This window comes from Gossypium raimondii, chromosome 11 (assembly GCF_025698545.1).
Source record: "Gossypium raimondii isolate GPD5lz chromosome 11, ASM2569854v1, whole genome shotgun sequence".
NCBI classification, from domain to species: domain Eukaryota; kingdom Viridiplantae; phylum Streptophyta; class Magnoliopsida; order Malvales; family Malvaceae; genus Gossypium; species Gossypium raimondii.
The window spans coordinates 8,701,988-8,773,747 of record NC_068575.1 but is presented as its reverse complement, the minus strand read 5'-3'; the positions used below and the strand labels follow the sequence as shown (position 1 = coordinate 8,773,747).

Below are 71,760 nucleotides of genomic sequence, written 5' to 3'. Positions count from 1 at the left end.
AAAACATACATAGAATAAAGAGAAATTTACTTGAATAAGCTACTACATTCATAAAATATATTACATTCTTAAAAATAGGATTTAAATTCAAACCTAAAAGATAACACTGGTAAGAGAAATAGTTACGAATTCCAAAAAATATCCCTAGAATCCATCAATCCAAAATCTCATTCGGGTTTCTCAAATTTTGTTTTCATCTATAGAGGAGAAGAAAGCCCCACAGAGGAGAAGTGGTGGCCAAAATTTCATCTATATCTGACAGTGAAGATGGTAGATGGGGGTATTTTGATTTCTCAAATTTTCGACATGTTTTTTGTTTTCTCAAATTTTGTAGCAATGGCTTTGCTTCTGGATTCTTCCAAACAATCCTTTCTCCCAACCTTCCTTTACTCTTCCCCTAACTCTTTCTCTCTTGATCGATTCCATGATGCCAACAACTCTGCCTTCGCTGCTTCGCACGAATCTCTTGAAGCCAACAACCTACTCAATCTTGAGTTCCCTTTCAGCAAGTTCAACCTAGTTGAATTTCTCCATTACTTCCCATTCCTCGGTTCTTATTTTCTTTGGCAAGAACAATTTTTCTTCAAGGCTTGAACAAGGTGAGCTCATTTTAGGTGCTTTCCAAACATCTTTTGATCTAGATTGTTGATTATTGAATGGATGATTGGATGATTGAGATAAGGTAGTGGTGGTGTTTGAAGGTCAACAATGGTGAAGCCAAAGATGGTTATGGCGGAGGCATCGACGGCAAGATTCTTGGGATGGAGAAGAATAAGTATAAACATATTGGGCCATTTATATAAAAAGTAAATAAATATTGGGCCATATATTAAAAACGAAAAAAGAAGGACGAAAAAATAGCCACTGACTTTGCCTTGTCCTACGTGGCAAGTTAACTGGCCACGTCACCTATCCTATTAGGTCTGTAACGAAAAATGTTAATGAGTGTCTGATTTTTGCTTTTTGATAACGTTAGTAATTGTTTTGTTATTTTTCAAAAGTTGAGTGATTGAATTAAAACCTAAATGATTATTTTGTCAGTTACCCCAAAGTTGAGTGATTGTTGGTGTAATTTACCCAAAATAAAATGTTTTCTATTACGTGATTATTATATAATTAGTGATATTTTCTTTTGTATTTTATAGTTGGAGTGTAAAGAAAGCATTAAAAAAATTTATAACTAAGGTTTCTTCCATAGTTGTTTTATGGTTCATGAAGAGTAGTTCTTTTGGAGATTTATGACTCCCCCTTCTAACAATGTCATCTTTAAGATTTGAACTTATATTTTTCAAAATTACAATATACCTTACTACTGCACCAAAGCACAAATTAATAAGAAAGCATTTATTTTGCTTAAAACATGAGCATGCTCCATTAACATGTCTTATCAATTTTTAATTGGGATTTATGGAGAGATAAAGTTAAATACAAGAGTTGAATTTTTCCTTTTTACCCGTGTTTTGATTTCCTTATATAATTTTCCATTTGGTTATTTTTATTTTATTTTATTTTTAATTATCTCTTTTATTTTATTTTTAAAGAGATAATATTTATCTCTATTTTATTTATTTTAACTTTAGAAATCAATTTGCTATCTAGGTGGAAGAGGAATCAAAATATTTAGGAGTTACAGTTAATGATTCTAGTTGAAAGAAAATTAAAATTTTGATTATTTGGAGTAATTAAAATTTTCACTCATAAGTAGCAAAGCAAGTATTTAGTTGTGTAAAATGCCAGACATTGATGATGCATATGTGTGGAGTTACACAGTTGGTCACAATAGCAATTAACTTCACTCATAATCATTGTAGTTAGTGGAGTACTTAAAATAGTTCGTTTCTTTTTTCAATTAACATGCTCAGACCTAATCACCTTTATCATCCTAATCAACAAGCATATATCAAAGCAAGTTCTAGATGTGCATGTCACTTAATTAAAGAGATAAAACATAAAAATGTTGATTGGCTTAAAATCTCACAAAAGGTTGTTGTGCATTAAATCCTTAACATTCTCAATTCAAATAAATTATCATGTGGTAAATGAGAATTCAACTATTCATCCAAATATTTTAGGTTTAATATAACATTTGGTACTTAAATTAAACTTGATATTTATCTTAATTTGGTATTTAATTTTTTGTCTAATTTGGTACTGAACTTAACTCTTTTCTTAATCGGTACCTAATATTTTTTATTTGATTTAGTACTTTGAACTTGTCAAACGTTTTACAAATTACTCCAATAAACTAACAATATTTTTTATAAGGTAGCAAAAATAATCAATGCATGACTGACAATATTTATTTAATTATTTTATTAATTGAAAATAATGAATTTTTAAATTTGGATTTTAAAACTCTATTCTTCTTATTTAATATTAATTAGTTATGTATAGCTCAATACCTATTTTTTAACATGAATTTCCTCTAATACTAATAGTATTTTTGTAGCATAACAAAAAAAAACACCATTAGTGTTTTACATAATTTGTATAGGTACCGAATTGAACCTAAAAAAAAGCTTAGGTATCAAATTAGAAAACAATGCCAAGTTCGAGTACTAAAGCGGGCCCAAAAAAATTTAGGTACCAAATTAGGAAAAAGTGTTAAGTTCAGATTTCAAATTGGGCCAAAAACAATTTAAATATCAAATTAAACAATACCAAATTTAGGTATCAAATATTATATTAAGCCAATATTTTATTCATTAAATTGTTTTTATTTAAGGAGAAGTATAAAAGAAACTAGAAGTGAAAAGAAAAAGCTACAAACAAAACTATAACACCCTTTGGATTTTGAAAAAACAATTAATTCTAAAATAAATTAAAATTAAAATTTTGGGTTACCTCAAAAAAAAACACTTCATTAATGTCTTTGGCTAGAGATGGTTGTTCTGTGTGTTTCATTTATGTTATAGTCTTACAAAAGGGTTTCTGTTTCTCCTATAAATCTGTATTTCATACTGTTAAACAATAGTATAAAGATTGTTAAGATGGTGAGTTTGTTATCAAATCTGTTAAGTAGTTGTTTAGGAGTTGTTATTCTCATATGAGTATATAAACCTCATCAAAATGTTCATTCAAGGATAAGGAATAAAGATTAAAGAATTACACTATAGTTTATCTTTCTGTTCATACATATTTTGTGTAGTATCTAACATGGCATCAGAGCCTAGTCTTGGTATGTGCTTTCGCTTTCGCATTATGGCACCATCAGTCGATTCTAACTCTACTGATCCTACGAGTCCATCGTTTTCCAGTGCACGTCTGGTTCAATCTTTCTCTCGCCATGACACGGTGAAGCTAGGGGAAGGAAATTTTGTCCAATGGCAGCAACATATCCGGTTGATAATAGAGGGATATGAGCTACAAGGATTCTTTGAGAGTACGTTGCCTGCTCTACCTCGGTTCGTTGCATCTCCAGAAGGTCCACTCATTCCAAATCCAGATGCGTCTGTGTTTAATCAACAGGATAAGTTGTTAGCCTCTTGGCTCCTTTCTACAATTAGTTCATCTCTTTTGTCATGCTTTACTTCGGCTAAATCTGCATGCAAAATATGGAGCGCAGTGGATTGTCCTTTCGCTGCTTCAACTGGTGTGAAAGTTTCCCGTATTAAACATGATCTACACTCTACAAAAAAGGGCGATTTAACTATAAAAGAATATCTTACAAAAATATAAAATATTTGTGCGTTACTTGCAGCTTCTGGATCGGCAGTGTCAGAAGCTGAAAAGGTGGAAGTTGTTTTGGCTGGCCTCTCGTCGGACTTTGACGCAGTGTTGACCTTGGCCTCATTCTCGATGGAGTCTCTTCCTTTTCAGTGTTTAGTTGATGTTCTCATGGAGTTTGAAAGTCGACAGATGCGAGTGACACGTGAGGTTCCGATGTATCCTCATCTAGTTGAACCACCTTTGGTTGATGTGATGGTTGACTCAGTTCCGCAAGATGTGCGTGGAGAAAGTGCTACAGTAGGTTCGCATGGGCATGGTTTTCAGTTACGAGTGTAGTGTCAAATCTATGATAGATTCGGTCATTTGGTGCAGCGCTATTTCTATTGTTTCTATCGCACTTACGACGGCCCGAACGCTTCCACCACGACGCGAGTTTCTTCTTCTGCAAATAATGTTCAAGGGCTACAAGGTGGAGGCTTCTCTGCTCGTTCTGGTTCTTTTGGTGGTTCTGGATTTGGGAGTAATTTTTGGAGAGGCTGCACATAGTTTCAAAATCAGAATTGGTATCCGCCGCAAGCTAGGGATGTTTCTTCTTACTATCCTTACCCTAATGTAACCAAACATAGAATTGGGTTTGGGTCTGCCAGTGGCCCATCTGATTTTTATGGTGCTTATGCTACACGTGATGAGCAGGGTGAGCTGGGACGTGATTTGGGACAGCGTTGTGTTGGGCATGTTGGGCCTTCTGCTGTGACACATAGGCCGAGTCATGCAGGTGAGTTTTTTGGCCATCAGAGTAGGCCGTGTTTTGGGCCGAATGCAGGCTAATTTTTTGGGCTTGTTAGTGGAAAGAATAATGGGATGAATTTTGGGCCGAATACAGGTCAGTCTCTTGAGCCCGTTAGTGGATAGAATAATGGGTCGAACAGTAGGCAGGTCAATGCTAGCAAAAAATTTGGACTCAGTTCATTTGGGCCTTCACTTGTGCCTAATGATAATTATGTTTATCTTGAAGGCTATATGCCCAATAATGCTTTTGAAGTTCCGTGGCAGACTAAACCACGAGTATGTGTATTTGATTTTGATTCCTCACAGTCTGTTGAGCTACCTCGAATCCCTGATTTTCATGCGTCTAATTTTTCGGATGCCACACAGTATGATTCTAACTTTGGTAATACTAACTCATGTGTTCATGTGCCGATAGGAACCTCATCATGGTATCTAGATTTAGGGGTCACTCATCACGTATGTCAGAATATGTCTGATTTAAATGTCTCCACTCTATATATAGGTACTTATTCTCTTTTAAAGGGAAATAGGGCTCCCACTAAAATTTCGTCTATTGGGAATACTGCTCTACCAACAAAGAAGAAGTTATTACATCTTTCTAATGTTTTATGCATGCTAAGTATCCGAAAAAATCTTATGTCTGTTTCTCAATTTACTATTGACAGCAACGTGTTTTTTGAATTTCACCCCTCTTATTGTGTTAAGGATATCCAGACACAGGAAATTTTACTGCGGGGCCAAGTTCGTGATGGTCTCTATCAGTTTTCGGCCGGATCGTCTATTCTTTCTAATCTAATTTCTTTATTAACAACACTGGGATTCAAGATTGTCGATTGGATGATGATATCTTTTCACTGTGGCATAAAAGGCTTGGTCACCTTTCTTCCATGGTTGTTAAACTTGTACTTAACAAGTGTTGAATTGTTTCCAATAAAAAATGTCTTGATAATGTTTGTATTGCTTGTCAGAAAGGGAAATCACATAAGTTGCCCTTTTGTGGAATTGTTTGAATTGGTTGTCTCTGATTTGTGGGGACCAGCTTCTGTTGACTGTGGCGATAATCTGTATTATGTTTCGTTTATTGACATGTGTATTCGGTTTACCTGGGTTTATCTGATTAAACGTAAATATCAAGCAGTTGAATGCTTTCTTCAGTTTCAGAAGATGGTCAGCACTTAATTTGGGAAGACCATTAAGAAATTTCAAAGTGATTGGGATGGTAAGTTTCATGCTTTTGCTTCAGTTCTAGCTAGCCATGGGATTCTTCATCGTCTTTCCTGCCCTCATACTTCAGAACAAAATGGTGTTGCTGAGTGCAAACACAAGCACATTGTGGAAACTGGTCTTACACTTTTGTCCTAGGCTAATCTACATATGAATTATTGGGGCTATGCATTCTACAGTGCTGTGCATCTTATTAATCGATTGCCTACTTCGGTCTTGAAAGGTCAGTCTTCATATCAGAATCTTTATGGTCGTGAGCCTACGTATGATCCTTTAAGGGTGTTTAGTTGTTGTTACTTCCTGTATTTACATCCTTTTGTGTCACACAAACTGGATTTTCGCTCACAGCCATGTACGTTTCTGGGGTATAGCTCTCATTATAAGGGCTATCATTGTCTCACACCAGAGGGTAAGGTTGTTATTTCTTGTTATGTTGTGTTTGATGAATGTCAATTTCTTTTTCATTCATCTGCACTGCCCACTGTTCAGTCGTCTTCTAATTCTCCCACATATGTTCCTGTTGTTCAGACTTCTTCTATCCAGTCTACTGCCGAACCCAATAGCACCATTGTCCCGTCACCAACTATACCTCTGCCTCCTGATCCAGGTTGCAATTCTGATCGATCTGTTACAATTGAGTTACCAGATATGTGTCATCCTAGTGAGCCAATATCAGTTGGTTCACAGACTGAATGTGGGAATAATATAAGGGAGAATTGTCTTTCGAGTTTATCTACGAAAGCTAGTCCAATTGGTCAATCAAGTGTGTCTCCAATTATTCCTTCTTTTCTTGCAGGAAATACTCATACTATGGTTACTCGGTCTAAGGCAGGAATTTTTGAAGCCTAAAGCTTTGTCAGTTGACGTTGTAGATTTTGAGCCTTGATCTGTTGAGGAAGCTATTGCTCATATGGAATGAAAATTCGTAGTTCAAGCTAAATTTGATGCTTTAATGGCCAACTCTACCTGGGAGCTGGTTTCTCTGCCTCCTGGTCAAAAAGAAATTGGATGCAAATGGCTTTTCAAACTCAAAAAGAATCCTAATGGGTCGGTTAGTTGTCGAAAAGCATGGTTGGTTGCAAAGGGGTGCTCTCAGGTTCCTGGCTGTGACTTCAAAGAAACGTTTAGCCCAGTGGTCAAACCTGCTACTATCCGAGCCATTTTGTCTGTTGCTGTGACTAATGGTTGGAAACTTCGTTAAGTCGATGTAAACAATACCTTTTTAAATGGAGACCTGACTAATGAAGTGTTCATGCAACAACCTCTAGGATATGTTCAATATGGTCCAAATGGTGAGCCATTGGTGTGCTGCCTGACGATGGCTTTATACGGATTACGACAAGCTCCCCGTGCCTGGTTTGAAACATTGAAACAATTTCTTATCTCTATTGGGTGTATCTTGTCTAAAGCCGATGCCTACTTGTTTTTTAAATTTTCAACCACGTCCACTGTTTATATCTTGGTTTATGTGGATGATATTGTTATTACTGGCAGTTCGACTGATGAAATAAAATGTTTTGTTCAGCAACTACATAACAAGTTTTCTCTAAGGGATATGGGTGAGCTTTACTACTTTTTAAGGATTGAGGTCAGTCAGTCCTCCACTAGTAGTCTTCATTTATGTCAGCGTAAATACATTCAAGACCTTCTTGACAGGAGTTCTCTGGCTAATGCAAAGAGTGTTCATACGCCAATAGTTAATTTATTGACTTTGTCTAAAGATGACGGTAATAGGCTTGTTGATCCTATTGAATACAAAAGTCTAGTTGGTGCTCTTTAGTATGTGGTTCTAACTAGACCGGATATTACCTATGTTGTAAATCGTGTCTGTCAATTCATGCATGCACCTACTACGATTCATTTGATAGCCTTAAAACGTATCCATAGATATTTACATGGTACTATTACTCATGGGCTGGATTTTTGACGATCTGATAGACTATCTTTGGTTGGATATGCTGATGCCAACTGGGGTCTTGATTTTGATGATTACCGGCCTACGATAGGGTTTTGTGTCTACTTTGGTCATACACCTGTTTCATGGTGTTCTAAGAAAAAACAAGTTGTGTCTTGGTCAACGGCAGAGGCTGAGTATAGAAGTCTAGCTACAGCTTCTAGTGATATTGCATGGTTAGTATCTCTGTTACAAGAGTTACAAATTTGTTCTGTTGATCCTCCTACAGTTTGATGTGATAATTCAAGTGCGGTCGCTGTTACAGCTAGTCCAGTCTTACACTCCAAATTCAAACATATTGAACTTGACTTGTTTTTTGTCAGTGAAAAAGCAGCTAATGGGTCTCTTGTCGTCGGTGAAGTGCCAGCGTGTGATCAAATTGCCAATATTCTTACTAAACCATTATCTGTCTCTTTTTTTACTCGTTTTCGAAGTTTACTTCGGGTCATACCCGTTGAGAAGCTGGGTGAATGTTAAACAATAGTATAAAGATTGTTAAGATGGTTAGTTTGTTATCAAATCTGTTAAGTAGTTGGTTAGGAGCTGTTATTCTCATATGAGTATATAAACCTCATCAATATGTTCATTCAAGGATAAGGAATACAAATTAAAGAATTACACTATAGTTTATATTTTTGTTCAGACATATTTTGTGTAGTATCTAACACATACTAACGGGTAAGGGTTTAATGTCATTCATGGTGCCTGCAAATTTTGTAGTCCTTCAAAAGTGAGATTTGTTTTTTCAATAATCTCATTATAGATTCTGGTCGTATGTTTTTTTGACACAATGCATAGAACTACCCATAGCCCCTCCCCAACCTATAAATAGTGAGGATAATAAATTTCAACTCACTCAAACTCACATTTTTCTGCATTGAAAACAGTACTATGCCAATTGAACTGAGACTAAATTAGCAAAAATGAGATTTGTATGAAGTGTTACTTTCAACTCATCATCAAATTCTTTTCTAGTTAGAAGAGTTAATAACAGCCACAACAAAAATATAAGATTCATCACTAAAATATCTTATAGCAACATAAATATTGAATTTAATTATCTTATCTCAAATTTCATAATAAATATACTGTCATACCTATCAATTTTTGCTCTACATATTCTAAGAAAATGTTTTCCTAATAATTTTTTTTCTTGAATTAGGATAATAATTATTTTTATATCAAGTACTAAAATAAATAAAAAAGACCATGCCATTTTTTTTTTCTTTTTGGTAGACAAAAGGTAGCTAGAAGTAAACTAGCCAGAAAGAAAACCAATTATTGCAGCATACTAGAGGTGTTCATGGGCCGGGCGGCCCGGCCCGGCCCGACGGCCCTCCCGAAATATGGGAGGGTTTGGGTAAAAATATAGGCCCGAAATATGGGCTTGGGCAAAAAAATAGGCCCGTTTAAAATATGGGCCGGGCCTCGGGCACCACTTTTTTGGCCCGGGCCCGGCCCGGTTATAATTAATATATTTTTTTTATTTTTTATTTCATTTACAATATTAGATACCTTACCTGCTTACCTTTCCCATTTCCCCCACCCGTTCAAACTTCAAAATCCCTAACCCCTTCCCTTCCCTCCTCCTTTTTTTCCCCAAATCAAAAACCCCACCTCCACCTCCACCGATCAACCATCCCACCTCCGGCGTACGGTCCTCGACGACTCCACCTCCAGGCTCCAGTTCCACGACGCTAGCGTTGTTGTTGTTCTCTACTTCTCTTCACTTCGATTCTTCTGCAACTTATGAAGGTATTATTTTTTATGCTTTATGTTTTATGCTGTCCAAAGATTTGTTTTGTTTTTGCTTCCTTGTAGTCGCATGACCTGTAGGATTATTTGGTGAACAAAAGAAGATGATATCCATATTAAATATTACAGCTCTAATTCAAGGATCCACCGTAAATTGTTGCAAAAGGAAAATATGATCTGATATCCTTTTTATTTTTTCCCTTTTGATCATATTAAAAGATTAGTTCGCTTTTGGGAAACTAAATTAGGAAAATGGTGCAGATGTAACAAAAAGTATGATGACGATAGGCACAACTAAATTGTGAAAAGTACACTACTTTGGTTCTGTAACACCTAATCTTTTAGCGTAATTCTAATTTCTTTCTATGAAAAATTAGTTTCACGTTTTGTGATATTTTGTTTTATGTCTAATTTATTTGCTTTTATAAGAACCAAATGACTAATCTTCTCTGAGAGTACATGTCTAATTCTTTTTTTTTTTTTGCTTTGTTTTATTGCAGAAACAATCGACATTGAAATAGAATTTGGCTTACCTTAGCTTCCTTTCCCGTAAGCTTTCATTTACATTTTCTTTTTACAATTTAGTTTAATTTGATTTTCCTTTATTTTACTTTGTACAACATTTTGCAGATTAGCAGATTTCCCCATAAGCTAAACTTGCTTATCTAGTATCTACTAGTAGGAAAATAATGGGATTGAGAAATACAGATACTTCTATTTAAGATTTTGGATTGGATTTATGCAGTTTGAATTTCATTAATTTCTTTTTTGGTACATATGTAATTTAGCTTATAGAATAAGTATGACTATCTCAATTGTTTAAAGCATAAAGGATGTTTTCTAGTTTAGGTTTATATTATATATTTAATAATTTGCCTATTGTTTATATATAAATTTGAAATCTAATAAATGTTTTTGTTCCATTCAATTCTTATTCCTTTTTATTTGCATTTTAATTTTGTTTGTGTTTTCCTCTACATAACGGTAACGAACTTTCAAAGTTAAACTATTTTATCTAGTTTTCATTTGTAGACCATGATATTTTTAAAATTATTTCAAAATTTCTTTATACAAGTTAATTTTAAAGATAACGATGGTAGCTTAAAATTGTTTCAAATGTTAGATGAATTTTATTAAAAAATATTTAATAACAAATTATATATTTATAATTTTAAAAGATTAAATTAATTTTTATTATTTTAAAGAGTTCAAACTTCAAAGTACAATTTTATTATTTACAACAAATTAAAGAGTTATTAATTTAAAATTCTATATATTTATAACAAATTAATATAACAGTAAGTTAATATAATGACAAGTTAATTAAAGAGTTCAAAGTGTTTTTTTGTTGATATAACAGCAAGTTAATTAGTATTTAGTAGTTTAAACAGTTACTAAATTAAAATTCTATATATTATAAAAGTATGCATCTAATCTAAGTGGATGAGTAGTTTTTTTGGTTACTATAACAAACAAATTAATTAGTAGTTTAAAGAGTTATTAATTTAAAATTCTATTATAAAAGTAAGCATTTAAAGAGTTCAAACTTCAAAGTATGCATCTAAGCTACATCATCCTATTTGTTTTAACCTATTTGTATATTTAATAAAATATTTGTATATATATTCAAGAACCGATTTATAAATAAGATTATTTTTGGATTTGGGACTTCAATTTTTATGACTATGGCTAGTTCGAACACTCCTATACGTGTGGACGATGGGTTTAATGAGTACGAAAGTGTGTCAAACGTCAAAAGTCTACCACTTCAAAGGTGTGGGATGAAATGACAAAGCTTGAATGCGAGAACAAAATGAATTGAAGGCACAATGTAATCACCGTAAGACTATCTTCTCGCTAAGTCTTCTAGTGGAACCTCTCATTTAAGACGTCATCTAAATAGTTGTTTGAAAAAGTTAATAAGGACATCACTCAATACACCATAGCCACTCACCATCACCGAAGGTGTTCCATCTATAAAAACTACAAGTTTGATGCTGATGAGTGTCGTAAAGCTATTTCTACTTTTCTTGTTTGTGGCAAGCATTCATTTAGGACAGTTGAAGAACCGGGATTTAGATACATGATGAGAATTGCTAGTCCTAATTTTAAAAATATAAGTAGATATACAGCTGCTAGGGATGTCCTAATGTATTATGCAAAAGAGAGAGATCTTGTTAAAGAAGAGTTGGCTAAAGCACCTGGTTTTATTTGTCTAACTTCTGATAATTGGAATTCGGAGCATACTAATGATGAATATATTTGCGTTACTGCTCATTGGGTTGACAAAGATTGGAAGCTACAAAAGAGAATCATAAGGTTTAGAGCTTTATTTCCTCCGTATGATGGTTTGAACATAGCGGATGAACTTGTTTTATGTTTATCTCAATGGGGCATAGATAAGAAAATTTTTAGCATCACTTTAGATAATGCTTCTTATAATGATGTTATGGTTTCTTGTCTTAAAAATCATTTTCGTGCAAACCGAGCTATTTTGTGTGATGGTGCTTTTTTTCAAGTTAGATGTTGTGCACATATATTGAATCTTATAGTTAAAGCTGGTTTGGAACTTGCTGATGATGTTGTTGGTAAGATTCGAAATGGAATTAGGTACATAAGAAAGTCGGGAATTCGTAGGAAAAGATTTTATGATGTGGCCGACAAAAGTTTTCATTTGAATGTGACCAAAAAGTTGCGTCAAGATGTGTGTGTGAGATGGAATTCTACTTATTTGATGCTTGAATCTTCTCTTTACTATAAAGATGTGCTAGATTATTGGGGCCAACGGGATAAAGATTATCAATTTTTTGCACTTTCTAACGAGGAGTGGAGAAATGTTGCTATTCTTTGCAAATTTTTGAAAGTCTTTTATGATGTGACTTGTGTTTTTTCTGGTTCTAATTATCCAACGGCTAATCTTTATTTTAGAGGAGTTTGGAAGGTTCACAAGGTCTTGCTTGACACAGTTAAAGGTCCTTATTCGTTTTTAACTCCAATGGTTAAGCAAATGCAAGAGAAATTTAATAAGTATTAGGCTGAGTATTCGTTGATGTTGTCATGTGCTGCAATTTTAGATCCTCGTTACAAGTTGAATTATGTGCAGTATTGCTTTACTACAATCTATGGTGACCATGCTTCAGATTTTGTTGAGACCATTCTTAGCAATCTTAGACTCTTGTTTGATGAGTATGTTAAGAAATCCAAATCCACGTCTTCCTCTTTGGCTGGGAGTTCTAATGTTTCGGATAAAAATCCTATTGATTCTGGTTTGGATGAACACAATGATAGTAGTGCTGATTTTGGGGGATATTTTGATGAGAGTGACGATTATAAATGGTATTTAAATGAATCTAGCACTAGAAGTGAGAAGTCACAGTTGGACATTTATTTGGAAGAACCGGAGCTTGAGTTGAATAGTCAAATAAATGTTTTAGATTATTGGGGAAAAAGTTTAGTTCGATACAATGAGCTTTTGTTATTGGCTCGTGATCTTTTGGCAATTCCAATATCGACTGTAGCTTCCGAATCAGCTTTTAGCATGGGTAAGAAAGTTATCACACCTTTGAGGAGTTCACTTAAGCCAAAAACGGTTCAAGCCGTTGTTTGCTTGAATGATTGGATGCGAGCTAAGGGATTTTCAGCAGGTAATTATTATTCTCATTTTATTGTTCGAATTTTATATTATTTTTTCATCAATTTGATTATCTAATTATTTATTCTTACTTAATGTTAGAAATTGGTTGCAAAAAGGACGATGACGACGATGACGACAATGAGGATGATGATGTTTCTTCGGTAGTTTTTTAAGATACTTTCTTTCTAAATGTTTAAAATTTAATTTAGCTTACAATTTATATTTTGTTATGAATCTAAATATGTTGGTGGATTAATGTATGAATATTATTATGGTTTGTTGCTTAATTTTCCAAAGTCATTTTGGACTTTGGAGGTATGTGTACTTGTGGGGTTTAACTTATGTTCTTATCTCAAAGATAGTTTGAAGTAAAATTAGAGATTGGGATTTATATAATGACTAGAATTAGTGAATGATAAAGCTAAAATTGATTTAATATGATTTAATATGCTTATGGATGTGCTATCTATATGTATATGTGATTTGAAGGAAAGTTTTGAGTTTGCTATCTAATTCAAAGAGAAAAAAGTTTGTTGAGCAAATATTTGTATGCTTTGCTTCTCCATTCAATTTCGAACTTTTTGCAGCTTAAAAGCAATAATGAATATTTAATTTAATTATGTTATTATGCATAGATAATATGCTACTTATTGCCCAATGATAATATGTTGCTAGTCCTAATTACTTGTATAATCATTTTATTTTATTCTCTTTTTTAAGAATTGATTGTTACCTAAATGTCACAAATGTGTAATTATATACAAATAAATAACATTTAAATTCAATTAGTTGGTAATTTTAAAACAACTCTAGTGGACATGAGGTTCATTATTTATTAAGAATCAAAACTTAGAATATAATACTACATCAATTCTAACATAAAATTTATAGATAACATGAAAGCTATGCATTTTGTTCTTTAAATAAGTAATCTTATTTTAATTTTTTTTTATTATATACAAAAAAAAATAATTTGATATTTGATATAATTTTAATAACAATTAATTTTAATATTAGTTTTAAGCAAAAATAATAATAATAAAATAAACGGGCCGGGCCGGGCCCGGGCTTCATATTCTTTACACGGGCCGGGCTTGGGCAACATATTAAGCCCATATTTCGGGCCGGGACGGGCCCGGGCCTAGTAAGCAGGCTGAAATTTTTTTCGGCCCTGGCCCGGCCCGACCCATGCACACCTCTACAGCATACTATCGGTGTCTATAGCCTCAACTGCAATTGTAACTTCAGCAGACTCAGGAGGGTCAAATATATTACTATACTAAAAATAAAATGTTAGAAATTATGTGATTCGAATCTCGTCATTTGTTAAAAAGAATAAATATAGTGGCAAAATAAGATAATCTATGGGGACGAAAGGCCGAGGACCGTGTAGAACTATACATCACAAGTTAAATCTGTATAGAACTATTTTTTGTCTATTTGACTTTGATTAGAACAGAGTTTTTCAACCCTTAAATAGATATAGGCGACACTCCTCTTGTATCCTTCGTTTTTTAACATTAGTGAATTTCTCTTCTTTTACCTGTAATTCTTTTTCCAAAAGAATTTTCACTCAAAATCTATGTGTTTTTATTTTTATTTTTTATTATTTTGTGATTATTTTACCACCATTATCAACGTTTATTAAAACATAAAGGAGTTTGTGGCATAAACTCTTGAGCCCTATGAGAGGGGACGAATATAAAACAAAGAAGTTTATTGTTTCTTTGTCTTTTTGGTACATAATCAAGTGGTTTATTGAGAAGGGTATTGAAATACTTAATGCTTATCTTTACAAAATACAATCCAGTCCATTGCCAACTTTTTCCTCAACATGCATGAAAAAGACAGTATTGTAAACCCGAAGACAAAATGGAGAATAATACAATAAATATATAAATATATATACCTGATAAGAAGATTATATCTTTTATTGAAAAGGACTTGATCGATTGCCAGAAGGAGAAAGCCAAATTATTCCGAATGCGTCTTGGCTTTTGCCATGTGCTTGACTAGTCTTTGTTGCGAAAGTAATTATTAAGATTCAACCCACATAATATAAATTCCAAATATTAATCAATTTAATGTAAAAGAGGTGAATTATTATATTATATTATAGAGTTAGTATTGTTTTGTGTTGTTGCACGAGTTAATTGTATATATTAATAAAATAAAAATTAATATATAATTATTTAAAATATTTGTATTTAGATATTATTACAAATAAACTTTAATTTAACAATTAAAATAAATATTTGATAAATAAATTTAATTATTAATAATTTTATACAATACAAAATAAAATTAAAAATTGCGGAGAAATTTTGAACTCAAAATTAAATTGAAAACAAAATCATTTTTAAACTGTTTTAATTGATGCACTTTGTTTAATAGAATAATTTGTATTGTTTTGAATTTTTCTCAGCTTTGTTTCGCCGATGGGTCGTATAGATTTTTATATCAACTCACCAATTCTCATGTGAGTGAACTACTTTAAATATGAATCTATTACATGTTATTGAAATTTAATCAATAAAATAAATATTTTATATTTCCTATGGATTTACTACAAATTTCAATTGATTCATTTCCCCATGGGTTTACTCCAAATTTCAATTGATTGATTAGAATGCATACCAATCTCTTAAATATAAATTAAAAGAAAAATAATAAATTTGAATATTATTATATTTTTTTGTCACTCAGACACATGTTAGTACCCGACAAAACGTTGATTTTTGCGTTTACTCCTTCTGAAGCAGTGCTTCCAAAAGTCACCCATCCTCAACCACTCGCTCAACTTAGAATAAGGCACCCCACTTGTATTTAAGTGCGAACATTCTCTAGTGTGTACTTCCAAGACAAAGAGGAGTCTATTTAGGCACAACAACCTCGTACTAATAGAGACCCATGACATACGCTGATGATTATCTTTTACGCATTTAGCGGGACTGAATGTATATCCTGCCACGTCATACTAACAGACGAGAGGACCTTCCCTATAAATACTCTGAAGATAGATGAAGAAGGAATCGATCTTCTAGCACCCTAAAGTTACTCTAAGCAAGTGTTTTTTTAATTAGCCTATTCTCTTGTCCTTGCTCAGGTTCTTGGCCTCTTTAGGTGAATCAACCTCCTCTACACCATCGTGATCTCCTCTTTGTCATCCTCTCTTGTTGTATCTTATATCAACAATTGGTGTGGTGTGCGTGGACGAAAATGTCTCAAAATCAGAATGATGCTACCAATAACCCCACAAACAAAATCAATGACACCAACCCCGCCAACTCCTCCACTCCAATGAAAGGCAATGATGCCGCCAACTATTAGTACAAATCTCCGGTGAGAAAAATCTTGAACACACGAACGGAACTCGAATAGAAAATGAAGAAATAGGACAAGACTCTAAGGAGTGTATCAATCCACTATCTTTAAGGTTATATTCGCCCCCACCTATATTCGGTGTGCAAAAGAGTTTCAAGCAAATTAACCTCGAGGATACAATGAAGCTAATGACTATTTGTGTTTTGCACTGACGAGAATAGTCCATTGACAATGAATAACAAAAAACTCAATTTCTACAAAGAATTTCTACAGTAACTCTTTATAGAACAATCTAATAATATTAGAAAATGATGAAGGATAGAAAGAACTTTTACAACTTGTTGGTGTGATTTCCAAATGAAATTTCATTCCTATTTATAGGAATTATCATATCTCTTCATGGAGACATCTTTCAACAGGTGTCTTTCTGAATAATAATGTCTTTAAAAAACATATAATTATTAATTTAATATTACAACTATTCAAATAATATTGTTTGAATAGTTATAATTATTTTTCAAAAATTAAATGATATAACTTTTGACCAATGACCAAAAGATTTATCTTTTAATTAATTACACCCATTCATTTATAGTTATTGGAATACTATAAATATTTGAAAATGTTCCAACACCAACACTGAACTTCCCTCAACCCAAACCAAGACATCAACTCACCCAACCATGTCCACCATGGAAGCCTTGACCTAGCTCTTGAATGTCCTCAATGCTCTCTCTACTAACCCAGCTATTGTGCCCTCCCCTTCAATTTCCAATACCCCATCATCTCTTACTATCCCACAATATCCTAAAGATGACCTTATAAAGCATATTCTCTCTTGCTTTGCTTCCCAACCTCAACCCACTGTTGTGATTGTTCCTCCAGTTCAAGCTTCCTAGCAACAACAACTCTTTGGTTCTCAACACCATGTTACTAAGATGCAAGAAAAAATATGTCTCATGGAGTTATGCTAAAGGCTAAAGGTTCTAAGTTTAATGAAGTTTCTTCGAGTTATGCTAATGAACCCTTAGCCCCTTTCGTGTTGACTCATAGCCTTTTCCACTTATTTGAAGTTCCCTAAGATTTCTTGTACTGGTGCAAGTGACCCAAAGGACCACTTGGCTCACTACAACAACCACATGAATATTCTTCGGGCCTTTGACATTGTGAAATATGGGGCATTCTCTTTGACCCTTTTTAGCACCGCGTGACAATGGTACTTATCGCTTCCCTCGAGGTCTATCAACAACTTTGATCAATTAGTCGAGTTACCCATGAGCATATTTTAGCAAACAAAACCCCACAGCAATCCCAGCTTATCTTATGTCCACATGGCAGAAGGAGAACAAATCCCTCTATGATTTCATAAAGAGAATTAATATTTCTACCATGATAACAAAGGGTGTTTCTAATGCTCTAGCCATTCAAGCCTTTTTAGTCAGAACTACTCATAAGTTTTTCCTATTCCACCTCATTGGTAACCTTCCAGAGCAGTTATCTCAATTATACAAAATGGTTCACCGGTTCATAGAGGGTGATCAGATAGACATAGGTCAAGTCAAATCATTGACACAAGAAACCCAAAGGTCCCACTTTCATAAAGGATGTTCACCTCCATATCACTATCAAGCTCTAGCATGCCAATACCAACCTTAACAGAGGACTCGCTTGTTAGAATATATCAAAGATAGTCAGTTGACAGTTAAGATAGTAGTTAGTTTGTTAGTAGTTATTCTGTTAAAAAAACTAACAGCTTCACAGCTATTGCTATAAATGTTGTATCGAGCTATTACTATTCTTTAATGAAAAAGTAGTATATGCATTTCAAGTATTAAACCTACTCAGGTTATACTTTAATATGGTATTAGAGGTTTTTTCTTTCCTGGCTTTCATACGTTAAGTTTTTTTCAGTTGCATATGTTGCATGGATCTGCCATTGAGTCCTTCTGCTGCTCACTCAGTTGCTCCAACGATGGCATCTACCCTTGCGAATAGTGTTCTTTATAGCAAGTTTTTCTCCACCAAGAAAGTGAGTATACTTCTTGATGATTCCAACTATCTCTTATGGAGGCAACAGGTTTTTTTAGCTGTTAAAGCTCACAAACTACAACGGTTTCTTGACTCCAACACAATACCACCCCCTTCGATGGTCAAAGATGATGATGGGATGCTGCAAGAAAATGCTGAATTCGCTAAGTTCGAGCAACAAGATAGCGCGCTTGCTTCATGGCTTTTATCTTCGGTAAGCCCTGATGTTCTTCCTCACCTCATTGGACTTGCAACTAGTTCTCAGATTTGGAATTCTATTGTAAACTTGTATGGTAGCAAAACTACCTCTCGACTAATGTTTTATCGTTGAGTGTTACACTCACAACGCAAAGGTGATATTTCTATGAAAGAATTTTTGCTAAAAATTAAGTCCTATTGTGATAACCTTGCTAGCTGTGGAGAGGCCATTAATGCCCATGAACATATCATTGCTATTCTCAATGGACTGTCATTCGAGTATAAATCCATTGTTTCAATCATTCTTGCTGGTCAACATGCTTACACAGTTCAGAGTGTCACGACGATGCTACTGGATGCAGAAGCTAGACAACAGGTTATATTGGCCGAAGCTCCCAGTTTTGCCAACCTGGTTTCTCAACAACTCAAGACATCCCAAAGACTTGATATTCGCGCCAGCGTATCGTGCATCAAACTCTAGGGGTCATAGGCGTGGACGATCATCTGGAGCTCGTATTCAATGCCAGCTGTGTGGAAAAACTGGACACTTGGTTTATCGATGCTATCATCAATTTGATGCATCTTACAAAAGCAACAACTATAGGCCCCCTCCACAAGCAAATGTATGCATGCATACACCTGGCACTTCTCCATGGACACGGCCCCCTATATCAGCCATGTCACCAGTGATTCAACCTTCCCCCAGTTGGTCTCATCTGTCACAACCTATGAATACCTGGGCTAGCTCATACATGAATCATCCTACACAACACGTGGTTCCATCCTCATTTACTGTTTCTTCTCCACAGGCGTTAATTGCTACACCTGACACTGTGGGGGATCCTACTTGGTATCCTGACTCCGGGGCCACACACCACCTCACTCACTCAGTAGCCTCTCTTGGTGAAAGTCCGTCGCACAATGGACCAGGTATGGTGTATGTTGGAAATGGTAGCTCTCTTCCTATTATTTTCTGTAGTCAGTCCTCTTTGCTCACTAAGGCACGACCACTTTACATGAAGTCAATTTTATATACCCCTGGTGTTACTAAAAATTTACTGTCTGTATCTAAGTTCACCAGAGACAACCAGGTGATGTTTGAGCTCCTATTGTCACAATGTCAAGTACGTGATCTAAGGACCAAGGAGATACTTCTTCGAGGATCAGTGCAACATGGTCTCTACAAGCTTCATTTGAATGATGACCTCAGAAATTTTCAACCAGTGCACACAGCACACTGTTTTATAGCAAAAAGTGCTACTCCTCTGAGTGTGTGGCACTCTAGACTAGGGCATCCTTGTAAAAATGTGTTGCTCAAGGCTTTACAGCATTGTAATTTGTTATTTGATGTGAATAAAGAAGAGTTTGTCTATGTTGCATGCCACCTAGGCAAGGAGCACAAACAACTGTTCTCTCCATCGACATCTCAGTATTCTGTCCCGTTACAATTGGTTGTTGCTGATGTTTGGGGACCAGCTCTAGTAACCTCAAATGGTTTTTGGTACTATGTGATTTTTACTGATGCCTGCACCAGATATTCGTGGGTTTATTTTTTGCACAAGAAGTCTGAGGTTTTGACTGTGTTTCTTCAGTTTCACAGACAGGTAGAGCGCACCCTTGGAGTACAACTACAAACATTACAAACAGATGGGAGGTGAATTTCAGTCTCTCAGGCAGTATCTTGCTCAACATGGAATTGTTCACCGATTCACCTGTCCCTACACTTCAGCTCAAAACGGCATTGTCGAACGCAAGCACCGGCAAGTGGTTGAAATAGGTCTTGCCATGCTTGCATATGCTTTCATGCCAATGTCTTACTGGAGTGATGCCTTTAGCTGCACCATTTACCTTATTAACAGACTCCCCTCTGCTCCCCTAAACTTTACCTCTCCTTATAAAAAACTTCATTGAGCCAAACCTAATTATAGCTTTCTCAAAACCTTTGGGTGCCTGTGTTTCCCTAATCTAAGGTCGTACAACACTCACAAAATCTAGTTTCGCTCCACTCCCTGTACCTTCATCGGTTATTCTCCCATTCACAAAAGATATCGGTGTCGAGATGGCAATGGCCGAATATACATCACCTGTCATGTCACCTTTCATGAAAAAAACTTTCCATTTAAGACTATCGCCACTCACTCTCCTCCAACCAACAACCGTCTGTCAACTAGCTCCAAATTGCTCATTCTAAATCCCAGCCCGTGTTCTCATAATTATTACTCACCCAACACTCAGGGTAACACTCCGTCTCCCTCTACATCACCTGTTATATCAACTCTGCGCACATCAACACCTTCTATCCAGTCCAGCATGCAGTCCCCATCTCCTGCACCCACTTACCCTCTGCCTTTACCAAATGTCACAACAAGTCCCTCACCTCTATGCCCAATACCACAAAACTCTCATCTAATGATTACCCGTAGAAAAGCTGGCATATTCAAGCCAAAAGCTTATTTAAGCAGTATGAGTGAGGCTCCTGATATACCAACTAGTATTCATGCAGCTATGGCACACACTTGTTGGCGTGATGCAGTTCATGCTGAGCTAGAAACTCTTGGCCGCAACAACACTTCGAGTCTATGTCCGTTACCGTTACATCATCGCACAGTTGGATATAAGTGGTTGTTTAAAATAAAAAAAAGGCTGATGGTACTGTTGATCGATATAAAGCTTGTCTGGTAGCCAAGGGCTACTCTCAGCATGCAGGGACTAACTACCGAGACACGTTTAGCCCAGTGGTTCAAGCAGTCGACATCAGGATAGTTTCTGCTGTTGCTATAATGAAGGGATGGCCTCTTCGGCAAGTAGATGTGAACAACGCTTTCTTAAATGGAGAATTGTCTGAAGATATATTCATGGACCAGCCACCTGGTTTTGAAGTGTCAAGACCCAGCAACCAGCGGTTGGTATGCAAACTAAACAAAGCCTTATATGGGCTGCGACAGGCTCTAAGGGCATGGTTTCACACTCTTAAACAATTTTTGGTCAGCCAGTTAGGCTTTCATACATCCAAAGCCGATTTGTCCCTACTCATTCGCATTACTGGTAATAGCCAACTCCTACTCATGGCTTAAGTTGATGATATTGTTCTCACAGGCAGTTCGAGTGCAGATATTGACAGTGTGATAAGTCAACTTCACAACCGATTTACTCTCAAAGACTTGGGTTGTCTCAATTTTTTTCTTGGAATTGATGTACAGTACACCAATCACGGTTTGTTCCTCAGTCAGAAGAAGTATGTGCAAGAGATTCTATCGAAAACGGGTATGACAGGTGCAGCTACCACTCCAACACCTATGGTTAGTCTCCCTAAGCTTACTGTCACTCCCGATAGTCAAAAGCCTGTTGATGGTCAACTTTATCGCAGCACTATTGGTATGCTTCAATATCTCTGCATTACACGGCCTGATCTCTCTTTCTGTGTTAACAAACTCAGTCAATATATGAACTCTCCTAGTGAATCTCACTGGAAGGCAGTTAAACGAGTGCTACGCTATCTGGTGGGCACTATGGAACATGGGTTGGTTTTTACACAGGGACAATTTCAGTTGATTTGCTACTCTGATGCTGACTAGGCATCTTCAGTTGAAGACAGACGCTCTACTTCGGGCTACGTAGTGTATTTGAGGCCTAACCCGATAGCCTGGTGCTTAAAGAAGCGGGCCATGGTCTCCAGGTCGTCTTCTGAAGCTGAATATCGCAGATTGGCCAATTGTGTCTCTGAGCTGGTGTGGGTTCAGCAACTGTTAAAGGAAATAGGGGTGTCTGTGGAACAAACACCAGTGGTCTGGTGTGATAACACCTCCACTGTTTCTATGGCAGCAAATTTAACTCATCACGCAAGAGTCAAACATGTTGAGATCGACCACCACTTTTTTCTAGAGAAGGTCCTTGATGGTCTGCTACAAGTCAACTATGTGCCATCAGTCAACCAAATTGTTGATGTTCTTACAAAACCTGTTCCCCCCAAACACTTTTCTGATTTTCGACAAGCTCTTCAAGTCACAACAAAAGACTCAATTTCCAAAGATTTTGACAACCAGGAGAATGTTAGAATATATCAAAGATAGTCAGTTGACAGTTAAGATAGTAGTTAGTTTGTTAGTAGTTATTCTGTTAAAGAAACTAACAGCTTCACAGCTATTGCTATAAATGTTGTATCGAGCTATTACTATTCTTTAATGAAAAAGTAGTATATGCATTTCAAGTATTAAACCTACCCAGGTTATACTTTAACATCGCTCCCCAGTAGGTGACGGGCAATTCTGACAAAATAACCCTCTGTAACAAGGGATAGGCAGATGGTTAATACTATCAGGCCACCTTGTCACTCAGGACCCGTGAAAGATAATCATCCTAACCAGCATCAGCGAGAACAAGTTTTGTATAATCTTCATCATACATACTATCAACTTAATTGTTTCCTTGCCATCATATTTGACCAAGATGAGCATCTGGGAATCTTACCAAACCTTCCCACTATACCCTTCAACCTGTGCTGATGTGACTCACCCTTTCATTACTGTTATGAATCGATGTGTCCAACTTAAAGATGTCATTTATGGTTCGAGATGCCTACCCGCTAAATAGGGTAAAAAATTAAGAAGTGGAATTATAGATGTCTTGATCGGTTGTAAGAAAGAATGGGCCACCTCGAGCTCCAAATAGAAGGCTCACCAATAGAACATTATATCTGTCTCTACATCAATCAAAAAGCCTAGATCTTTTCCTTAGAGTTTGATATTTTCATAGGTAGATGAATGGGAAGTTCTAGATGCAAAAGGAGATGATCCTTTTATCGTCTTAGCCACATTTCATCCTTCCAGGTTAATAGAATCCTGGTAGACACGGGAACTTCAGTGGACATTCTGACAGCTAAGACATTTAACAAGATAAGTCTCAAGGACACAATATTAATAAAAGCCAGTCCAGTATACGACTTTGCCAATCAGCCAATCACGGTTAAGGGATCCATCACCTTCCTGATGGTATTAGGCGACGAAGAGCATACAATTACACAGATGGTTGACTTTTTAGAGGTGGACCAACCAGTCGCATATAATGCAATCTTTGGGAGGTTGATAATGCGGACGACCAAGATGGTCGTGACCACTTTCTGTATTGAGCCAAATCATACTGTCAGTGAAGTTTTTAATTACCAATGCATTGGGATAGCTTTAATATATAGTTATAGATGAAACTTTCTAAAATATAATTTAAAATAAAAAAATTAAAAAAAAAACTAAAACTAAATATTTGTAGTGCATTTAGTATTCTTAATATGATGTATTTGTGTTTAAATTTTATTTTACATATAACTTAATCTATTTTTCATTTTAATATCATAGGTATTTTATATGTTATTATTAGTTAGTTTCATATCGTAATTTTTTTTGAACATTAATCTCATTATAGGTTTTTATCATCTGCTCTTTTTGATATAATATCTAAAACTACTCATAGTTCCTCCCCAATCCTTAAATAGGAGGATAACGCGCTTCGACGCATTCGAACTCACGTTTCTTGCACTAGCAATAATGCCGATGTCAATCGAATTAAGACTCAATCGATAGTGTCGTATTTTATTTTTAAACATATATTTATATTTTAAATATATAATTTTTACATGTAAACGTATATAATAAAATTTCTAATACATATACGTCTATTAGTCTGTTAAAGTCAACTGGCAGCCTTCTAAGAAAACGATTGAGTAAATGTTAAATAACACTAATTAGATTTGGGGGGGGGAGGGTGAGAATAAGAATGAAAGATATAGCTTTTTCATGACATGGCAAAATTAGGTGCACATAAATAAAGTGATATGGAAAAACTAGAAACACATATAAAACTTAACAATTAGACCACACATATATATAATTATTTTCTTTCATATCTTGCATAAAATTCAAGTAATTTCCAAAAAGAAAACAAACAAAATTCCAATTAGCTTGACCCTACTTCAAAAGCTTTAGCCAACAAACATTCACTTTTCTCAACTGGGTCAATTTCCGCCAATTTGTTATATTAGACAATAGTAAATGTTCTTATACTTGAAAATATCATTGTCAATTGAAGGGGTATTTTTTTTTTCTGAACTTTTGGATATGAATACATATAATAATAAGAAAAAGGTGGTCACAGAGTTTCTGTGCTTTGTTTAATATATATTTCATATAGAGATGAAATTACTATTTTTGGTGGCACATAGGAGACCATACAATGGTTTAGAAGATATTTATGTGCACAACAGCACAAAAATTTTAGGATAAGAATCTGGCAAAAATGGGGGTTTTTTTTCTGAAGTAATATTAGATGAAAGCATTGTCTTTATGTTCAATTTATTCAATGTACCATTTGGCTGCTTTTGGTTACGGAAAGAAATAATCACGATGAAATATTGAAATATCCTTTATATATATATATATATCTATATATATATATATATATTTGTTGAGGGAACGAGTTCAAGAAAGAAATCTTCGAAGTATCACTTGTTAGGTAGTCCAATTGATCTTTCACATGGTCGTTATTGTTCTTGGGTTGTATTGGAGTTTTGTCTCACTCTGTTGAGAATCAACATACCATGAGTGATTTGGTTCCTTGAGGGGGAGCGCCTAAAGAAAATGGGCCATACGTGGGCACACAACCAACAACCAAGGGCAAGATATGGTCACACTCAGTGTACCAAGCTGCTCATAACATGTTGGCTCTTGCAAGAGACAACCTCGACACGACTCGGGGATAATATCGATCATTATTGGGAGACCAATCAACTACCAAACAACTGACTCTTTAAAGAATTTTTTCTTCATACGTTGAATTGCTTAATAATATTATCAATTTTTTTATTTAACTATAAAAAAGAGATTTTAAAAATTTTAAGAATTTAAGTCTCATTATTTGTGGGTTTAATCTAACTTTTTGTTATACAATATTTGTAATTATTTGCAAGCAATAATAAACAAAATCTACAAGATGAACAAATTCACCCAAGCAAAGAAATTTTAAGTTAATTATAGCTCTGTAAGTAATTATGTGTCAAAGTAAAATTTCTCATGTCACAAAGAAAATAATAATTTTGCATGCCATGTCATTAGTTTTTTCTAATTAAATTAAATTAATTAAAAAATAATTAAATACTTTTATACCATGTTTGGTTGGATATATTGGCATAGCCAATACACCCCTAATCAGTGGGCCCCACTTAATCACCATTTAATCTGTTGTTTGGTTGGTTGTATTACCATTACGTCCCAAATCTGTTCCTTCCCTAATACACCCGGTCCCGTAATAGCTATTCCCCCCATCCAGCGCCAATTAGAGAATCCTTACCCATTTTTTATTTTCGTTTCCTTTTTCTGCCCTCATAGATTTCTGCTTCTTCTTCCATCGGCATTGTAGATCTATCCTCATTTCTTCTGCTTTCATAACAAATCCTCAACATTGTCTTCATCGGAGGCCGATTTCAGGTATGAATCTTTGCTTCAACATTGTCTTCGGCTTTCTCTGTTTTAATTTTTCTCTCCTTTATTGTTTTTTTCGTTTGGGTTTTGTTTGAATGCAAGCTTTTGTTCCATGGATTTGTTATCTCAATCGGCTGACACTTCATCAACGCTCTCTTTAGGGTTAGTTTCATCTTCGCCGCAGTCTATACTGGGTTACTATTGCCCGGAGATAGGATCATGGGATTGGATACTCCATCAGGAGGGAATACCAGTCATGGGTATTATACCCCACATGGTAGAAAAGTATCTTCTGCTTCAATTTTCTTTGAGAGTTTGCCATATAAAGTGAATCCACAAACTGGGTATATAGATTATGAGAAGTTGGAAGAGAGGGCGCTTGATTTTAGGCCTAAGATATTGATTTGTGGTGGTAGTTCGTATTCGAGGGAATGGGATTACGGAAGGTTTCGACAGATTGCGGATAAGTGTGGTGCTGTTTTGCTTTGTGATATGGCTCAAATCAGTGGACTTATTGCTGCTAAGGTCTGCAAGCTGTGAAGAACTGTAATTATTTGATAGGTTATTTGCTTTATGTGTTGCACTAAGGATTTATTCATTATTTATAGCTTTTGAAATATACCTGTTTATCCTGAAAGTTTTGGTATTCATGTGGCAAAATTTGCCAATTTTCCTGAAAGTGTTGTTGCTCTTGCAAGAGAAAAGGCTGCTGAATTGGAAGATTTCTCACCGACTTCAATCATTTCAACTGATGCTGGACAAGAGGTTTGGCTGTTTTTTTTTTTTTTTTTTGTTATAATACTTGTCACAAGGCTATAATATGCCTGCATTCTGGTTCTGGACATGCAAAGCCTTTTGTTTAGATGATTTTCCTGCTTCAACTATGGTGTTTCGACTCCAGCTTCTTTTTGTCTTTTCTCTGGTAGCATTTCTCATTGCTTAAATTCATAAAATTAATAACACAGTAGACCATGTTGAGAAAGGTGATGAAGCCGATTGTTTTTCATTGTAGCACATATATTTGAGTTATATATGTATATAGTTTAGCTCTTATTCTAGAATTAGTTTGCTGTCATCAGTTGGAAAATTGCCTATGCTTTTGAAAAGGAGCTTTGATATGCCCTTTTCATCTAGAACAGTAGTTGCTTGGAATTCTAGACTTGCAACTTTTATTTCTTTTCCTGAAGTATTCATGGCTGGCCTTTTTTTGGTATATCTCCGGATACGAGTTTGAAGATGTCTCAAAAAACTTAAAAAACTGAACATACTCGAGTACGAGTAGCATAGCTTGCAAATGCGACTCTATGGTACTCTTATTTATATGTGTAGTTGGTGATGTTGAAATGGATGACTCATTAATATATCAGAAAGTTAATCGGTTACTACAATGTTTAGTTCTTTCTTAGTACTTTGAATTTGCCTATGTGTATAATGTGTCAACTGATGCTACTGGTGTAGAAATTAAGGCTAAAACTAAATTTTATATGATTTCTTCCAGGAGTTGAATAAGATGAAATTACTTTTTTTTAATCTGTGCTTCTTCTTTGCTGGAATTTACTTTTTTTTTATTTGGAAATTATTTGTTTGGTTGTTGAGAAAGGAAGGGAAACTAAATCATGATATATGTATATATATGTTTGGATAAATCATGATAGTTTGTTTTTTTGTTATGTTGTTTAACTTTGTTAGTTATTTGGTGCCAGAGCTGAAAACCCGAATCAAGAAGTACTTTGAAGGGGATGAAGAGGCACTCCCTTCAGTTCTTGAGGCCATTTTGCGGAGAAAGTTAGCTAGGAAGCATGAGGAGACCGATGATGAATTGATGGATGAATTGGAGGTGCAACCACGAGACGATGTGGATGATGAAGAGTTCGAGTCAGATTTTGATAATTTGTACTTGACTGATGAAGAGATACTTGCAATGTTTTTGATGAAATAAAGTGTGGATAGAAAACCTGTCAATACTTGCAATGTTTGTCCATAATGTTTGTAAATGAGAAATGACCCTAGTCTACATCATTTCTCAAAGCCTGCGATTGCATGTAAATGTCACTAGAAAGCTGTTGCTAAGGCTTAAGAATCTGTTTTATGAGTCAGTGTTGGTTGTTTCAAGTTCACTTTAATGTCACTCTGTTTACTGCTTTATAGTTTAACTTTTGTATGGTAAGTGATTTGTATAGTAGTTGTTTCTCTTGAATATGCATGCAGAACTTATGTATTAGAAGTTACAAACACAGATTTGCTGCTTGATAACAGATAGATCTTTTTTTTTATAGTTTACCATGGTTGCTTTATGCCTATGTGATTGTTCATAGAAAAATTTTTTGGAAGAAGCCTATGCTTGACATTTGTTTAATCCATGTTTTCTTAGCAAGTATCTACATTATTAATCTATATTATATAGTATTATATATTATGATTTTATTAAATTCATATAAGAATATTTAATATTAAGAATTTTATTAAATTATATATTTTTATTAAATTATATTTAATAATAATTATTTTAAATTATATTATATAGTATTATATATTATGATTTTATTAAATTCATATAAGAATATTTAATATTAAGAATTTTATTAAATTATATTTAATAATAATTATGTTAAATTATATTTTATAGTATCATATATTATGATTTGAGTAAATTCATATAAGAATATTGATTATTAATAATTTTATTAAATTATATATTTTAATTATAATATATTTAATAATAATTATGTTAATTTATATTTTATAGTATCATATATTATGATTTGAGTAAATTCATATAAGAATATTGATTATTAAGAATTTTATTAAATTATATATTTTAATTATAATATATTTAATAATAATTATGTTTAAATATGATTAAATTATTTATTATTGATATTAATAATCTTATTAAAATTTAAATAACAATAACAATAATCATTTACCAAAACAAATTTATGGTAAGGGTATTCTAGTCATTTTAGTTTTTCCATTATGCTATTACACCTCTATTCCATTCAACCAAACACAAGATTGCTATTACGCCTCTATTCCATTACATTCAACCAAACAATTGATTTGCTATTACGCCTCTAATCCATTACGCCTCTAATCCATTACGCCTCTAATCCATTACGCCTCTATTCCAATACAGCGAACCAAACGTGACCTTAGAATTCTTTTACAAATAGATTTTATGCTATAAGAATTGTAATATTTTAGATCAATCAAAAGATAAATAATAAAATTATATTATTTTAAATAAAATTAATTGTGTGATAATAAGTTATTATTTTATTCCTAATTAATTTAAATTTATTGTAAGATAAATAATAAACAAAAGAGATAAATCATTTGACATAGAACTTTCTTTTGAGGAAATTATATTCTATAAGATAGCCATTCAAGAATGTTGCCTTAACATTCTTTTGTTAGATCTCGTAATCAGAATCAATTCTAATGGATAAGAGTATGTGAATAAACTTGAGTATTGCTACAAATGATAATGTTTCCTCATAATCTACGCTTTCTTTCTACGTGGACCCCTTAACTACAAGTCTGCGTTTAAAGGTTTCAACCATTCCCTTCGCATTTTTTTGTTTCTTATACATTCATTTACACCTTATGAGTTTTATACCTTTCAATAAGCTTAAAAGATTTTGTATTCAATTTAACTGAATCCATTGGGACATCCATAGCCTTCTTCCAAAGCTTGGAATCAACATCTTGCATAACATTTTTGTAAGTGAGTGGATTGTCCTATTCATGTTCAATGATTTCTATTTAGTAAACCTGGCCATCATACATGAAAATTTTGGTCTCCTAGAAACTCTCCCACTACATTGAGGCTCCTTATGTTTGTTTGTAGGTCTTTCATTTGTATTGGGATCTAAGATCGAAACTTGAGAGCTTATTTTATTTCCCAACAACTCCTTGAATACCAATTTACTTTGAGATTTAAACTCATTTGTATAACTTTCCTCAAGGAATGTTGCATGAGTGTTAACCATTTGGTCCTTCAAGTTATAGAATAATCCTGTCACACCCAAAAAAGTCAAAGCTTAAGTTGTAAGTGGCCTTGCGGACTAAATTGAAAAGTTTTCTATTTGGGCGAGCTCTAACGTAAATAAGAGCAATTGGAAGATTGAATAATAAAATATTGGATTTCAACCTCTAGTTCCGTTACGTTTGAAGAAAATCTACTAGTGGGAGACAGGATGATTAGGGATACCTACACTTGGTTGTTGAATTGATATTAGAGAAAGAAGTGCTGGAGAATTATATAAGAGAGTGACATTGTTCTATGGTGTTTTTCTTTCTTTTCTTTTTTTGTTCTTTCTTCATCTTTTTCGCTGGTCTGGTTGTAAGAGAGAAAGATTAAAGAGCGGTCTGCATGAAGGAAAGAAGTTACAGTTTATGCATAAGTAGTTGAAAATTTTCATAGCCGGTAAGCTTCTTGACCTTTCTGTATTAGCGGATTTAAAAAAAAAGAAAGTTAAAGATTTCAGTTAATCCATTAATTCTATTCTGTATTGGGTAAAGTTGTGGGTAATCATTACATTGCCTTTGCATGCAAACAAAGTATGGTTCTTATGATTATAAATTATCTTTGTGGGATTTATGAAATGATTGTTGTGTCTAGTTGAGTAAGGAGGCTCAAGTAGCAAAGGAAATGCTAAGTAGATGTGATTAAATGCAAAAATTACATATTTTATGTAATTTAATTGGTCAATTTATGAGAATGCACCACTGATTTCTCCATGTTTATACTGAATTTTATACAGGGTGCAATTCGGGGTCAACTTGGAAAAAAGAGAAGCAATTGGGCTAGATTGAAGAAAGGAGCAAAGAAGGCGGGCCAAAGCAGAATTTTTCCAAGATGTAATTAGCTGAAATTTTATGTTGACTTAGTGGGAGATTATGTAGGGATTTTTATATCATGGAATATTTTATTTCATTGATTTTCTATGGCTAGTGGCTCTTAATTTGACAAAGCCATTAGTATAAATAGGGGGATACTTTGTTCATTTAATCATCAAGTTTTTAATCAAACTTATATCTCTTGAATTCAAAAAAAGAAATTGGATTTGGCATCAACTTCCAAGTGAGTTCCAGAACTCAGGTCTTAAATGGATATTTACTTTTCTAGTATTGTGTTGGGTATGTTAACTTATTTTCTACAAATAATGAATTATTCTACAATTGAATGATGATATACCGTGATGCATGTTGTGTGTAGATACGAAAACGCAATAACCGGTCATAAGTTTAACCATGCTGAATAGATTAAATGTTTGGCATAATGTTTGTCGTGCCTGAACAGTAGTATTGGTTGACTGCTTATGTATGAAATGCATGTGTATGAATGATATGCGGAGTTGTGGAGGTCTGTAGAAGTGTGGTTATGATGGAAGGAGTAGCGAAGAATGAGAATATGATATGTTACAATTTTTTCCTCCAGTATGGCATGTGAATGCAAACCGAGATTGGTGAATGACCCTGGCCTTGCGGGGGAACACGTATGTGTTCAAATTAACAAGGCTGATTTGCGAAGGTCAGGCGGATTGTACGAAGAAAGGTGCACACTAGTATATGAAAGCCCTTTATAGGTTGTATGAAAACCCTTTACAGGTAGTATGAGACTCTGCAAAGTCTAAGGCTTTAAGTTGTATATGTGAAATGCAAGTCCATGGCCATGGCATAATCTAGGGGGGTCTATTAGACTCACCTATATGAAATAACCCAGTGGACGTTCGCGAGATAATGGGCATATATAAATTTGCAACTTCTGTGAATTCGTGTATATGTTCACATCTATGTTTCTATATATATTGGATTCGCTTTTGTAAGTCTGCCAAGAATGAGTTCATTTACTTGTAATCTATTACTATGTGTGAATCCAAAGGTACGAGACATTTGTGTATGCGAGTCATATGAAAGATATGACAGCCCGTTAGGACCATCTTACAAATGGACAATTTTGTAAATGGGAGTCCGTATGGACTATCTTACAAGTATGAATCTACAAATATGATTTCACAAATAAAGAATGCGCTCTTATGAATCTACCAACATGTAATCTGTTTCTAAGAGTAGGCCACTATGTATTGGTTATCTGTTAGTGTGAGACAGATGCAAATTAAGACAGTCCGCCAGATTTTTTCTTTAAGCTTAGTGTCGAAGCTAAACATCGAATATCATCTTATAAATGTTTGAGAAACCACTTACGCCTTGGAATCCAGTTCTATATAAAGATCTTTTCTTATAAATCTGTATCTACATATATGAATCCATAAGTCAATATTCGTATATATATTGCCTTCTGAGAAGGATGGTCTATCTTTCAAGTGGAAGCCGTAAAAGCTATCCATCAAAAGAGAGTCCGCAAGATTCAACCATCATGCGCTGATCCACTATGTAGTGGTTAGCGAAGGTTTTTCGCAGTGGTACCAATGACGAGCCGGTAATATGACATCAGTTATCCAATCACTGAAAATGGACAAATGAAAATAATCTACAAGGGGTTCTAGAATGAGAAGCGAGGAAGAGGAAGTTTGTGTCATAGAAGATAATATGTCAACTTACGAAATACTTTGATATGTGTGGTGACAAGTCTGCGCCAGTGATATTGGTAAACTTTCCTAGTACAAATGAAGTCAACATGAACTTAGAACCATGAAGTCTATGCAAATAAATTTTTTGTGAGGATACGAGGTATGGATAACTCAATAAGTTCAATTTGAACTTGAGTATGTGTTATTATGTACTGCAGGTAAAAAAGAAATTCGAGGATTTGAAGAGGGATCAGGCTAGAATCTGCACTGCTCGAACGAACATGCTTCTTAGTTGTAATATGAATATAATGGGGTGACCTAGAGGCGGAGCCTCAGGGTCAGAGTCGAATTTATATTTAAGTATGGTCAGAATACTATTTTAAAGACTAAGTAAATATTCCACTATAGTAAAGCTACCTTTGTAAACTTTTATACCTTAAATTAAAAGTATATAATTAAAATAAATTCATGTATGTGGTGAAGTCAATTAGCTAACCATGTTTAAATAATATTTGTATGAAAATGGAGAATATGAATTGCATAATATATTAAAGAATGTGTTAGTTAAATTCGGATATAGAGCGTAGCACCCTATAGTCCGGATCCAACGATCGGGTCAAATATGGGGTGCTACAAATCCACTATTTGTCCTTTTCATCTTTTCATATATATTACAAACATGCACAATTTTGTCCATGAATTCCACTTCTTAATATACTTAACCGATACATATACAAGGCATCCTTATATCGTACAGTTTAGATTTGGCTTCTAGGCGTTTCACATTCCATATGAAGTCTTAAGCACCATCTTAGTCAATATATCAATCAAAATGTATCAAGTTGTTTGTAACACATATAAACAAACGGATTTTGGCAATTGTGAATAACTTAAAATTGAATGAACCATGTCTAAACAATTTATATTTCTTATATGAACTACACCATTCTATTGTGAAGTTCCATGGATGGTTGATTGGGATAGAATCTCATTCTTAATGAGGCTTACTAAGAAACTCATTAAAAAAATATTTCTCACCTTGACTAGATCGAAGTATCTTAATGGATAACCATAATTAATTTTCCACTTTTACACAAAACTCTTGAAATTTATCAAAAGTTTCATTCTTGCAGTGCATCAAGTAAAAATATCCATATCTCGCATAATTTTCTATAAAGATTATAATAATCATACCCTCATCATGCTCTGATGTTAAGTAGGTTTCATACATCTGTGTACACAAGTTCTATGAGCTGTTTAGCCCTCATGTTTTTTGCACCTAAAAAGACTCTTAGCCATTTTACCTTCTAATCAAGATCAACAATCCACATTGTGGAATATTCACCACCTCCTTAAGTGAACTTAAATAATCATCTTTCACAAGTCTAATGATTTTTTCTTAGTTAATAGAACCAATTATTAAATGCTAAAGATAAGCTTCATTTGAGTGAAATTTTTTAAGTTTCTTATTCATGATTTCTATTTCAAGAAGTGAGTACATCTTTATTTTGAAAAAATAGAGATTATTATCCATCATCCGTTCTGAGATAAAAGACTTTTTTTCCAAATAGTAACTCTTTTATTAAATGTCATGGAATAATAATAATTAAATAAACATGTTATAGAAATGAAATTTCTAATAAAATGAGGAACATAAAAAACATATTGTAACATAATTCACTTTAAATTATCAATATAGAGATGTACTTGTCCCACTACTTCTACTATCACAATGCTCTCATCTTCAGATAATAACAAGAGGTTCTTATCATGTAGACTTTTTATTTTCTTGAACCCTTGTAAAGAAACATAAATATTAATAGTGGCTCTAGAATCAATGATGCAATAATGATTTGAGTCCTCCACTAAATAAGTTTCAACAATAAAGTGTTCCTATTTCCTCACCTTGAAGACCAGGTAACCCTTGTACTTTTTACAATCTACTTTGAAATCCACCTTCTTGCTACAAAAGAAGCATTTGGATTTTAATATGTATTTGAGCTTCTAGCATTATTCTTCCTATTAACTTTAGGAAGAACTGAAGATTTGACAATTCTCGTCGCATTAGCTCGCTTCTTTTTACGCTAAAGTGAAGATGATGTTGTCGTTAAGTTAGCTTTTTGCTTTTCTTGTTCAAAGTGCCTATCATTTAAGATAAATTCATAAGATTGGAGTTTTTTCATGAGTTGAGTAAAGATTCAGTTACCTATTTCCTAAGTTATAAATGGCTCTAAAGGTTGTAAAGTTCTTAGGCAAGGTCTTGAAGACCATTTTGATATGGGTATTTTAGTTTAGTTCAACCTTATTGCCTTTTACTTCATCAAAGAATCTCATTAGTCATAAGCATATAATCTTTCACTGGAGTTCTAGACTTTTACTTAGAGTTCATCTAGTTAGTTATAATATATTATCGAGCCAAAATAGCTTGGCATTCTAACATGTCTTCCAAATCATCCATAATTTCTTTTTAGTTTTGTAGCTCCTGTGTTGCTTTTGCAAAGTACTACTAATACTTGTAAGAATATAGCAACGAGCTATCCATTAGCTTATTTCCATGAGCTTGTGCCTCATAACATGATTTCGATGCGTATGATTCGTCAAATAGAAACTTAATTTTCTCACCGCTCAGAAGAATGTGCAAGTTTGTTTCCAATTTATTTTCAGTTAATTTGTTTTCAGTGAGAATATTGACTATATAGGTGTTGGTTCAATTTCAATTTGAAAAATAAAATAAGCACAAATAAATTTTCTATGTAATAATAAAATATCCTTTAATTCTTTCGCAAATTTTAAACATGTATATGATGCATGCTTATTACATTAAAACCTTTAAAAATATGTTACCATTTCTATGATAATTCTCATAGCTATTACTTTATGTCATTGTGGGCAATCACAAAACAAATACTAAGAACATGAAAGTCCATCCAATTAATATGTGAATCCACAATTACATAGAATATCTCATATATTAATAATAGTTTAAATCTATTAGGATTTGTGCCCGAGTGTAGTTAATTTTGTCATTGTCTACTTGTAATTTTTCAAATTTGTTGAATAAATAAAACCGACACATGTTTATTTAATATTTATTAGATGATGGTCATTAATGATTTTTGCATGTAAAGCAAAATGGATAAGAAAATATTGGCTTGTTGTTACCTACTATTTAACTAATATTGAGTTGCATTTGGTCGAATTATAATGCGAGAAAATAACTTCTATTACTAAGTAATCTAAATTTTTCGTATTCCATGAAATCCAATTGAGCAAATGGTTCATGTTAAGAATATTATGTCATCTATAAGTCCAATTGAGGAGAATGCTTATCTTAACTATCGAAGCTGGATTGACTACAATACATCGAAGAAGACCTAAGATTAATTTATCCTAGATCTGTCTATGGATTTATTCACAATGACGTTCATGTTGTGACTTACCTAAATTTTGAGTAAGTAAATGATCATACATGTATAACTAATCTTTTTTGATGTAATGAAAACCTATGCTCTCAAGGTAGTTGGCCGAAAGTTGGTATGTTGGTCACGTGACTTATGCATGGCATGGCTTCACCCACAATAGTGGAATCATAGATCAATTAAAAAGAGTAAATGATATCCTCTCATTGGAATTGTATAAATGATGAAAATAAAATATGGTCACATGTCATTTGTCTGAGAGAAATGATTTATCATTACTAGTATAAGTAATGATCAACTTCATCGTAGTAGATACAATAGTGACCGTGAGATAAAAAATGAATCAGGTTATATTTAACCTAAAGGGACCATGAATATCCTATGAGGGTAACACACATATAATAAGTTCATTGGATAAAATTTTAATTAAGTAGATTTAACCTAAACGGATCATGAATATCCTATGAAGATAATACATATATGACAAGTTTATTGGATAAAAGTTTAATTAAGTAGCTTTTGTCAAGATATATAATATGAAGTCCAGTCATGATATTTTTAATGGATTAACTCCATGAAAAAATAACTTTGTAATCAATAGACGAAGAATTAAAACTTAATTGCAAATTATTTAACCCTATATATGTCCAATTAGGGGTGAGCATTCGATCGAATCGAATCGAATCGAATCGAATCGAATCGAATCGAATCAAAAATTTTCGAGTTAATCGAGTTTTCGAATCTCATTTTCACATCCTAACTTTATTTGAAGTTTTCTCGAATCGAGTCGAGTGAGATGGAATTCGAATCGAATCGAATCGAATATATTTGTTCGAGTTAATTTTTAAAAAATAATTTTAGGTCCTTATAACCATTGTCACCCATCGTAATAAAATTTGACTACCTTAATCAAATTTTTTATTAACTTTCATCACCTCATAATTTATTTATTAATTTTTTTATATACTGGTTAGCTTCTTTGCTTGCTTAGTTGTTTCAATTATCTTTAGATTCTTGTCACTATGTATTTTGGAATTAAATAATATATTAAATGTAAAAATATGATTTTTTAATAAAAGTTATTTTAAAATAAAATGTAAAATTGATACCAATATAAAATTTTAACACGAATATTTTATGGAATAATTAATAATTCAATTTTAATATAAATATTCAATATGACTAAACAATTCAATAATATAAATAATATAAAATGTGAAATTTAATTTAATTATATAAATATTAGATATAAATAAAAGTATTACTATTTATGTTTAGTGATTTTTTTGAATAATTTTGATTTTTATTTGAGAGTAAAGGTGAGAAGTAAAAGTTTAGGGGAAAGTAAAAGTTTTGGGGAATAAAAGTTTGAGGAAAGTAAATAGGGGGGAGTAAAATTTTGAAGGGAAAATATTTAAAAAAAATTGGAGGGGGGAGGGTTTGGGGTAGATGGGAGGGGGGAGGTGGGATGGGAAGTGAATAAATGTTTTAGGGGAAAAGTGGGAGGAAGTAAAAATTGTGGGGGAAAATAAAAGGTTTTGAGGGTTTTGGGGAGTAAAATTTTGAGGAAAAGTAAATGGGAGAGTAAAATTTTGGTGGGAAATGGATTTTGGGTAGATTGGGGGGTTGGGAGGGGAGGGGAGTAAAAGTTTTGGGGGAAAAGTGGGAAGGAGTAAAAGTTTTGAGGGAAAAGTAAAAAGGTTTGGGAGTTTAGGGTAAAAATGTAAAAATATTATAGTTTGATATTCGAATTATTTGAATTATTCGAGTTATTTGAATTCGAAAACACAACTCGATTCGAACTCGAAATTCGAAAAAAAAATTCGAGTTGATTCGAATAACTCGATTCGTTTAACTCGAAATTTGAATTTTTTTTTCGATTTTTTCGAATCGAATCGAGTTTTGCTCACCCCTATGTCGAATCGATCCCTCTGCTAGCCCACTATAACTCTAAATGGATTGCATAATAAGAACTTTGATTGAATGGATAAAAACGATTAATGAGAAATAAATTGCATGAATTACCACATGCAGTAAATGTATTTTCTCGTGAAGGCAAAAGATGACTTAGGGTTAATTTAATTTCTTTGGATTATTTTTAATTGGATGAATAATTTACATACTGAGTCCAAAGTAAAAAACTAAATTATTGTAGTCATCGTAGTTTAATTCTACTTAGGTAATTCTTTAAGTTTGCACATAATTCTAATACAGTGAAATCGTCATGATTTTAATAGAATTAGAATTAGGTTGTGTAAATTATTTAATTAGAACTAAAATAAACTCATTAATTATGTTTAATAATTAGTTTTTGAAGGAATATTTAATAATTTAGTTAATTAAATATATGAGCTTGATTTTTAGTTTAAATCAAGAGAGGTTAGCTCAAAAAATTGGATTGGACTTAATGGGCCTATGTGTCGCAGTTTAGGGAGCATCTCCTTTGGGTATGTCACCGACTTCATGATTTTTTGAAGTCATACTTGGACTAAAATTCCTTCAGTTTAACCAATCAAGAACTTCAAATGAGAATTAAACTCTTGCATTTTCTTTCATTATAAATTGTCCTGTTGGCCGAAACTTACATACAACATAAATACTAGGAAAAATTTCACGAAAATCTAGTGAAAACTTATTTGAGTAAATCTTTTTGTACTGAAATAGATTATATTTTTCTCGAGTTTGGATTCAAGATTAGGAGTAATTATAATTGCAATCATCCAACAATTATAATTTGGATCTAGAAGTTTAATTTTAATTTTGGGATCACATAAAGGCTTTCAACATTGACTTTCCTTACGAGTCTTAGGTTTTTGCCTTATCTTTAGTTATTTAAGTTAGAGCTCACTCCCTAAGCATCCGAAAAATTGAGAATGAAAAAAAGGATCAATTGGTTAAAATCTTGAAGGTATTAGACTTAGTTTCCAAGGCCCTTTGTGTTTTGCACCGATCTCCCTATGCCTCAAAACACGGTTATTTGATCAGATTTATTAATTTATATATCAGGAACAATATCCAATTTAAATTGTTTTTGAAATTGTAGTATGCAAAATATGAAATTTTCTAAATGATATTCCAATAATTAGCATCGAGTTTTGCCACACTATGTCTAATATTATAAATTGATGATCAATTTGATTCTCCCTAATTTTGTGTTTAACTAAAATAGTAGAGAGTGACATTATTAATCTTATTAATGTTGATAATGTATATGTGATTGGATGTTACATTATATAATTTTTAATTATATAACTTTGCCAATGTTATGGTTCCTAGAATTAGAATGGTTGTATTTAGGTTATTTTGGAGTATGTAGTTAGGTTGTGCACTATTATATTCACGTGGATTATTTTTAATTCTATTTTGTTTAAAAACCTTATAAGCTAGAAACATAATAAAAATCTTGAAACAAAAATCAAAATGGAGACCTTAGACCAAGGAGAACACAAATCAGAAACCTTCTCTAAAGAATCCTTGTGTTTTAGTCAAAATATATTTGATCTAATATTCAGATTCCATTTGATGCAAAAATTTAGGTTTTTCATATGATTGAAGTGCTAGACATTATGGAAAATTTAGATTTCAAAAATGAAATCAGGTTATGAGCATAAAGGGAAGTTAAAATCCCTAAGTTCTTAGAATTCAAATTTTATGGTGTAGGCCCAAGGACTAAATTATAAAATTCAATCACAATGGATTTTTAATTATTAAATGGATTGGGGACTAAAATAACAATTAACCAAAGGTACAAAATAGCAATTAGAGCATATTAAAATAAGATTAGTGGATGGTATGATGACATTGGCTTAATTAAGTAAAATAAGATTAATTAGAATTAGAATATGATTAATTTAATTTAATTTAATGTTAATCCAACTATAAAAGAACATTTTTGGTCGAAGGAGAGATTAGTTCATCTCCTCCAATAGATTGCTAAGAAAGAATAAGAAGCTTAACGCCATTTTTAAGTTTTGAGCTTTTGGCCCTTAAATTCAAGTAAGTCTCTAGCCATTTTTTTTATAGTTTTTTATCTTGAAAGCTTGATTAAGCTAACCCAAATATCAATTTGATCAATTGGTGAAGTTTTTACGAGATTCCATTATTGAGAATTGAAAGATTTAGGTGTTTAATTGATAGAAATTAAGCTTAATTTAAGAAAAGGACTAAATTGTAAAGTTTCATTGATAGATTTGTACATTAGGGACCAAATTGAATAAAATCAAATTTTTTATGAAATTTGGTAATAATAGAAAGCAAAAGGTCCCAACTGAATATATGTGAAATTAGATTTTAATCCGAAGGTCTAAATCGAAAGTTATGTTTGTCTCAATTTTAAGGACTAAATTGAATAAATTGACTAAATATGTGTAAGTTTTAATTGAATGTGATTTGAGCTGGAATTTGATATTGTGTATTGTTGGATTATTATTTGTAGCTAAAGACAACGCAAAGTTGTCAAGAGGGAAAGGAAATGCGAGAGCCGACAACAAGTAACTCAAATCTTCGGTTTGTATTTCTATGATTCAAATCACTAAAATTGTTACATATCTATACTATTTTGCATAGTATGGTATTGAGGTAAGATGAAAGTTATTATTTGAATTGAATTGTTGTAACTGTGATTGGTTATCTAAATAGAGGACTAAATAGAATAAAAAAGTATATAAATTAATGAAAATATGAAATTGACTTTGAATTAAAATGGAATAGGATATGTTATGTGATAAATTGATGAACTGGATTGTGAATTTGAGATGATGAAATGTAAATTGTGTTATATGATGAATTTAATAATATGTTACCCTATTAACTATCCGGGTAGAGTCGGATATAGTTGGCATGCCATAGGATAAATTGAGTACGAGTGACTTTGGTTATATATCAATGAGCGTTGGACAGATTTTTCTTCTAACGTTTTAATGAGTGCAAAGCACAAATTTTATTTCGGTTATATCAATGAGCGTTGGACACAATCTATTTACTTCGGACGTTCCGATGAGGCACATGGTTCCAAATTGATGTGTTGGTTAGGATCCGTGTATCCGTTCGAGTCCGAATCATGTTAATAGGGAAAATAAATTTAAGATTTTTTTTATTGATATTTGAAAACGAATTCGACATTATGAAATTGTACTACATGTACGTACTTAAGATATATAATTATCGATTGCATGTGAAAGATCATGCGAACCAGTCAAACAAGCCTGAAGACCGAAACGAAATGATAATGGTAGATTTGATTTCAATTCGGGAATGATATATGGACTTTTTTTAATGTAATAGGGTAAAAAGTAATGTGGATGTTAAGTACATTGGTATGACATGTTAATTAGTTGTTAATTGAGGTAGTATGTTTAGTTGGTTCTTTTGGCATAAATAATGTATCCTGTAGCATATGTATAGTGTTATAAGTATTGAAGATTGACATGATTTATATGTGAATTAGTTGGTATTGAATTGAAAATTGATTGCTTTCATTTGATTCGAAATTCGTATTAAATTGTTTGAATAATAGAGATACCACTAAGTTCTATCGCTCAACGTACAATTTTGTTTTTCGTACATAGGTTAGGTTTGTATCGAGATTTCGAGCATCAAATTCAAGATCTAGACGAGGAGCCTAGACTCAACCATGTTTGTATAGTTGCTTTTGTTGGTTATACAACATGTACCTAGGTTGAGTCAGAATTTCATAGTTCAGTTTGGCCATATGTTATTTATATAAGTTATAAATGTCATAATTTTTGGGTTAGGCATATTTTGTGATACATGAATGGTCTATTTGGTTAAGTGTTAATTGCAAATGTATATAAATGAAACTTTGTTCAATGAAGAACTTGAAGAAATGTTGAATTTGATTAATTATTTGAGTTGGATAAATGGTACATTTAGGCAATATTAATTTGTTTGAGATATAGAATTGGTTGATCATATAATTGAAATTATAAAATTTTAGGTTTTTGCAAAAAAGTACCAAAACTTGATCATTTGAAGTCGGTATGTTATGTCGCGATGTCGAATATCTGTTATCACAATAAGATCAAGTTGTCATGTCATGGCGCGACGCCGGCTTTGGTCACTGCGACGAGACCTACTTAGTATGTTGCACTACGATGAGGAATCCCTTGATGTCACGACATTAACTCTATATTTTGAAATCCTTACAATTTGGTCCTATTGTGACCTTAGGTTAGTTTTAGAGCTTTTGTAAGCTTAAATGAGACCTAAAAATTGTGGTATTTTATATGGTATGCATGAATGAGCTGAATTTGCTCATTTAATAGTATAAATTGAGTAAAGTTGCTCATAATTGCTCCGGTAACAAATGTGACACATCATAACTCGAATCTGGCAATTGGGTCGGGTATTGAGGTGTTACACATGGCCTTTATTAATAGTCTTTAGGTGATAGCATGAAAACACTTCGAGTCAGTTTTACCTTGATTGGACCCTACGATAAGTCTTATCATATGGGCTCATTAGGTGAGATTTCCTTTAAAAGGACAAGTATTCATGTATGATTCTATGAGAGGTTGTCCCACAATGACTCAAATAGAACATATGATGATGGATGTTGATCTAATGGCTGTACACTCAAGACTATTTTAATTAGTGATAAAATTGAAACAATTGTTAATATGTATGTATTCTTATAATTTTAGATTCACATATTAACTGAATAGAATTTCATGCTCTTACTAGTTGATAATGATTCCCCAACGGTAACATAATTTAATAGGTGTGAAAATTATCATTGCAACGAACTACATATGTTTTAAAGGTTTTAAAGTAAGAAGCATGCATCATTTAATATGCTTTGAAGTTGTTAAATTAGATGGAATATTTGTTTCATGCAAAGATAATTAATTTGTGTCAATTTTATGTGTCAGCTTGAAAAGGCACCCGCTCTTACTAAAAACAAATTGAACGAAAATAGTTACAAGGGATGGAAACGAAACTAACTCATTCTGAGCGGCAAGAAACACAAATCCAAATGTTGATTTTGCAGTAAGAAATGGCACTTTAGAGCTTATTGTAAAAGGTACGTAAACTACCTAGTCTGGAAAGGGAAGAAAGGTAATAATTCTTTATTATTGAAACTTGTTTAGTGGAAGAGTCAAAAGACAATTAAGTTATTGGTTCTGCAACCACTAACCATGTTTTTGTTTCTTTGCAAGGGTTAGGGAAATGAGAAGTCTACATGATAAGAACCTCTAGCTAGACTGAGGATGGGTACATTATTACAGTTGAAGCACTAAGAGAAGTATATATTTATTTTGATAGTTTTAACTACTATTAGTACGTGAGGAAGTTATGAATATTACATAACTTTCATAACATATATGAATATGTTTATCTAATACACCGCAAGAACAAAGTTTTTGATAAACTTCAAGAGTTTTGTGTAAAGGTAGAAAAACAATTAAATTTATTCATTAAAGCACTCCAATCTGAATAAGATGAGAATATTTATCTAACGAGTTTTTAAGATAGAATGAAATTCTTTCTCAATTAACTATGCCTAATCTCCATAAACAAAATAGGGCTACTGATAGAAGGAATAAAATCTTGCTAAACATGGTTCATTCAATGTTAAATTATTTGCAACTTTCAATATATGTTTGGGATATGCGCTGCAAACCATGTGCTATATGCTGAATAATGTGCCTAATAAATTAAAATGTTTGACTCACGAACAAAATTACGTGTGTTTGTAGAATATCCAAAAAGAACAAAGGTAAGTTATTTTTATAATATGATGGAATTAATCAAGTGAAAGAATACTTACACAAGAACCCAAACAACTATACCAAAAATAACCAAGACTAGTGCAACAAGGGAGGGATTGAGTCCCAATAAGAGTCAAGTGACAAAAATGAGACTAAGAGGTGGATGACAACATACTTGAAAAATCGAGAGTGTAATCTTTCCTTGAATGTTTGAATTTTACAAAAAGTTGGAGTAGAATAGGATGGGATGAATAAGAGAGAAAATAAAAAGATTTTTAGTATATATTAATAAATAAAATTTTAAAAGAACAACAAAAAGGATAAGGTTTTGGATTTTGAAATTTTATTTTAATTAGAATTTTTAAATGTATAAAAAAAATCTCAATTTTTTTATAAGGACATGTGGAGTGACATGTTTTCCATGTGGAAGAAAAACATGGCCATACATTGCATTCTTACAAGCTGGTTTATCCTTTAACATAGTTTTAAGGTAAAATCGAAGAATAGTTAATGTAGGATATCTGACAAAATGAAATGCATGCATTGTTAAGTCTAACACTTGGCAACTTTGCCAATACAAATATATACCACAAATTATATGAAAAACTATGGGGTGAAAATTTAAAACTACATAAGCCCATTTTTTCTCTCTAAAAAGAAGAAAAAGATGATGCAATTTAGTTTTATATATATAAAGAGGAAATGAAATAAATAAAAGAAAATATGGTTAGAGGTTAGTGAAGAAGGGGAAGGGCAAGATTCGTGAGACCCGGCACCGTTTACTCCATCACACTACCGCTCACAATTCACCATACCCATACCCACACCCTCCCTCCCCCTTTCCTTTTTTTGTTTTTCTCTTTCCCTATCTATCTTTGGCGTGAGGATGTTATTTTCTTTTTATTAATACCCTCATCTCCTCCTCTCTCTTCTTCACTTTTCATTTTCATTATCACATCATTTCTCATCAATAAACAACACCACCACCCCAATCTATTTTTCCAGTAATTTTTCATATGACCCTTTGTTCCTCCCATCTCCTTCTTCCCTCTCTCATCTATTTCTCCCTCTTTCTTTTAGCATTGAAACTCATCATGCCTTATTGTTACTTTTATTGTTATTATTGTTATTCACAATTCATGTTGAACAAGTACTACTTTTGTAAGAAAATTGTCCTCTCTTTTCTAGGTTTATCAAATACAAATATGGTTTCTCCTTCTCCTGTTTCCAAATGTGGGTTAGGGTTGATCAGTGCCAATGAATCCAATCCCGATGTTATTGAGTCATCCTTATTACACTTGCACAATACTAAAACTATTTCAATGCCATCAACATCACCACCAAAAAAGAAAGACCCTGGTGGCATAGGATTTATAGATGATATGGGTGGTGGAGCTGGGATTGATGGACTTATGTCATGTACAGAGAGCTTAGGGTTTGAGAGTTGTTATGAAAGAGATGATGGTGCTGTTGATGATAGGACTAATGGTTATAAACATGTGAAGCTTTGTGAAGATGAAATTAGGGATAATAATAGGTGGAGGATTAGGAAAAGGAGGGAAGGGAGGAGGCATATGAAGTTTCCACCACCACTATCTTCATTGAACCAAAACGGTCAGCCTTGTTTTTACCTAAAGCCTGTAAGGGAAAATGGGAGGTTGGAGTTAACTGAAGTTAAAATACAAAGGCCAGAGATTTTACGTTCTGTCAGGCAAAATGGTCGCTTGAGATTGCATCTTGTTAGCAGTGATGTTTGCTCTAATATCAACCAAGAAGAGGAAGAAGAAGAAGAAGAAAATGAAGAGATAAATCAAGAAGAACAAGAACAGGAAGTACTTGATTTGCAAGAAGAAGAAGAAGAAGAGATGAAGGTTGAAGAAGTATGGAAGTATAGGGTGAATGGAAAAGGTTCGAGAAGATGTCATGAGATGGTTGTGAGCCATCTTCATAATGATTATCATCACCGCCAACATCATCATATGAATGACCATCATAGCTTGCATGTGTGGAGGCAGCCATGTGTGTCCATAAGGTAAATAACCAAAGAGATGGGATTACTGTTAGAAAATGGTTAAAGGTGAAAATAAAGAATAAAAAAGACGAGCTTGATAAATGTTGTGTGTTAAGGTGTTTAGTTGAGGAAGATCGATGTTTCATAGTACGTTGGGTTAGTGTTTAGCAGAGACAGAAGAAGGAATATGTGTCTCGACGAAATTAGGAGGTGACGGATGGGTAATCTCCAGGCGTCAGCACTGAGTAAATAATAATGATAATGATAATAATTTGACACTTTATTTTCTTTCATTTCTAGAATTAAAAAAATTCTGGAACTTTTACCTTTTATTTTTCTAAGAAAATTGTTGAATACCAAAAGTACCCAAATCCTTTTTTGCTTAAACTGATATCTATTTATAGTGAATGTGTACTCATGTAACCATGGGTACAAATTTATGTGTACATATATATATATATATTAAAATAAGCTTATTATGTGTTGTACAGTTTGAAGTATGGCAATAAAAGTGGCAACAAATGTGTTTGGTGCATCAATGACTTCCACCCTATTTATCCCCTTTAGGGAGAACTTAGTTGAATTGAGTTGGGCACAGTTCATCGAGACGCACTTAATTTCCTCAATAATCAATTAATCAGTCAATTTATGGAAGAAAGTAACGGATAGCGACTCTTTGTGAATTGACATTAAAGCAGAAGCAAAGCATATGGAAGCCAAAATCATAGCTTATGGAAGCACGAAACCTATAAAATTGACGCCCAAAAGTTGATGAAAATTGATTTGAAATGATAATACACCAGTCAAGACTCACTGAGTCAATTATCATGGATCAAAACCATTGATTTGTTATAATTTAAATTTGGCACAAAACCATGAAGCAAATAATTTCTCAATTTTCTGCAGTGGATGAGTTGAATCACATGTCGGATACAGACCAGAGATACGCCTCCCTTTCCGTTGCTCGTTTCTCGTTTAATTTGGTGAACATTTTCTTCTCAAAACCTACACAAGATGCAGAGCAGCAGCTGATTAGAATTTTCCATCATTTTTTTGACAATGTGTTATAATGAGAACCAACTTGAGGATTTAGTATTTTTTTTCGATAAATAAAAAATGAATTTACCATTACTACGATCGACTCCGTCCCAATGTCTTCCTGGTCTTATACCATAACGATTTGGTGCAGCATCTAGTTTTCTTACTATCCAACTATGCGGGGGAATATCTTGAGGAACTATGAACCCTGACTCTTTCATTTTCTCAGCATCCCCTAGGTCTTTAAGAACCAGCTCAGGTTGTTTTTTCTACAAAATATTATTAAAAAAATGTCAACTTTAGTGTTAAAATACCTGAATTCCCATCAGCAACAAACAAATGGTTAATTTACCTTGACCAAATGAGCCATAGGATCACCCCATCTTAGTCGATCCTTCAACATATTGTCGAGCTCTGGGTCATCCCTGCAAGTACCAGTTGTAAATATAAAATTGCTACATGCAGCAAAATAAAGACAAAGTAATCTAAATCAAGCAGAAGATACAGTGAAGTAATATGTAAAATGATTACAGCTCAGAACATTGTTTAGAATCTGTTATCTTACCTTGTTCGAGCAAATGGTTTACTCTTCTCGAGTTCTAAATCTTGCAACCTAGTCTCAGCTTCACGTTTTTGGGCTAAGCCTTTGCCCCATTCCAACTCTTTCTCCTGATTAACAACATAATACCAGACTATTAATTATTTCCTCGCTAAGATCAAAGTAAACTAATGCTTACCAGACATGCAGCACTAGAATTGGCTACAATGATCAAAATGAAAATAAATAAATAAAGGCAATTATGAACTCTACAGCAAAATTTTCCATGTTGTACCTTGGGCTTTTCTTCTCCTCCTTTTCGTTTTGACTTAAGGTACTCTTCTTTTGATATGCGCTCCCCTGCAAGAATTCACAAGGGATGTGTGAGCCAGAAGCAAATGTACATAAGATTTCAAGTAGATGTATCCTAAAAGTGGCTCGTCATTCACCTTTTGTCTTATCACGAAATACAGGCTCAGCACCTCGTCCGCTTACAGATGGATCCATCTCCTTAAACCTAATAAACCAAAGACCAGAGAAAAAGAAATTAAATGTATTATGTTCTATTTCCATTGTTGTTGTGCTGTAAAACTTATCTGATTTGTTGCCGGCAATAAAGATTATTGGATTATGTTCTGTGTTTGGTGTTTGTGTTTGGAGGGTTCACGGGTTAAAGTTAGGAAAGAGTTCTGGTTTCCTAACTACACATCAATGACTTCCCTCAGCTAGCAAAAGAAGCTCTAAGTATGCAAGAACACAAGATAGAATCAAATTGGAAGTTACATGAAGTCAATTTTGACTGTTTTAGCATTTATAATCATATATATCATGTTGCCATCCAAAGTAAAAGAATAAAACTGGAGAACTTTGCTCCTTAGCTTGCATGCAATTGTATATTACACCTCTCTCTCATTTCATCAACATAGTTATTTTTACCAAGTTACTCATGGAATAAGCCATAAGTTTCTACACCAGGTTACTACATAAAGGACGGCCACATGTAATAATTACTGCAACCAAAAAGAAAGCAGCCTCTGCAATTTGTCTAAAAACAAAGTAGGCTAACATCTACAACTGAACTCGAGGATCGGCATCTATTGGTGAGTACCTATAATTTACCCTATTTCTATTAATAATTCAAGGATGAAAAATGCAGAATGCTAAGAGGATTTCTGAAAAATGAATTATATCTGAATAGTTAAACAGGATGCGTACCTTAACCAATCATCCTTCTTCGTTTTTGAAATTTCTTCTCGAATATCACTGCCAGAAATTAAACCAGTTTTGGGTTGCTGTTTCAAAGAAGCAGGACCAGTTGATTCCCTCCTACTTTTCCTTGGAGGGGAGAGATCCGAATCATGAACAAGCTCAGATGTTTGGGCATGAGATTGTCTAGGTGGGGGCATATCAGGCTCAGGTGATTGTGCACGTTGGCGTCTTGACCTTTGCCGTGGAGGTGACATATCACTATCAGCACCTTCTCTCAAAGGCTTCACCCTCCGTTTTGGTGAAGGTGTATCATTTCTCGCCCTTCGTTTCCGAGGTGGTGATAGACCAGCACCTGCTCTGTTTGCTAAAGGTTCTGGTGAAGGTGTGTCATTCCGAACCCTCCGTTTCCTTGGAGGAGATAAATCAGTACCATCTGTTCGGTTTACTAAAGGTTCTGGTGAAGGTGTGTCATTCCGAACCCTACGTTTCCTAGGAGGAGATAAATCAGTACCATCTGCTCTGTTTACTAAAGCTTCTGGTGAGGGTGTGTCATTCCTAACCCTCCGCTTCCGAGGAGGAGATAAATCAGAACCACCTCTAGAAGCCTTAAGTCGAGGTTCTGGTGAATCAGCCCGAGCTGGCTTCCTGCAAGGAGGTGACAAATCAGAATCTTCTCTTGTTAATGTTGTCTCATTATGAGCCCTACTTCTCCTTGGCGGTGACAAATCAGATTTCAAACCAGGGGAACGTGGTTTTCGCGGAGGTGACAAATCCTTAGCTTCTATTTCAGAGTTTGAATGCCTCAACCCAGGTTCTGGAGAAGGTGTGTCATTTCGTGTCCGCTGCCTACGAGGAGGGGAAATATCAGAATTAGGATCCACCATATTAGCGTGTTTAGGAGAAAGCGAGACCCAACCACTACCATCTTCGGCAATGGCATTGTAGCCCCTCCTCAACCTAATCTGCTCTAGCCTTTTCATTCTTTTTACTTCTATATCTTCATCCACTAGTGGCTTCTCATCTAGGTAAACAATAAAGTTCATAATCAGTAACTAACAACTATAAATTCATCAAACTGAAAATAAATAATAATTAAATATAAGAACATTTAAGAATTAACTTTTAAACTAACCAGGCGAATCATTGCCCTCATCTTCTTCGAGATTAACAGGTTTCTGCCACACTGGGTCTTCATCCACCACTAGAACACCTGATGATTCGGGTTTAGTTTTCTTCTTTTTCTTCCTTTTCTTCTTCTGCTCCTCTTCTTCGTTTTTGGTCTCGTATCTTTTTAGGTATTCTTTCAAAGAACTCGCCATTGGCTTCCCCTGCCCAAATACAATTATTAGTAGGGTTTCAAATATCAGTGGCGTAGATGTTTCACGGCCGGTATTTCGCATTAACGGCGCCGTCCACCACCGCTGAAGAACTCAAAGCGGTGTGAACAAATTTCACATCAATAACTACGTTAACCGCTATTTCGGCTAAACCGATACCTTTAAATATATATAAATCTCCTTCCTAATAACGTAAACAGAGAGATGAGATATAGTAGCAGTAGGATCGAAAACAGAAAATCAAATATAGCATAGAGATGCAGAGGCAGAAACCAGATAAAACTCATGACTCAAGTAGAAATCAAATCTTCAACTTATGTTTAGGGTTTTAAAATTTACCTTACTTAATTCCTTCCTCGATCGGAAACTTGGAAGGCAAGGGAGGACTTGGGTCGGGGACCGGAGGAAGACGAGAGGGATAAATTAGGGGAAGAAAAGTCGGCCGGGAATTTTCAAAGGGAAAATTCAAAAAAAAAAATCGGATATATAATTTTATGGTTAAATTCTGCTAGTAATCCTTGTAATATGCATGCGTTATGAATTTAGTCCTTATATTTTAATTTAATCATACTTAATCTCTATACTTTTCGAATTGGTCACTTTTAGTCCCCATATTTTTGAAATTTTAATATTTTCATCCTAACCCAAATAGTAGCAATCAAAATCCATCTAGTTAAATTTTGTTATTAGTCATATACTTTGTGTAGAGTTGTGGATTCAATTCATGTTTTTCAATTTGGCCATTCTTAATCCCTGTACTTTTCAAATTTTGAAATTCCAATCTTGACACAAACCACGATGATTAAATCCATTAATTATTTTTTTATGAGTAATTTGTCTCCAACATAAGATTTTGGGCATAACTCAACTTAATGAATTTAATAAACTACTATTTGGTCAGGACTAAAATTTTAAATTTTGAGAAGTACAAGGACTAAAATGACCAAATTAATGTACATGGCTATATTCAAAATTTATGCATAGTACAATGGCTAATCGCATAATTAATCTATTTTTATTTGATAAAATGTTGGCAATTTTAATAAATAAGTAATTGTATTACATGCATGTAGGTGTGAAAACAAGACATTTAGAATATATGTGTGCATTAAAAATAACATTCAATAAATAATGAAATATATGATTTTAAACTAATAATAATACATATGTTGTATGTACGAAATTAAAATAAAATGGAATTCTAGTCATTTCTCCAACTGAGTTGGTATCCAATTACCTCGTAATATCAACTCAATTAAAAGTTTAAATTTAGTAGAGATAAAACATCTGGTTTGAAACTAATAATAATGACACATATGTAATATGTATGAAATTAAGATAAAAAAAAAGGTATTTTAGGGATTTTCCTAATGGAGTTGATGCCTCAAAACAAAAGTTACTCAACTATATCATGGGGCCACTACAAGATTCTATTGTGAGCATGATTGGAGTGTAGGGTATGCCTGGTGTGGGGAAAACATTACTAGTCAAAGAAGTTTCCAGACAAGTCCAAGAGGGTAAGTTATTGGATTCGGTGGTTATGGCCATTGTATCTTCAACTCCTAACATTCAGAAAATCCAAGATCAAATAGCAATGCTATTGGTTTTGAAGATTGAAGAAAAGAGTACGATTGTAAGAGGCCATAGATTATGTGAAAGGTTAATGAATGAGAAGAAAGTACTTATAGTTTTAGATGATATTTGGAAGAAACTAGATCTCGAGGAAGTCGGAATTCCATTTGGAAGTCAGCACAAAGGATGCACGATACTGTTGACGTCAAAAGATCAAAATGTTCTAAGAAATGAGATGGATGCTACAAAGACGCGAAGAAGCTTGGGAGTGTTTTTTTTTAAAGAAGATGGTTAGGGACTGTGCTGAAAGTGTTGAGCTCTAACCCACCGCATTTGAGGTAGCCAAATAATGTGCAAGATTATCGCTTTGCATTGCAACAGTTAGAAGGGCATTGGAAAATAAGAGTATTTGTTTGGAATGCTGCTTTACGAAAACTACAAAGGCCCTCCTCAGAAAAAATCGTCGAGATACCTACTAATGGGTACTCGGCTATAGAGTTTAGCTACAATCATTTACAAGGTGATGGTCTTAAACAGACTTTCAGCCTTTGTAGCATACTACGATTGAAGACTTGTTGAGATATGCATTTGGTTTGGGTTTAATTAATGGTGTCAACACCTTGAAAGAAGCACGAGGTAGGTTGTGAACAATGATGAGTACCCTCAAAGATCTTGTTTGTTGCTTGATGGTAATAGTACCAATGAGGAGTACTGTGATGCGCATGATCTTACTTATATTGTCGTCAAATCAATCGCTTCAAAGAACAATTCGGTGTTTACCTTAGCAGAGGAGGATGTTCTAAGAGATTGGCTAGATGGAGAGTCAATGAAAATATGCAACAAGATTTGTTTGTTGTGTCCTATCATCACCAAGCTTCCTGACTAGTCGAATTGTCCGCGGCTACTTCTTATCCCTATATATAGCAAGCAACTTTCCCAGATGTTGTCAACTGACTTCTTCAAGGAAGCAACAAATCTTAAAATCTTAGTTTTGATTCGTATGCATTTTTTTCTTTACCTTCATCAATTGATCTCCTAACAAGCCTCAATACATTGCGCCTAGCCCAATGTGAATTGGGAGATAATATAACCATTATTGGATGGGTCAAGAGAGTAGAAACCCTTAGCTTTATGGAATCTAATATCAGAATTGTACCCAAGGAAATCGGGCAACTGGTGAAAATAAAGTTGTTAGATGTAAGTGGTTGTACCAAACTCAAAATAATTTCACCCGATGTCTTGTCAAGTCTGTCAAGATTAGAAGAGTTATATATGGGGTGTCACTTTTATTCAGTAGGAAGTTGAAAGAGCTGGAATAAACAAATTAGTGCTACTCTTGCTGAACTCAACACATTGTCTCATTTGTCCAAATTAGAAATTCAAATTTCGAATGCCAAGGCCACACCAAAGGACTTCTGGAGTTGCAAAAAGTTGGAATTACATGATTTTCCCAAGAGAGGAATGGCAATGCTTTGGAAGCTACTAATATTCAAGAACCCTAAAACTCTGGCTAACCACAAGCATTTATGATTTGGATAGTGGAATTAAGAGGTTGATAAACAAAAGTGAAGATTTACATTTGGATGAAGTGAAAATTGTGAAGATTGCACTTTAGAAGAGGAAAATTTGAAGAAGTTGCATTCTTGTGAAATCAAAGAGCTATTCTGTATGGAAGGAGATACTGGTAATAAGGAGATGTATGCTGCTCCAACTTTGTCGACAATTAAAAAAAATAAACTTGGAAGGTCTTGATAATCTAAAAGATTGTTTATGGAAGAAAGACGTACGAATAGACCACATTCTACCCAAGCTTGAAACTGTTGAAGTTTTACAAATGTGACAATCTGATGAGCTTAGGGTCATCCTCAGCAGTGTTTCAAGATCTCACCAACTTGTATGTGTGTAAATTGCAAAGGAATGAAATACTTACATACATGTTTAGCAGTACAGGGTATAGCCCAACTCAAAGTGTTAACGATAATTAACTGCATTTCAATGAAGGAAACGGTTGCAAGTGAAGGAAATGAAGCAACAGCTGACATTATCTTCAGCAGGTTGCAAAGTTTGGAGCTTGTGAATCTACCGCAACTTAAGAGCTTTTGCTCAAGTGACCATGCTTACTAATACTGACCGGTTGTCCTGAGTTGGGGATATTTTGAAATGGAGTTTTAAAGGCGCCATTGGTGGAAAGATTAGAAGATGGAAACGGTACGGGACATTGGCACAATGACCTTAACAGCACTATCCAACATTTGCTTTCAATAAAGGTATGTACTATTTTATATTCTTTTAATTTACCTTTAAATATTCTATTTTATTCCTTTAGGTACTCATTGTTTCTTTGTTTTGGATTTTATACCAAGGTTTAGTCTACAAGGGAGCAGCAGGATATAGGAGTAGTTGGTGAAGAAAAACAACCCTTTCTCAAGACATTTTCAATGAGCAGGTGTGGGGTACGCTGCTGTCATTCAGGATTCTCGAGGCCAAGTTGTTAAAGCTACGTCGGCTGGAGTGAGGGGCTGGTTGAACCATGAATGGCCGAGTTGATTGTCCCTCTTAGTTAAGGTCCCTTCTAAATCTAATCAATCGGATTACTTATTGGTGGTCGAAGCATTACAAAATTTATGTTCTTTTATTATTGAATTTGGTATAACCCTTCATGATTGTTTAATGCTACAATTTTATTTTGAATCTTTATCATTTCATTAGATTATGGAGGTGTGAATAAAGTAATTCATACTCTTATTAGGATAACCTTATTACAAGCAAACCACTTTGAGTGAGAAGCTCTTCACGCTAATATTTGTTCTATTGTGGCTTCACATCTTGGCAAACCGTTTGAAATTACTAATCCGAAACGTCAATTCGAAACCAGTCTTGCCTAATGGTTTTCTTTTATCAAAGCCAATGACTCTCCTTCTTGCCCAATAAACAAACACCTGTAGCAAAAGCAAATTTAAAAAAAAAAAATGGTAAGTAACAATTAACCAACAATGGATTTTCTTCCAAACAAAAAATATCATAATCATTGTGCTTGTGTTCAAGTGTTGAGGGGGTTAGCACAAGCAGTAAAAATGTAAATAAAAAAAATTACCAAACACAATGCCTGTTTAATGTTTGTTGAAATGTCTCAATGAATTTAAGCATGTTGTAATTATATCGTGAATTTAGTGTTGTTGTAGGATTTTCACCCGTTTGAAACTTAAGCTTTGATAAAACAAATAAAAAAAAAAGGAAAATGAATTTGTTACTTAATTCTTGGAACCGATTTCCACAACAACATTATTATTTTGGTGTTTAATTTCATCTTCCTAAATTACATCAAGTGTCACTCTAAAATATCGTATTCTTATTTTGATCACTTTAAAAAAATTTAATTAATTTAGTCATTATTTTTTAAAATTAACTAAAATATCACTCAACCATTAAAACCCTTAATAGATTGCTGACTGGACCTACAAAAAATTTATTCTTTTAGTCCATTTAAAAAGTACAAAATTTTAAGTTAATCACTTAAATCCCCATTAAAAGTCCATATTAAATAACATAAAAGAATGTTAGATCTAGCCTCTAATATGTTTTAGTCATCGTCTTTCTCCATTGTCTCTTCTGATCTCGACACTGAGATAAATTTTTAATTACTCATGTTTTCCTATTTATTTATTTTTCAACTAAATAGTTTAGTTGCATCATTTTTCAAATGCATCATAATTTATAAAAGATAACTCTTTACACAGAAACTATATGTATTAAGATGTTTTTAAAAATACAAAATTTTTCGTTAACCCAAACATGGAAACCACACAACAATTACATTCCACTTAAATCAAACAAAAATAAATGAATAATAATCTACATAAGTTTTTCAGGTTAGTGTACCCTTTTCACCTTGTATGAAGCTAACATGACTTTAAAATCAATCATCTAAACAGTATGAATATAATGTTGTAGTAGCTATGGAACTTTTATAATACGATTTGGATTGGATATACATATTGATATCTACCTAAATATTCTACATTTTATCTATAACAGTTCGTTTTTAGTGGTGTCAAAAACAGTAGTTTTGATATCACAATTTCGATGATTAAATAAGTAAATATTATCTATTTAATATTTACGAGTTAAAAATAGTGTTATAATAAAATGTGGTTTCATTGATTTTATTAAATTAGTCAGTTAGTCAAGGTAAGGTACAAGCAGTACGTACCGAAGGTCAATGATTTTCGAAAATGAGATATTGAGACCTTATTTGCATATATCGAGCTCGTAAATATTTTTATTAAATATTTACAAAGCTGTAGTATAAGTGAATTGAAGTTTGGCCCATTAATTTTGATTTTTGAATAATTAATTAAAAAAGATTAAATCATAAAAATTGTAAAAGTTAATCGCTATTGTCTTAAAAGAGTTGATTGAGTGCAAAATCATAATTGAATAGATCTTTATGGCAATTTAACTATAGTTAAGATAGTGGACGGTAAGCATGTGTATTTTAGATTAAAAATATGTATAGTTAATGGCACTTTAGTAATTAAATAAAGGAATAAACAAATATAAAAGGTGATAAAATTTTCATGTTCTTATTTCTTCTTTTTACAACCGAAACCCCATGGTTGAAACCTTAGAAAAATCAATCAAGTTTCATTTATTATGCATGGTATGTTTTTCAAGCTTATTTCTTGTAAATTTTATATTTTGAGATCGTTGCAACTAGGTTTAACTAATCCGTACCTTCGTTTTCAAAACTTTCAAAGATTTAAAAGTTTTCATTTATATTATTTAAAGTTTTGAATATTTATGGTAGATTTTGAAGCTTAGAAATGAAATAAAATTAATTTGTTAAGTAAATTTTGTTAGTTTTAAGTTAGGGATTGAATTGTGAATATATTTAAATTGGTATGATTTTTTAAAATTTTGATAATAGGAGGCTGTAAATGGACATAATTGAAGTGGGTTTAAAATTTGGAGTTCAAATTTGGAAGAAATAGTAAGTTCGGTTTAATGGGCTAAACTGAATAACATGCAAAATTTTAAGGGTAGTCAAATAATTAAATTGAGTTGATACATGTTTATAATTGATGAAATAAAAGGGTTGGAATTGATAAATTGAATTAAATTATTGAATAAATAAGAAATTGGACCAAATTAAAGATAATCAGGGAAATAACAAAAATTACAGATTAGTCCTTAGAGAGTTGTTTGTTTGTTGTCTTAACCAGGTAAGTTCATACGGTATGCTTGAGTTAAATTGTTATGCACTTAGAATTATAATTGTAATTATGTTTAATGGAAATTTTGATTGTTTATAATTTGGTATAAAAAGGTGAGTCCCAATAAGTGTAACTCTTCCACTACTCAACCACAAACGATCAACCGCCGCTAGCCACCGAGACGCCACCGTTACAGCCACAGACACCACCGTGTCTGACGATGTAGGTTCACACCCTAACGGTACCATGAGCTAGTTCGGTTGCTGTCAGTTCGGTTCGGTTCGGGTCAATGACGACCCGGCCGATCTGATCTAGCCATCGGTTGCACCGTCGACCCAATTTCACATATCAGACCCAGTTTGACCAATTTTTGGGTCTTGGTCTTAGTTTTGGGCTCTCGAGCCTAATTTATGATCTCAGGTCTAATTTTCAAGTTCAATTACTTATTAGGCCAATTGTCTAATTAGAATATTGACTTTCAAAAAATTTTAATTAATTTGATTAATTTAAATTTACTTGATCAAAATTAATTTTTTCCAAAAATCACTTAGATTTTCCAAATTAATTTTTCAAGAAAATTCTTTAATCAAATTCTCTAATTGAACAATTTCAGTCTTTATTATACTAGGCTTAACATATATGCCAAACAACCTGTACATGGGTCTAGAAGAGCCAACAAAGAGAGCTATTTAATTTATACTTGTCCAAATTACCCCTAAGTGCCATATGACACCTTTTGTTATGAATTTGCAACCTCATCCTAGTGGTAGGCATCCTACCCATATGATCTTTGATGCCTCAAACAATGCGACTGTTAAGGAGTTGAGAAGCATTCACATGTCCTTCTAGTTATTGATGGGTTTCATAAATTGGATCACCTCATTTTTTTAACCCGTAGATCTAACAAATGAAAATTTACATGTTAATCTTCTAGATTGCAATCTCAACTTCAAAACCCATGCCCATCAATTGGTGTGAAATTGAAGGGCATCAGTGTTGTATATGAGGATGTTAGAGTTGTGTAACCCGAATATTTGTTAAAGAAATACAGTGGTAAAATAAAGGGATTTGTGTAGGATATGTATAGAACTACACTTCTTCTATTTGACATTGATTAGAATAAGAATTTTCAACCTTTAAATAAATGTAGTTGAAACTTCTCTTAGATCATTCATTTTTCAATATTCTATTGCCAAGAATAGACCTAGAAGAGAAATTAAACCTCCAAAGAGGTTTACTGAGGCTGATTTAGTTTCTTATGCTTTAAACGTGGCTGAAGATATAGATGCAAATCAAGAGTCATCTACTTATTCCAAGGCAGTTAGCTGTTAAGATTTAGGAAAGTGGATGATTGCCATGCAAGAAGAGATGAAATCACTCCATAAGGATAGAACATGGGATCTAGTGAAGCTTCCTAAGGGTAAAAAGGTTGTTCGTTGTAAATAGGTGTTCAAGAAGAAAGAAGTGACTCTAAGAGTTAAAGAACCTAGATATAAAGTAAGGCTGGTTGCAAAAGGTTACAATCAAATTTCAGGTGTAGATTTCACAAACGTGTTTTCTCCAGTTATGAAGTATTGTCTGATTCAAGCCTTGTTTGGTATTATGGCCATGTATGATTTGGAGCTTGAGCAGTTAGATGTAAAAACAACGTTATTGCATGGAGAACTTGAGGAAGATATTTACATGCAACAACTAGAGGGTTTTATAGTCTTAGAAAAGGAGGATTATGTTTGCTTGCTAAAAAAAGTCCCTTTTATGGCCTGAAACAGTCACCAAGGAAATGGTACAAGAGGTTTGATTCATTTATTACTACTCATAATTTCAAAAGAAGCAGCTTTGACAGTTGTGCTTGTTTTAAGAAAAACAATGATGATTCATTTGTATATCTACTCCTTTTTTTGATGACATGTTGATAGCAGCCAAACATAAATGAGAGATGAGGCCAAAGCCCAACTTAGTGAAGAATTTGAGATGAAAGATTTGGGAGCAGCAAAGAAGATACTTGGAATGGAGATTCTCAAAGATAGAAAATCATGTAAATTGTACCTAAGTCAGAAATGGTACAATGAGAAAGTTCTTTGCAAGTTCCATATGAAGAGTGTTAAGCTTGTTAGTACTCTATTAGCAGCCCATTTCAGACTTTATCGACTTTTTCTCCACAATTAGATGATGAGATTGATTACATGTTATGTAATAGCCCATTTTCAGTAAAATCGGAACAGCGATTTCGGGACCACAAATCCGAGTCAGAAAGAAAATTTATTTTATTAATATTGCATAATCTGCATTACGATAAGAAAGACGTATGAAAATTTTGATAAGAGAATTTTACGGATTTTAAATTTAATTAGGAGGAAAGGACCAAATTGCATAAAATGTAAAAGTTGAATTCTAGTAGCTATAAGTAGCAAATAGCTATAGAATTTAAAATTTGATGTCCTTATATGGCAATTAGACCATTAAGAGAAGTTAGTAGATATTTTGATGATTCATCCATGGAAAATTAGAAAAAGAAATGGACTAAATTGGAAATTGAAATAAATAAAAGATGATAAATAAAATAAATATCTAATATAATCATTTTATATCATCTTTCCCAATTAAAAAGCCATGGAAACCCTAGAAAGAGAAAACTTGTTGGGCCAAATTAGGTGAGTATTCAAGTCCCGTTTTTAGTAATTTTTTAATTTCTGAGATCGTAATAACCTAATCTATCTATTTTGGGGATTAATTTGTAAATTTATCAAAGAATCAAAGTTTTTCCATGGATGAATATGCTGAAAATTGGAAATTATGGTAGAAAATGAAAGGTTGTTGATAGATAAACACCTTTTGTAAAGTGAATTTTGATGAAATTGTGATTTCGGGACTAAATTGTAAAGATGTAAAATTCATGGAAAATTTATTATTTTTGTGAAATAAATGAGCTGTAAATCTTATATGAAAAATTCAGCTAGGTTTGGAATAAGGATTGAATTGCATGAATTTCATTTTTTGAGCCTAGGGAAAAAATTGGAAATAATTAAAAGTATAGGGGCAATATGGTACTTTTGCCTAAGATGTGGATTAGATTGATTTGAATGTGAAATGTAATAAATTAAGGATTAAATTTATTTATATAGATCTGGAAAGACTAAATACAGAATTGGATCAAGGAAAATAAAACGTATCGGATTAGTAGATTCTCAAATACGAACAAGTATCGAGGTAAGTTCGTGTAACTAAATTTTGTATATTTATATGCTTGAATTGAATGTTATGTATGTGATTGTATTGTTGTTATGAATATGAAATTAATATTATATCCGACAATACCTGACAAACATCAAGTTCCGATTGAATAAATGAAATTCGATGGATACAAGATTTCCCGTATTGGATGTGATCTTGCATATATTACGGACACACCACAACTCGAAAGAGCGTCCCGTTATTAGCCCTCTCAAGCTTCCCGTTAAATGATTCTTGTGAGCTTTTCGTTAATAGCTTTTCGGAGCATCCTGATCGGTTGTGATCCTGCATGTGTTGTAGACACACCACAGCTCTTATGAGCGTCCCGATATATGGCTCTTCGTGAGCTTCCTGATTAAAAGCTCTTTGTGAGCTTCCCGATACTGGCTCACTTAAACTTCCTGATATATGGTTATCCGAAGCTTCCCGTTAATGGCTCTTTGGAGCTACTCGTTATTGGCTTGCATGAGCTTCCTGATTATGGCTCTTATGAGCTTCCCGTTATACGGCCCGGATAAACTTCCTATTACATGGCTCACATGAGCTTCCCATTATATGGCTCGAGAGTGTACTTCCCGATTATGTGCTCTATTGAGCACTCCTGAATATGAATTGATGGATTACAGCACTTCAAGTGTACTACCGGTGTATCCATTGAAATTTCAAATAAATTCAACAGGCAAAGTTTCGATATGAGATAATCTTAATTTGAGATGAATTATTTTAAATGTAAAAGTTATATGAATATATGATGAGGAAAACATATTTATATGAAATTGTTATATGATGAGCTCATCTTTGTTACATGAAAAGTACTTGGAATTCATGACTAATATGCTTGATGAAGATTTGTATGTGTTTAGGCTATTGATTTTATTGGTTTGGATGTACTATGAGTGCTTATTTTAAATGAATATAATTGGTAAGTAAATTTCCTGCTATACAAACTTACTAAGCATTATATGTTTACTCTATTTATTTCTTTCTATTTTATAGTGCACGGAAGCTCATAAAGGTTAGAAATCGGTCAGAGCATTATCACACTATCATTCAGCTCGTTTTATTACAAATAGCAAACTTATTTTGGTATAATGGCATATATACCATGTATAGGCTAAGTTAGGCAAATTTGATGACATGTTTTGGTTGTAACTAGCCATTGGAATGACTAGTGATAGTATGGTTAATGTAAATGTATGAGGTTATACTATGTTTGATATGTAAGTGTGGATGATTGATATTATGGGTTTAAATATGCTTAAGTAAGAATATGTTCAATTGATTAAGTTGGATATTTAAATCAATGTCATGATACATCATGCATAAGAATTTGGTTTTGGCTTGGTTTAAATGTCTTGGATTGGTTGGTGAATGTGCTTAAATGCGGTTTTAGGTGGAAGACCAATTAGGTGAGAAAAGTGGCCTTGAAAATGGTCTATTTTCATCCACATGGGTAGACACACAGGCGTGTGTCGCAGCCGTGTGTGGCACGCGGCCATGCGCACGAGTGTGTGGTTTGGCCATGTGTCTCCTACACCTAATTTTTAAAAATTAAATTATCCACACGCCCTAGCACACGGGTGTGTGATTGGCCGCATGACATAAGTCAGAGAGTTACACGGGTAAGGACACAGGCTAGGACACGGCCGTGTGCTTCATATCGAATGCCCACACGGCCTGGAACACAAGTGTGCTGACACGGCCCTGGCCACACGAGTGTGTGTCCTCTGCATCTAGGAGAAATTTTTAAAATTTCACGAAAAATTCTCTAAGTTCTCAATTTAGTTTCGACTTGTTTCTAACTCATGAATTGGGCCTCGAGGTCCATTTAAGGGACAATATGATTGAATATGTCTGATTTTGGATATGAATAGTAAATGATACGATTTAATTATATTTGATCTGTAAACTCCAGTAATGCTCCGTAACCCTATTTCGGCAACGGATATGGGTTAGGGGTGTTACATGTCACGTGTTCCATATTCTAGTGCAATAGGATCTCTCATGTATGCTATGGTTTGCTCACATCCAGATTTACCATATGCAATTAGTAGATACATGGAGAATCCTGGTAAAGAACACTGGAAAACAGTTCAGTGGATTTTTAGATACTTACGAGGTACTACTAATGTTTGTTTATAGTTTGGACAAACTAGAGATGAAGTAATTTGGTATGTTGATTCTGATTTTGCTAGAGACCTTGATAAAATAAGATCTTTCACAGGGTATGTCTTTACTATTGGGGGTTGGGCAATCAGTTAGAAAGCCACTTTGCAGATTACAGTTGCTTTGTCTACTACTGAAGCCGAGTACATGGCGATTTCTGAGGCTTGTAAAGAAGCTATTTGGTTAAAGGGACTCTTTGGTGAACTCAGTAAAAACCTTCATATTAGTACAGTATTTTGTGATAGTCAGAGTGTCATTTCCTTACAAATGATCAAATGTTTCATGAGAGAACAAGGAACATGGATGTTTGATATCATTTTGTGCGTGATATTATTGCTCGTGGTGATATTGTTGTGAAGAAAGTTAGTACTCATGATAATCCTGTAGATATGATGACTAAGTCACTTCCTATAACCAAGTTTGAGCATTGCTTAGACTTGGTTGGTGTTTATTGTTGAAGAATACCCGTTTAAGGGTTTTGTGGAAGAGGTGGAGAACTTGTTCATTGAGAATTCGTGTAAATGTAGATATTGTTAAAGTTGTATGACCCAAATCCTTATTAAAGAAATATAGTGGTAAAATAAGGGGATCTGTGTAGAATCCGACCCTCGCGGTACGGACCATGCTGCATAAGTAAAATCTGTATAGAACTACACTTCTTCTATTTGACATTGATTAGAATGAAGTTTTTCAACCTTTAAATAAATATAGTCAAAACTCATATTGGATCATTCGTTTTTCAACATTAGTGAATTTATTCTCCACTACTCGTGGTTTTTTCCTGAAAGCATTTCTACATAAAATCTGTGTATTCTTATTTTTCTTTATTTTTGCGATTATTCTATCGCCATTATCGACATCTATTTTAACAGAGGAGATGAATAAAATGCTTACTAGTGTCCAGCTCCTCAAACTGATTATCACCCTGAGGTCTTGTAACATAAAGTACTAAATTTTTTTCCCGTAGGCTATTTATTAGCCCAAACAACAAGCCCATCATTGTAACCCATTTTAAGATGCTAGTTGTTAATAAACCTGATTATAGGTCGAGTCGAGTTGATGCAAAATTTTAGGTTTGAGCTATGCTTAGTTTGAAAAATGGGTTTAAAATTCTACTTAAGCTCGACTCAAATTAAAAATGCTAAACTCAAGTCCGACCCGACTCACCCGTATTAATCTTTTAGATTATTTTTATATGAAAATAAATTTAAAAAATATAATACATCAAATACACAAAAAAATTAAAATAAATGTTTCTCAACAAATTGAAAATACATTTAAAATTTTTTTATACTTAAATGACAGTAAGATAGTTGCATTTTAACAAGTAAATGCCTCTAAAATAGTAGCAAAATTAAAAATAAAACAATAGTTACACAATACCCAAATAGTAACAATATAATAGCGAAACATCAACAAAATGACAACAAAACATCTTATTTGGGCTAGGTCGAAATAAACCAGGCCCAAGCAAAAAAACCTTACTCGAGGCCTGACCCTATTAAAAAACGGGTCTTATTCTTTGTCTAATTCTATTTTTCGAACCTATTTTTTATATAAACTCTTTTAGTTTTCGAGTGAACCTTCGTATTTGAATGAGTGACACGATTCATGATTGCCTAGAATTTTTTTAAGGGTAAAACAAACTCTTTTAAATGATTAAAAAAATGAAAATAAAACATGTAAACAATGGTTGAAGCAACAAGATTCTCATCCTGTGTGAAATTTGGCGCAGACAGCCATCGACTGTCAAAAAGGATGAACAACAGCTTTGACATTTTAAACATTACAGTATCCCGCACCCGCACCCAAACCCGATAATGCATTTCCTTTGACACAGTTGTCGCCACCTAACCTCACCGTGTTCTATTTCATCCTAAAAATGAATCCCACCGTCATTTTTGACTTATTTCATCCTAAAAATGAATCCCCACTATAATTATATAATTAAGGGTAAACTATTAAAATAGGTGTTTCTATTTGTCTTAGATTATATTTGAGTTATTTATGTTAAAAATATTATGTTTTTGTCACTTACGTTATCGTTTTATAATATTTTAGTCACTGAGTATTAATTATCGTTAACGGTGTAACAGTGAGATGATGTGGCACGATAAATCATCATTTTAACGAAAATTTTAGGTTAAATTATACAATTGGTCTCTATATTTTTTTTTTAAGCAATTTAATTTTTTTTACGTTAAAAGAGACGGAGAATGAAGGAAAATAGATGAGAAGCGAAGAGAATAGAAAATAAAGAAAAAAAGAAAGTTAAAAGAACATAAAGAAAAATTGAAATTGTAAAATGAAAAATATGAGGACCAATTATATAATTAACCTAAAATTTTTGTTTGAAATGCATGAGAATAAAGTTTCACAAAATATAAGTTGAAGGAAATAAAAGGGAGTATTTTAGTAGTTTATCCTAAAATTAATTATAAAATGAATAACCCAGATTTCTAAAAAGGGAGAAAGAGACAATGTTCATAAAATGAGTTGGATTCGAATTATTTTAAAAAAATAAATGCAGAAATTAAGACCGTTGAAAACTCTGAAAGAAAACGCAAGAAAGACAAATGGAATCTTATCCCATTGAATCGTGTAAACAATGCCTGAAGAAATTAAAAGAAACCCTTCAACAAGCCAAGCTTTATAAATAGGAGAAAAATCAAATCTTTCAAACTGCAGATTTCCATTTTCAATACAATAACCATTTTTCTCCTCATCAATAACCCATTTATTTCCCCTCATTGAACACAAGAATGGAAGAGAACAACCATAAAAACAACCACCAATCCTGCAAAACCAGGCTGTTACCCAAACGTATAATCCTAGTCCGACATGGTGAGTCCGAAGGCAATTTAGACACCTCGGCCTACTCCACAACCCCCGACTACAAGATCTCCTTGACCGAAGGAGGCCGTGCCCAAGCCCGCTTGGCTGGTTCCCACCTTCGGGACCTTGTTTCCAGCCATGGGCCTTGCCCCGATTGGCGGGTCTACTTCTATGTCTCTCCCTACGAGCGCACCCGATCCACGTTACGGGAGATCGGGAAATCGTTTTCAAAGAAAAGGGTGATTGGCGTAAGGGAAGAGTGTAGGATTAGAGAACAGGACTTTGGGAATTTCCAGGTTGAGGAAAGGATGAAAATTATCAAGGAGACGAGGGAAAGGTTTGGGAGGTTTTTTTATAGGTTCCCTGAAGGTGAATCCGCCGCTGATGTTTTTGATCGTGTTTCAAGTAAGTTCTTCTTCATTCTGGAGTTTTTTTTTTTTGTAAATTTTGCTTAGGGCATTAAGCTTCTATGAAGAAAAATGGTCATTTGTGGATGGAGAATCGAATGGTTTTTTATCAGTTCATGGTCATTTAAGAAATAGAAAAAAGAAAGTGCAAGTGTTAATTTAAAGTAGTTTAGTATTCTTCACTGATTGTGAAAGCAATAAGAAAAACAAAAATATTAAGAGACTGTTAAAATCAATCTATACTTTCTTCTTGTTATTGTTGGAAAGAAATGCTTCTGGAAATGGTACTAATTGGCAATGGCTTGCTTTGCAACTCTGATAGCTATGAACTTCTAAATGAAAATTGGGTTCTGTTGTGTTAATGGTAAAAGAGAAGTAATATTACGGGACTGTTAAGCTTTTTATACAAGCATGTCTTTCATTGCTTACTTAACCATTTATGAGCATAGATCTCTTTGATATGTGCATATTTTTAACTCTGCAACAAAATGATGTCTTTGAAATGCTAGGAAATAGGTTCGGCAAGTTGTTTTATCCCCGAAATGTTTCTATTTGGGTAATAGTCTGGTAGCAGGACATGCAAAAATATTAGATAATTTTACTTGATGAGTGGTTTTAATTCTTCTTATGATAGCTGTGGATGAGTATCGAGAGCACCTTCTCCGGAATTATTCGCTAAAATGGTTTTTGAGTGCTTGGTTTGCCATGTCATCCATTTTTGAGCGAGCTAACCATAATTGTGTATGCTCATTGTTCACTGGTTTTGAAAGTCTTCAAGTTAGAAGTAGGATTGAGCCAGATATGATTCTATCCTTTCAAGTGATGTTGGAAAGAGATCTCATATCTGTGGTTTGATATATAATCTTATTTTGTTCTTTAATCTTAGAGAATGAATCCAAATAATTAAATGCTTTTGATATGTAGTTTGGATCAGTGGATGCTAAATCGAAGATAAATCATTGATATTTGCAGGTTTTCTTGAATCTCTCTGGAGAGACATAGACTTGAATAGGCTTCATAGCGATTCTTCTCAGGACTTGAATCTCATAATAATCTCACACGGTCTAGCCTCACGGGTGTTCCTAATGAAGTGGTTCAAATGGACGGTTGAACAATTCGAGCGCTTAAATAATCTTGGGAATTGTGAGATTCGAGTTATGGAGTTGGGACATGGCGGTGAATATAGCTTAGCAATAAATCATTCGGATGAAGAATTGCTGGAATGGGGACTCTCTCCGGAAATGATAAAAGACCAGAAATGGCGAATTGATGGCAACAAAGCTGACTGGAATGATCATTGTACTTGGTATCTTAGGTCATTTTTTGACTATGAATCAGACTCAGAAGATGATGTTGAAAGAAGTTGATATTCATTCGCCAAAAAAATTGGTCTAGAAAGTGATTCTTAGGGTGCAAAAGTTGTGCCATATGATACCCTCATTGGAAAGTTCATTTATGTAGATGGATGTAACAAATGCCCTTTGTTTATTTGTTTTTAATTCATTTATAATAATAAAATAAGTATTTAACCAGCAACTGTATGTAGCAAGATCATCACTGATGAAAATTTAATAAATTAACTTAAAAACAAACTTTTATTCAGCATTTTAATATTTTTATAATAATGGATTTGTTTGAAGATAAAGGATAATGCATTGATATGATATTCATGTGTTCTCAGGGTTAAATTAAACAGTGTTGAGTTCTCTCAATTTGCTTTTGGCATGGAGAATCAAAACTGCAATAATTCATCTAAGTTCACAAATTGATATGATATGATATTCACAAATCAAGAACCATTACAAAGAACATTACCAGCAAGGTAAATTCAGGTAGACCCCAAACTGTTGCTCTCATAATCTATCTTAGACCCTACTTTTAGAATCGATTTCAAAGGTTTTGGTTCCTCTATTTCTTGGTCAAATGAACCCATTTTTTCTGCTCTTTTTTTCTTCTTACTTTTCTTCTTGCTTGCAGTTGCAGTCATCTCCTCTACTGTATCATTTATGCTAACCATTTTCTTTGGAGGTCGAGCTTCAGACATTGCTGCTTCAATAACATCCTCATTTTTCTCTTCATTAGATGTTGCAGAAGGAATTCCACTTTCACTATGATTATACATTGGTTCTGGCTCTACTTTGGCCTGCAAACTTGAGTCTTCAACTGGTGTTGCTTCAGCCACAGGGTGTGTTGCTTGGTCGGTCATGGAGCTCGATATAGCTGATTCAGCACCTGGAGAAGGTAACTGAGCTGAAGCCTGATGAGAAACATCGCCTAATGTTACACTTTTCATGGCATATGTTGCTAGATATTTCGTGATGAAATTGTACAACCTGTGGCAAAGGCCGAGAAAGATTTGATCCATTTTTGTGGGATATGGTTCAAAAAAGGGTATAGGGTTGTTTTATACATTTGATCTGCCAATGGGAATAAAAGGGAACGTTTTAACTCATTTCAGCAATGCTTTACTTGGAAGCAAGGAAATGTATGTTACTTGGGAGAAATGCTTTACTTTTTCTTAATAGCAAGTCTTTGTCTATTATACCTTTATTGGCTATCGCTTGTGTGCAAAGCATAAGAGGATAGCACGACTTTCAGAAGATAATTATTTATTCTTAGAATTGAACAAAACTTGTACGCAGATACTTTCGTAACTACACTGGCACTATTTTACAAAAAAGGAAAAAACAAAATATTTGATTGTGGGATAGGAAAAGCACTTACTATAGAATCATCAACAAACCAAAAAATAAAATAAATAAATAAATAACTTTTAATACCTACAGAGCTATGTTACTGGGACTCCGGTGTATCTTCACATATGAGTATGCTCAGTTTTCTGTATTTTCTTCTTGTATTAGGAGGATCTCTAGAAGGTCATATCTTCATACCTATAAAGAGTCAGAGTAACATAGATGTGATTGTTCTTCAAGTTCTTGAAGCTTCATCAGAGGCACCAGTGGGTGAACCAGGCACAAAAGGAACAAACCCTCTTCCTCCAAAAACTGGTCTCATGAATCTATCATCAAATTTTCTCCATAAGTAATGAACTGTCCAAGTTGGATGAGTCAATAGCAACCTCAAACTACTCCTCCTAGGGCCTGCTCCCATGTCACTTGGTTCACCATTTTCAATGAACATAAGTCTCAAGTCATCTAGGCTGGGGATATCAGTAGCATCTGAAACATTTGGTTTTGCATGTCTTAGTAGCACTGCTTCTATCAATGGTTTGGTTATGGAACCAAAAACCTGTTCCACAACAACATTATTACATCAATGTTTCTGACATGGCAAGTTCAGTATATTGCACAAAGTCAAATCATTAAGTTACGAACTAATTAGCTTACCACTGTACTAAACAGGACTACAATAATGGTAGAGGTGATCATCAATGCTGAATCTTGGGTATCTTCATCATCGGAATTTGAAAACTGCATTTGAGCATACTTGATCTTAATATCAATAAAGAAACAAGAAAATTAAGTTATTAAACCAAAATTAGGAATATGAGCATATACCTGGTTATAAGACAGTGCAATAGTAACAGCACCTCTCATGAGGCCTGCCCACCACATTATAAACTGAGAATTGAAGGAGTTAGAGAAAAGTTTGGATTGGAAACTGTTCGACAATAGCTAAATGCTTGGACGGTTGCTAAGTATATTACCTGTTTTCGAAACGCGATATTTGAACCGTCTCGTTTACGAATACAATTGATGAAGTTTGCTAGAGGGTACACAAATGCTGCCCTTCCAACTAACACCAATGCAAACAGTGTTGAGCTGACAGCAATAAAAGTTCCTGCACTGAATCCAGAATGTGATCCAAGTTAGAATCATATGAAATTATAGCCGCTTGCTCAATCAACCAATTTGCATATTGGAGTTATATTAGTTGAGTGACAACCGCCTAATTTTCTGGAAAGATACATCAGAAAAGAGGGGGGAAAAAACCTTGCACTGCTGGCTTTCCATTTGTCAATGTCCAAGGCATCCATGCCAACATATAGGAATATAAATGTTTCTGCAATGAATGACATTGTTGCAAATGCATGCCTGAACATCAACCGGTGCAAAGAATGAGGATTAAACATGTCATAGTTTTGGTTCTTGAAGATTCATTGAAGACAAAGGAATGTTTTTACTTTGTTGTTATCCTTGAGCTTTGAGTAACATTGTGCCATGTGTAATGTGACATGACAATGCCACAGAAGAAAACTGTCAAAATCCCACTGAGATTCAGTAGCTGCAAGAAAAAATACAAGCATAAACTCGTGATTTTCAAAGATAAGCGTCTCATATGTTGGTTTCAAATCTGTATCCCAGACTTATTATAATAGAAAGAAGGAAGAAGAAAATTGCACCTCAGCCAACATATATGACAAATAAGCCATGATCATCATGAGTGCAACTTCCCGGTCTGTCGAATGCCTGTAATTTTAAGAGAACAAAGGATTATATAACTGCTCGTGAACTATTGGAAGAAACATTAGTAAGAAATGCATAAATGGCGGAAATAAGGCATATGTACCTTCCAAAGTAGAGTGTTTTTATGATAAAAGCACTTAAAAGACCCGCCTGAGGAAAAAAAAAAAAAAAACAGCAGTGAGTAAATTTAGTCTTTATTGAAAACCTTGTTAAGTCCTCAAAGTAACTTCAAATTTAGATGAAACAAGACCAAAACTGTGAGGCTGATATGGATACTGCTTAAAGCCTTAAATAGTAACGGAAGAAATAAAGGAAGTGAAAGCATATTCACTGAAAAATCTTTCAGTAATTGAAGCAGCCAAATGTTAAGACTTACTACTACACCAAGAATGGTACTGGTGAAGAAGAGGTAAAGAAAGGTCCCCAACAGTTTCAAGGATATCATGGCATCGATATTGTTGAAATCGAGTGATTGAACTGCATTGAAAAGCACGATAGAAGTAGCATCGTTCACCACTCCTTCCCCAAATATAACACTGTAAAGGAAGGGCGTTTCATCTTGACTGAGAACCTTTTCAACATAAGAACCAAACTCATGCATATTAGTGACATAACAAACTTATCTTTATACCAAAACAGTAGAAATTTTATCAAATATACCTGCAATGTACACACAGTATCAGTTGCTGACAATATGGCACCAACAGCTGCAAGAGGAAACTGAAAGTGTGAGTTCTGGACAATAAAATATCCAGGCAGCATGTAAAACTATGAACCAGGAATCGTTATATCACCCAAGTAATCTTGAGTATTCAAAGATGTCACACCGATTCTGTTGAACAGCAAAAAGGCACCTGCAATATTTGCAGCAAATGTTAACCAAGTTAGGACTTTGTTCAAGCTTATCTGCATATATAATAACTAAGGTGAATTCCAGGATTAACAATCAAATTTCCCTGGTAAATAGTAAAGGGAACAGTAGATCTTACCTACTGATATGAGGCAGAATGAAATCACTGTACCAAATATTCCAAACATCAAAATTATTGTGAAATTCTTGAAGAACTGCTTTTTCTTGACTTGGAATCTGCAGTAGATTTCCATGTTCAATTACCAAATTTTATCTTTACCTGACCAAATTCACCTAGAAATGATCAGAGTAAACCGTACCCGGCATTGAAAATGATTGGAGGAAGCAAATAAAGGAAGAACAAGTCCTCACTGAACACTAGAATCTTAGAACTATTGCCTTTACTCGCCAACAACACCACAGCTCCAGCACACAATCCCTGTATCCAGGCCTCAATCACAAACAATTCTTACCCCAAAAACAAATTTAAGGTCATAAAGACAACATACCAAAAGAAGTGCTGTAATCGATTCATTAGCCCATCGGTTCTCTTCAAGTAGGTGACCTATGATGATACAAGCACAAAGGAGTGAAAAGAAGATGGTAAGTGCAATTATGGTGGTTGTACTAAGAAAATCTGATGAACTTTGGAGTGTCGAAAGATGGGACATGGTTTCAATTTCAATGGTGGACATATGGGAAGGTCTATAGATGAAATTTACATTCAAACAAAACAACAACAAAAAAAAAGGGTTTTTGTGGAGAGATTGAAATGAAGGGTTATTGATGAAACTGATGTTTAAAGGGTTCAAGTTCAGTGATGCACAAGTGAGAGATTGATATTCCTTACATTTTAAAGATACAGTTGGAGGGAAGACTGTTAGGTGCTATGCGAATTATATTCTATGCTACATGTTTTTCTATAATCTTACTACCTGCCACGTGACCGATAAAGTTCTGCCACGTAGAATCGAAAGATATTGAAAGAAAAAAAAAACACCATTAATCACTAAATTATGGTTAAATTTTCGTTTTGACCATTCAACTAAAAAAAGTTACAATTTGGTCACTAAACTATTCAAAAGTTTAGTCTCTTAATTTTTTTTTAAAAATTCCGCTAGCGAGCTCCAAGCGACGATTCGATAATCGATATGTTGAATCAATACCCATAGACAAGTAGAAAAACATACTTTAGATCCA

The 71,760-nt window shown here is 33.7% G+C and overlaps 6 protein-coding genes and 1 pseudogene across 11 annotated transcripts; 4 read left to right on the top strand and 3 right to left on the bottom strand.

Annotated features, from left to right (window-relative positions):
- Positions 1-25,816: 25,816 nt before the first annotated feature.
- LOC105804816 (serine hydroxymethyltransferase 7) lies at positions 25,817-28,294 on the top strand. Of its 6 annotated transcripts, none has more exons than XR_008191300.1 (4): positions 25,817-26,047; positions 26,203-26,587; positions 26,740-26,806; positions 27,745-28,294. XR_008191300.1 is itself a non-coding variant. In XM_052624487.1 (4 exons), the coding sequence occupies exons 2-4, from the start codon at positions 26,261-26,263 to the stop codon at positions 27,748-27,750; spliced, it is 372 nt and encodes a 123-aa protein (XP_052480447.1). In that variant the 5' UTR covers positions 25,817-26,047; positions 26,144-26,260; the 3' UTR covers positions 27,751-28,294. The 6 variants fall into 6 exon arrangements, 2 of the variants coding, with proteins under 2 accessions (XP_052480447.1, XP_012493047.1); XR_008191299.1 differs by having other exon boundaries at positions 26,203-26,602; positions 26,747-26,806; XR_008191298.1 differs by having other exon boundaries at positions 26,203-26,602.
- A 16,156-nt stretch (positions 28,295-44,450) lies between these two features.
- LOC105804818 (protein FANTASTIC FOUR 4) lies at positions 44,451-46,272 on the top strand. Its single transcript, XM_012637596.2, has one exon. It carries the CDS (start codon positions 44,743-44,745, stop codon positions 45,760-45,762), a length of 1,020 nt encoding a protein of 339 aa, XP_012493050.1. The 5' UTR covers positions 44,451-44,742; the 3' UTR covers positions 45,763-46,272.
- Positions 46,273-46,491: 219 nt separating this feature from the next.
- LOC105804817 (uncharacterized) lies at positions 46,492-50,335 on the bottom strand. The gene is made up of 9 exons (XM_012637594.2): positions 50,199-50,335; positions 49,655-49,850; positions 48,529-49,543; positions 47,763-47,830; positions 47,609-47,673; positions 47,341-47,444; positions 47,128-47,200; positions 46,864-47,044; positions 46,492-46,742 (listed from the first exon to the last, which is right to left on the bottom strand). Exons 2-9 carry the CDS (start codon positions 49,839-49,841, stop codon positions 46,657-46,659), a joined length of 1,779 nt encoding a protein of 592 aa, XP_012493048.1. The 5' UTR covers positions 49,842-49,850; positions 50,199-50,335; the 3' UTR covers positions 46,492-46,656.
- A 983-nt stretch (positions 50,336-51,318) lies between these two features.
- Positions 51,319-51,910, top strand: LOC105801255 (disease resistance protein At4g27190-like; annotated as a pseudogene).
- A 12,677-nt stretch (positions 51,911-64,587) lies between these two features.
- LOC105804821 (phosphoglycerate mutase-like protein AT74) lies at positions 64,588-66,819 on the top strand. Its single transcript, XM_012637598.2, has 2 exons — positions 64,588-65,281; positions 66,256-66,819. Exons 1-2 carry the CDS (start codon positions 64,804-64,806, stop codon positions 66,648-66,650), a joined length of 873 nt encoding a protein of 290 aa, XP_012493052.1. The 5' UTR covers positions 64,588-64,803; the 3' UTR covers positions 66,651-66,819.
- A 221-nt stretch (positions 66,820-67,040) lies between these two features.
- Positions 67,041-67,816, bottom strand: LOC105804822 (hypothetical protein). The gene has a single exon (XM_012637599.2). The coding sequence runs from the start codon at positions 67,646-67,648 to the stop codon at positions 67,112-67,114; it is 537 nt and encodes a 178-aa protein (XP_012493053.1). The 5' UTR covers positions 67,649-67,816; the 3' UTR covers positions 67,041-67,111.
- Positions 67,817-67,926: 110 nt separating this feature from the next.
- Positions 67,927-71,396, bottom strand: LOC105804820 (sodium/hydrogen exchanger 1). The gene is made up of 14 exons (XM_012637597.2): positions 71,070-71,396; positions 70,881-70,999; positions 70,700-70,797; positions 70,505-70,564; positions 70,371-70,417; positions 70,087-70,281; positions 69,814-69,860; positions 69,647-69,713; positions 69,428-69,528; positions 69,237-69,338; positions 68,951-69,089; positions 68,802-68,864; positions 68,631-68,714; positions 67,927-68,532 (listed from the first exon to the last, which is right to left on the bottom strand). Exons 1-14 carry the CDS (start codon positions 71,253-71,255, stop codon positions 68,212-68,214), a joined length of 1,629 nt encoding a protein of 542 aa, XP_012493051.1. The 5' UTR covers positions 71,256-71,396; the 3' UTR covers positions 67,927-68,211.
- Positions 71,397-71,760: the final 364 nt, after the last annotated feature.

What these genes read in the sequence shown, in the direction of transcription:
- LOC105804822 (XM_012637599.2), bottom strand. Translation starts at nt 67,648, where the DNA reads ATGGATCAAATCTTTCTCGGCCTTTGCCACAGGTTGTACAATTTCATC.
- LOC105804820 (XM_012637597.2), bottom strand. Translation starts at nt 71,255, where the DNA reads ATGTCCACCATTGAAATTGAAACCATGTCCCATCTTTCGACACTCCAA. An exon ending in ATTCTGCCTCATATCAGTAG is followed by an intron (nt 70,565 to 70,699) that starts GTAAGATCTACT and finishes CAAATATTGCAG; the next exon opens with GTGCCTTTTTGCTGTTCAAC. An exon ending in AGCTCAAGGATAACAACAAA is followed by an intron (nt 69,339 to 69,427) that starts GTAAAAACATTC and finishes GTTGATGTTCAG; the next exon opens with GCATGCATTTGCAACAATGT.
- LOC105804821 (XM_012637598.2), top strand. Translation starts at nt 64,804, where the DNA reads ATGGAAGAGAACAACCATAAAAACAACCACCAATCCTGCAAAACCAGG. An exon ending in TGTTTTTGATCGTGTTTCAA is followed by an intron (nt 65,282 to 66,255) that starts GTAAGTTCTTCT and finishes TGATATTTGCAG; the next exon opens with GTTTTCTTGAATCTCTCTGG.
- LOC105804817 (XM_012637594.2), bottom strand. Translation starts at nt 49,841, where the DNA reads ATGGCGAGTTCTTTGAAAGAATACCTAAAAAGATACGAGACCAAAAAC. An exon ending in GAGGAGAAGAAAAGCCCAAG is followed by an intron (nt 47,445 to 47,608) that starts GTACAACATGGA and finishes GTTGTTAATCAG; the next exon opens with GAGAAAGAGTTGGAATGGGG. An exon ending in CTATGGCTCATTTGGTCAAG is followed by an intron (nt 47,045 to 47,127) that starts GTAAATTAACCA and finishes AATATTTTGTAG; the next exon opens with AAAAAACAACCTGAGCTGGT.
- LOC105804818 (XM_012637596.2), top strand. Translation starts at nt 44,743, where the DNA reads ATGACCCTTTGTTCCTCCCATCTCCTTCTTCCCTCTCTCATCTATTTC.
- LOC105804816 (XM_052624487.1), top strand. Translation starts at nt 26,261, where the DNA reads ATGGGATTGGATACTCCATCAGGAGGGAATACCAGTCATGGGTATTAT. An exon ending in GTGGACTTATTGCTGCTAAG is followed by an intron (nt 26,567 to 26,746) that starts GTCTGCAAGCTG and finishes GCAAGAGAAAAG; the next exon opens with GCTGCTGAATTGGAAGATTT.